Source organism: Triturus cristatus, chromosome 7 (assembly GCF_964204655.1).
Source record: "Triturus cristatus chromosome 7, aTriCri1.1, whole genome shotgun sequence".
NCBI lineage: Eukaryota > Metazoa > Chordata > Amphibia > Caudata > Salamandridae > Triturus > Triturus cristatus.
The window spans coordinates 1,035,369,939-1,035,442,027 of record NC_140590.1 but is presented as its reverse complement, the minus strand read 5'-3'; positions in this window follow the sequence as shown (position 1 = coordinate 1,035,442,027).

Genomic DNA, 72,089 nt, shown 5'->3' with positions numbered 1-72,089 from the left:
GTGATTGCCAGTTCGTACGGCACTTGTACGATTCGTACGGTAGAAAGACCCGATACGAGTCGTACGGGGACATTTTTTACCGGATCGTGATCGGCACCTTAATATACTGCTTGTGACGCTCTGGTATTGATAGAAAGGTAATGCACGCTAAGCTCTAACGTTTGCAAAGCTCTGAACACATCTGGAATGAGATAATCAAGGAAACAATGCATTAAGGAAGCAGTAATACGATTCCACATGGGTCAAAAACACCTTGGGCCTTATTTATGAGAAGTGCTGCATCGCTGCGACATTGCTGCAACAAAGCTGCGGCAAAGGGGGAGCGTTACCCCGCAAAAGCCTTGCAGGAGTGGTGCATTGGAATAAATAACATTTCAGTGCGCCACTTCGAGGACATTACTGCATCAATATCTTACGCCTGCCTCATTTCAGGTGTAAGACTGACGCAGTCCCTTTCACATGGGGCTTGCCCATCATCCTTTTTGGTTTTCCAGGCTAGCCTGGCTGATGAGGGGTGAAGCACTGAAACCATTCCCAGGATGCTTGTTTCCGGTCCAGGGAGGACCTGTCTTGGCAGTTTGGACTAGACTGTTCCAATGAGGCACAGGGTCAAGACTGATTTGCATATGGCCTGGTCTAAAATGTGGTGGCATGGGGAGCAAAAGAACGATAGATTAAACCCAGATCTCTTGACTGGGGGTGAATGTATGATTTGCTCTGCATTCTGACCATCATCTTTGTGTCACAATGGAGAGGTGCACAGAGAGCAACACAAGGGAAAAAAGTAACAAAAGTCAGGGCATTGAGAGGTTTTCTTGCCATGACGCAAACCAAAGGGTTTTAGCCCTCTACGTAGATTTGCATTAGGCTTCGGCCCATGTAGATAGCCTCACAGCCATCAGTGTAGGGAAATCCACTGAGGTCTCCCTGGCCCACTTGTAGACTTTTTCATCGGGTTAGAACAGTAGATACATGTATTTAGCCATACCAGAGACCATAGTAGAACAATTTATTTCGATGGGGCCTCCATGTGCCCCGAAAGAGCCAGAAGTACACTTACGGTGTAGTTTCACATCTCCATCATACACTAATCTATAGTGTATACCAAGTGAAAAGCACATATAGCAATAACAAATAGCTCATTAGCAAATGTGGTATTATACATGTAAAAAGAAAACAAAATGACCTAACCTTTTAAAAGGAACAAAACGTTTTTCACTGTTTTTACTACTGAACATTAGAACTTTACACAAATCCATGCTCACCTGTGTTCTGCTTAGTCTTAATCTATCTCTACTCTTGTGTTATCAGGCACATAAGCGCATTATCATAACATTCATATGTCTTTCAGAGAGCCCCTAAACATAAAATAACCCTCCTTTGCTTGTGGCTAAAACATTGGGTCGTTATACAGTCTTTCCCTCACTACAAAATGCACAATCTTTTCTTGCTTCCAAAGCAGTGAAAGGGAATGTAGTGTGAGCACTGTATACATGCAAGACTGTGAGAATCTCCATCCAGCGGGTAGAGAACCGGTTTTGCAGGAGATTATTAAATGTGCCAATTTTCACATCCAATCTCATCACACATAATGAATTAGATTTAAATTTTATCTCAGATTTTGTTAGTTCACGACCAGTACTATTTTGGCACTCGGTCTGGACAAACAAATCCGCGCTACTCACACAAGAGATAATAACTGATTGTTTAAATTGTGATAGGGGGCTGAAGATCCCGTGGATATCTTACATAAACACAAACCTGCGAGAAATAGGCATGGATAATATTTTTATTAACCCTACACATGCCAGTAAAATTAAAAAATTTGAATTAAAAGAGGCACTAAGCGCACTGTTCTGCCAAAAAAGACTTAGGAGGGAAAAAGAGAAACCAACAGTTATAAGGTATATGGAAATAGCAGCCACCAGAAATCCCTTCCCATTATATCTTACTATACAATTGACAAACTGGGAAAGAAGTCTTCTATGTCGCCTGAGGGCTGGGACTATTAGGTATCTTTTAAATTTCCCTTTGGGGTACCAAGAAACTGCACTTATGACGAGCTGTCCCTGTAATGGGCAAAGTAAACAAAGCGATTTGCACTTCTTTTTTCTCTGTAATTTTTACTTAATGTATACAAAGCGGTTCTTAATCCCTTATTTTAAAAAATTTAGACCAATTAGTTTAACCAAATCTTATGAGGTATTGTTAGCACTTGGAAACGAGGAAATAATCTTCCGTGTTTGTAGTTTTTTAAAAACAGCTGTCTATGCGCGCAGAACTATGGAAATGTAAATAATGATGTATTTTAACTCATATGTATTATTGGGGAATTTGTTTTTTCTTTGATGTGAATATATGATGTGCTTTTATGAATTGTTATAATTCGAATAAAGATTCTTTGAATTGAATTGAATTGACTGTGAGAATGTTAGATGTATCTACTGAGCCACATCTAAAACAAAATGAACTTAAAAAAACGTTAATTTAAGGAAACAATGAAAAGAAACATCTCATGGTACCCTACTTTGAGGCAAGAGTCCAGTAAAGAATCAAATGGAGTCACCAGCCTTCTCACATGGAGCAGACAATCTCTCAGTCAAGCCACCTTCATTGCAGAAGAAGTTGGTGAGGGGCCCACAGCAGGAGTGGCCAGTGCTGGTAAGAGTGGTGGGGCGGTGTGGGAGGATTGGGGGCGGGATTTGACAGAGGACCATGAAGGGAAATTAAATAAATAATTAATTTTCCCTCACCGTCGTCTGTCAAAATCCCTCCGAACGAGCCCCTACGCACCACTGCTCTGACCTGCACGGGCTGTGGCTGGCCCACAGATGTTTGCTAATTATTGTTGGGGCTCAGGCTAATTACTCAGCAGCTTGTCTCCAGCTTTGTGCTAAGGCATTCAGTAGGTTCAAGGCACTGGGTCGGTTCCTTTGTCTTCTTGGGCTGGCTGGAGGGTTCCGCAAACTCAATGTAGCAACAGCAGCAGGGCAGTCCAGCAAGGGGCATTCAGGGTCAGTCCTACACATGAGAAAATGAGCAGCATTAATCTTCCCACCTGGTCAATACAGGCCCAGGTCCAAAGGATGTTAGTCAGATGCAACTTATAGCTCTTAAGACACATAGTTCAGCAGATGCCTCATGCCAGCCAGCATTGAAGAACCCTTACAATTCAAGGGCAGAGCCCACTGGGCTAGCTTATTCTTCCCCACTTAGAGTGAAGCCTAAGTGGATAAGCCTCCCACAGGCCCTGCAGAGGGCTCTACCTATGTACAGGTACCCTCTGCCTAGCTTCAGGGGCCCAGGTACAACCATCAGGGTTTTGCCTGGATCAAAGTAATGTGGATCATGCCCATACATGCCTTCATCAAAGTAAGAGCAGAAGGATGGAATTCCTTTTTTGCACAAAGGTAAATGATCATGATCGACAGGTGAGTTTGGACTGCAGTGAAGCAGTTTACAGTAATTCACCTATTGAAACCTTTCAGGCTGTTGATATCAGAGATGACAGACTGTAATGTTCCCAAACATTATGGGGCCGATTCACAAAGGGATTTTACGCCTTGTTGGACTTGGCCCTTCTGGCAGGTTCACCCCCGAGACTTTTCGCTTTTTATTGGTAACTTGGAGTAATGGATTTTGGTTTCTGCGCACTTTACCGCTGTGTCCCAGGGTAAAGTGCGTGCGTGTGTTGAGGTTGGCCTGCCCTCCCATAGGAATGCATGGGAGAATGTATGTGTCCCTGTAGTTCCTGATGCGTGGGGTGTGCAGGCCCGTGTTTGGTATGTGCGGACTCGTGGGAGTGAATGCTGCGCGTTGATGTGTGCAGCGTGCATGTACCTGGTGTGGAAGTGCCACTTCTAGAAGTGGGCACTTCAGTGTGCAGTCTGAAATGTGTGGCTTGTCTGGCGATTGGCTGGTGAGGTCAGGTGACGGACCAGGGAATTCCCCAGAGTCAGGAGGAGTCACCCAGTGGTGAATGGGGAGTTAGCATGTTGATGGCTGGGGAGGAGTGTACCTGGGTCCTGAATAGGACAGGGATTCCCCCACACAATGCTGGCGCCGGCCCCTGTGGTGCGTCTAATGACCCTAGCCCTGCCAGTGAATAGGGAGAGGGGCTGAGCAAAACAAAGTGCTCAGGAACCTGCTGGAACTGGTTCGCCCCTTCCCTGCACCTTAGACAAAGCCTTGTAATGTATAAAAAGGGGCTGTGTCCCCACAGAAGTTGTTCTCTTCCAGGATCCACTTGAGGGGGGGCCTGCTGCTGCTGGGCGCCAGGAGAGACCGCCACTGGGGACTGCCTCCCTGCTGGAGGGCCCTGTGAGCTGGCTCTGGGCCCAGCCTTTGCCCCCTGCTCTCTGAAGGACCTTTTTGGTGGCTGGACATTGCTTGTAGCGCCTGGGAGCGCTTTCTGGACTTTATAGCGCTGGGCGCGCTGTCTTCCTGAACTTAGCTACCTTTGTAGCGCTGGAAGCGCTGGTTTACTTTATAGCGCTAGGAGCGCTGTGATTCTGGTAGCGGGTGCCCACCCCGCGATTCTGCCGTGTTTGAGTCCGCTTGCGGGTGCCCACCCCGCTTATTTGCGTGTATTGCGAGGGAGCCTACCCCTCTTATCGCCGGGAAAATCACCGCTGCAGCCCGGGCTGAAACCGGAAGTCAGGCGGGTTGAGGGCGGGCCTCCGGGACACCCAGAACAGGAAGCAGGAGGGCGGGAGCCTACCCCGCCTCCTGCCAAGCACCGCGGTCGCAGCCCGGTCGAAGAAGTTAGGATCCAGGCGGGAGCCTACCCCGCGCTGGACTGAGAGGAGAAGTGCGGCCGGAGCTGATGCGGAGGGGGCGCGAGGCACATTGTCGGTGCCTGCCCCTCCGCGTTGCAGAGAAGCCTCGGAGCCTTCCCCGGAGAGCGGAGACGACGCGGGAGTCCCCCGAGCAGCCGGTGAGTGCCTAGAGGGCTGGGGGACTCCGCGCATCTGCTGGGGGGTGCAGGGGGGCTGTGCTCACGAGCCCCGTGAGGCTCCAACGACGGGGGCTGAGAGTAGTAGAGCCTGTGAGGCTCCCAGAAGGCATTGTTCGTGCAGAGCCGGTTGCGGCTCCAACGAGGGGCGCTATATTTCCTCAGAGTCCAGGGTGACTCCAACGAAGGGGGGACACCCGTGGGCATGCTAGGGCGGCCCCGGAAGGCAGTGGGTCGCCCCAACGTGTTCGCGAGCCCAGCGAGGCTCCAACGTCGCAGTACAGTACCAGTGCAGAGCCGGTTGAGGCTCTAGAGGGCAGTTCGTGTTTTAGAGCCCAGGGAGGCTCCACGGGAGCGACAAGAGTTGTTTTCCAGGCACAGGGGTGCCCACGTTTACTTTCTCCAGCTGCCCAGCACTTAGTGGGCAGCTGCATCGTTTAGGTTGGGGCCCTCGGAGTTTTGGACTGTGCCTCCTGCGCAGCCTTGACCCTGACTTGTTGAACGCAGGGCGTCCTAGCCCCTACCAGGCCAGTTGGCCAGGGACTGCCACAGGTGGTGGCTCCTAGGAGTTCTTGCGCAATTGGTACTTTTACACCTCTGAATGTTTCATGCATCATGTGTTTCCTTTGCTCTGCACCTCTGAATGTTTTCCTGCATCATGTGTAACGTTCTCTTACCCCTACAGGTATTGTGATACGTAGGTGGTTGTTGCTTTCTCCTAGTACAGGTGGTGCTAGTGAGGTTCTAGTTCCCTGCGTGACAGTCTCCTAAGATAGTTAGGGTTACGTAGGAGGTACTTCCCCGATACCAGTGAGTACTGGTTGTGTGCTATACAGATTATATTTTTGTGCTACAGTGATTTTATATATTTTGTGTGCTAAATATCTAAAAAGTGCTAATTCCTGACAGTGGTCCAGGTGGCCCTGTCTTGTACATAATCCCTTGTAAATTCTGCCCGTGCCTGTTGGCACATTGTAAAGTGTGTGTTTTTATCTAATGTGTTGTGTATAATACAAAGGTTATTTTTATAGAATACCTTGTGTGGAGTTTCCTTTGTGGTGGGCCTTGGGTGTTGTTGCTGGGTGCGCGCGCAAACGCTTTACACATCGCCTCAGAGGTAAGCCTGACTGCTCGTGCCAAGCTACCAAGGGGGTGAGCAGGGGTTATCTTTGGCGTGTAACTTCCTTGCCCTGACTAGACTGGTGGTTTCTGCCTGACTTTGGCGCAAGCTTTAGCCAACCGGAAATCGCCAGGTCTAACATTGGTGTTCAGCGGTGGGATTTGGACTTGCGTTTGCGCTGTACCGCAGCAGCGGCTGGCTACACCACAAAACTCTGCATTAGATAACCACATTTTAGGGATTATTGTTTTGAAGTTCCTTTATTTCTTCTCCTGAAGGTATCATTGTGTAATTGTGTCCAGTACATTTGTCCCCCGCCCTGCGCCCAGAGTTTGGTACCTGTGTCACGTGGTGGTCAGGTTGAGGGATCAGGGGTGGTAGAAACTGCCTTACCAGTCCGAGGGGAGGGTTGTGTGTGGATGGTGTGTGGGGCATTAGACAGTGAGTGTGAGTTCTCCAGGATAGAGAGCTCACTGAAACCTTTTGTGAATTGTGTACTCCTGTGTAGCTCCGACCCCCAGGTTCCTTGTGTTGAACTCGTCTCAGGAACGTCCGCCAAAATGGAGCCTGCTTTTAACTTCTGTGGTCTGTTTAGGTACAGTAGGTTGGAGCTGGTAAGGTTCTGTGAGGAGAGAGACATAGAGGTGGGTGAGTTAGATACCCAGTCCAAACTGAGGGACAACCTGATCACTTGGCAAAAGGTTGAGTGGGAGCGAGAGCGCAGCGAGGAAGATAGGGCCCGGGCCGCACGCCGAGAGGGTGGTGGGTCTGAGGGGAGCCCTGAGGAATCTGAGGGGGAGGAAGGTTACCTGACAGGGACGTCAGTAGAGAGTGAAGACCCCATAGATAGGGAGTCCCTTGCTGGGTCCAGTGTCAGGAGCAGCACCCCATCCCTTTCCCTGTCCCCAGAGGAGTGGGTGGATAGGAGGGAAGAGAGGGAGCATCAGCTGGCCATGGAGAAGCTCAGGTTAGAGCATGCCTGGGGGATGGCGCAGCTGACGATGGCAGAGAAAAAGCTGGAGACCGAGAGGGTCTTAGCGCAGGAGAGGATGGCGGAGGCTGAGAGGGCCTTCGCCAGGGAGAAATCAGTGCTGGAGAGTAGATTATCGCCTGCGCGCAGTCGTAGTTTTCTGGGCTCCCCAGGGAGGGTTGAGTCCAGTGGTGGCAGCGAAATAGAGTCCCGTGCGACAAGTCCCACTCCCAGTTTCCCCAGTCTGGTACCTGTTTCCCAAGAGGAGGAGTATAGGTTGAAGTTCAGGGGCAGTAGAAAACCGTCTCACCAGCCGTGGGGGTTGTTTGTGGATGACTGTCATGAGGCACTGTGGGACTGGCTGGAGGTCAACACGGAAGAGGATTTGGATATAGTGCTCAAAATGATTGTCAAAGAGCAGATGCTCAGGAGTTGTTCTCCAGGGTTGCGCCAGCACCTGGTGAGGTATGACTACTTTTGTCCTTGGGCGCTGGCCGAGGAAGCGGAGCGCTGGGAAAGCGCTAAAGGTTCTCTGGAGTCATTAGGGAGTGACTCAAGTGGTGGTTCAGGTACCTTCCAGCCCAGCGTGGTGGAAGAGGCTCCGTGTAGCCCAGCTAGGTCCCAGTATAGCGAGGAGGGTGTAGGGGCTTACGGCCTGGCTCAGTGGAGCGGGAGTAAGTGGGTGACTGAGGGTCCCCAGACGTACGAAACCCTGCCTCAGGACTTGGGTGGTTTCAGGAGGGAACACCAAGTTGGGGACCTAGGCTGTCCTGTTAGCCCATTTGAGGAGGATCACCTAGTGAGTAGAGGACCGGGAGCGCCTGTAAACAGGGCTCCTGTGGTTCTAGTGTCTGGCAGTACCGCTCCAGTAGGGAGGGTACAGAAGTCCAGCGGGAGGAGTGGCATGGGGCTGTGTTCCCCGGTGGAGGAGCCAGTGGGTCAGAGACCAGCCGGGAGGGCTGAGTCTCCTAGAAGTGACCATGGCGACTACACGTCTGGCCTGGGGGATCTTTGCGCACTGTCAGGTGGACAGGGGACGGGAGATCTGCGCCAGGCAGACGGTCATGCAACATATGAGGCATATGTTACCCTCGGGGGGATGGTGTGTAAATCCCCAGAAGTCCTGGAGTGCCAGGCAATTATTCCACCGAAGGTTTTAGACCGGAGGTTGGAAGGCCAGGTTCAGGAGCAGCCTGACCTGAAGGGTCTGCCTACTGTAACCAGTGTCCTGACCGGTTCTTCTTCCAGAGGGGCCGCCCCAGTTGGTAGGGAGCAGGACTCTGGAAGGGGGTGCAGAGGGTGGGAGAGCCCACCTCTGACCCCGGTGCAACCTGAGGGGTTAAACCCTAGGTTGGTAGACCAGCTCTCAGGGAGGGGTCCTGAGCTGGTTGGTGAGGTATGTTACGAGGGTGCCTCTCAAAGGAGGAGAGGGCGGAACCCCAGGAGAAGAGGTAGGGGGAGGAGAGCCTCACCCGTGACTTTTGGTCAGCCTGAGGGTACGGACCCTAGGCTGGAGGATCAGTGGCCGTTTGGAACTGCCCTGATGAGGGGTAGAGTGGAAAATGGTCACTATGTGCCAGGGGTTACTACCCCCCACTCTGTAGTTAGGCAAGGACCAGTGGCGCCTAGGTGGTCTAGGGCCTGGTCCTGGCCACGGACAGCTGAGGAGTACCAGGGGGGTAGCCCAGTTGGTCCGCCGAGTTTTTTCAGAGGAAACCCTGCGAGTTCAGAGTGGCGTAAACCCGGAGAGTGTCCCTGCCGTTGCGGGCCTGCGTCCGTGTTGTATCGCCCCAAGCAGGGAAGACCATCACGGTGGTGATTGGTCTACCCTGCGTTTTGGCTGGAAGGGGGTTGTGTTGGACTTGGCCCTTCTGGCAGGTTCACCCCCGAGACTTTTCGCTTTTTATTGGTAACTTGGAGTAATGGATTTTGGTTTCTGCGCACTTTACCGCTGTGTCCCAGGGTAAAGTGCGTGCGTGTGTTGAGGTTGGCCTGCCCTCCCATAGGAATGCATGGGAGAATGTATGTGTCCCTGTAGTTCCTGATGCGTGGGGTGTGCAGGCCCGTGTTTGGTATGTGCGGACTCGTGGGAGTGAATGCTGCGCGTTGATGTGTGCAGCGTGCATGTACCTGGTGTGGAAGTGCCACTTCTAGAAGTGGGCACTTCAGTGTGCAGTCTGAAATGTGTGGCTTGTCTGGCGATTGGCTGGTGAGGTCAGGTGACGGACCAGGGAATTCCCCAGAGTCAGGAGGAGTCACCCAGTGGTGAATGGGGAGTTAGCATGTTGATGGCTGGGGAGGAGTGTACCTGGGTCCTGAATAGGACAGGGATTCCCCCACACAATGCTGGCGCCGGCCCCTGTGGTGCGTCTAATGACCCTAGCCCTGCCAGTGAATAGGGAGAGGGGCTGAGCAAAACAAAGTGCTCAGGAACCTGCTGGAACTGGTTCGCCCCTTCCCTGCACCTTAGACAAAGCCTTGTAATGTATAAAAAGGGGCTGTGTCCCCACAGAAGTTGTTCTCTTCCAGGATCCACTTGAGGGGGGGCCTGCTGCTGCTGGGCGCCAGGAGAGACCGCCACTGGGGACTGCCTCCCTGCTGGAGGGCCCTGTGAGCTGGCTCTGGGCCCAGCCTTTGCCCCCTGCTCTCTGAAGGACCTTTTTGGTGGCTGGACATTGCTTGTAGCGCCTGGGAGCGCTTTCTGGACTTTATAGCGCTGGGCGCGCTGTCTTCCTGAACTTAGCTACCTTTGTAGCGCTGGGAGCGCTGGTTTACTTTATAGCGCTAGGAGCGCTGTGATTCTGGTAGCGGGTGCCCACCCCGCGATTCTGCCGTGTTTGAGTCCGCTTGCGGGTGCCCACCCCGCTTATTTGCGTGTATTGCGAGGGAGCCTACCCCTCTTATCGCCGGGAAAATCACCGCTGCAGCCCGGGCTGAAACCGGAAGTCAGGCGGGTTGAGGGCGGGCCTCCGGGACACCCAGAACAGGAAGCAGGAGGGCGGGAGCCTACCCCGCCTCCTGCCAAGCACCGCGGTCGCAGCCCGGTCGAAGAAGTTAGGATCCAGGCGGGAGCCTACCCCGCGCTGGACTGAGAGGAGAAGTGCGGCCGGAGCTGATGCGGAGGGGGCGCGAGGCACATTGTCGGTGCCTGCCCCTCCGCGTTGCAGAGAAGCCTCGGAGCCTTCCCCGGAGAGCGGAGACGACGCGGGAGTCCCCCGAGCAGCCGGTGAGTGCCTAGAGGGCTGGGGGACTCCGCGCATCTGCTGGGGGGTGCAGGGGGGCTGTGCTCACGAGCCCCGTGAGGCTCCAACGACGGGGGCTGAGAGTAGTAGAGCCTGTGAGGCTCCCAGAAGGCATTGTTCGTGCAGAGCCGGTTGCGGCTCCAACGAGGGGCGCTATATTTCCTCAGAGTCCAGGGTGACTCCAACGAAGGGGGGACACCCGTGGGCATGCTAGGGCGGCCCCGGAAGGCAGTGGGTCGCCCCAACGTGTTCGCGAGCCCAGCGAGGCTCCAACGTCGCAGTACAGTACCAGTGCAGAGCCGGTTGAGGCTCTAGAGGGCAGTTCGTGTTTTAGAGCCCAGGGAGGCTCCACGGGAGCGACAAGAGTTGTTTTCCAGGCACAGGGGTGCCCACGTTTACTTTCTCCAGCTGCCCAGCACTTAGTGGGCAGCTGCATCGTTTAGGTTGGGGCCCTCGGAGTTTTGGACTGTGCCTCCTGCGCAGCCTTGACCCTGACTTGTTGAACGCAGGGCGTCCTAGCCCCTACCAGGCCAGTTGGCCAGGGACTGCCACAGGTGGTGGCTCCTAGGAGTTCTTGCGCAATTGGTACTTTTACACCTCTGAATGTTTCATGCATCATGTGTTTCCTTTGCTCTGCACCTCTGAATGTTTTCCTGCATCATGTGTAACGTTCTCTTACCCCTACAGGTATTGTGATACGTAGGTGGTTGTTGCTTTCTCCTAGTACAGGTGGTGCTAGTGAGGTTCTAGTTCCCTGCGTGACAGTCTCCTAAGATAGTTAGGGTTACGTAGGAGGTACTTCCCCGATACCAGTGAGTACTGGTTGTGTGCTATACAGATTATATTTTTGTGCTACAGTGATTTTATATATTTTGTGTGCTAAATATCTAAAAAGTGCTAATTCCTGACAGTGGTCCAGGTGGCCCTGTCTTGTACATAATCCCTTGTAAATTCTGCCCGTGCCTGTTGGCACATTGTAAAGTGTGTGTTTTTATCTAATGTGTTGTGTATAATACAAAGGTTATTTTTATAGAATACCTTGTGTGGAGTTTCCTTTGTGGTGGGCCTTGGGTGTTGTTGCTGGGTGCGCGCGCAAACGCTTTACACATCGCCTCAGAGGTAAGCCTGACTGCTCGTGCCAAGCTACCAAGGGGGTGAGCAGGGGTTATCTTTGGCGTGTAACTTCCTTGCCCTGACTAGACTGGTGGTTTCTGCCTGACTTTGGCGCAAGCTTTAGCCAACCGGAAATCGCCAGGTCTAACACGCCTCGTAAAGTTTTGAGTGCGGAATCTCCACACTCAGGATGGAGTCTCCAAACTGTAGTGCTCAGTGAAGAGACCCTGCCCCGAGTGCAGAGATTCTGCACTTGTTACTTTATGAGTCGTAAGTCCCTTCATGAATCAGGCCAAATTTCTTTAAAAACAAATCTGTCTCAGGTTTTTGGATTCCTCATAGACCAGGTGGTCAATAAGCAACTCCCCTGGTAGAATTATGCACCCCACAAACTGTAACTAGCTGCCACCAGAACGGGCAGAGGGTTTCAAAGGGCACTACCCTCTGTGCTACAAGGACAGGACAGCAATAGGCATTCTTCTCATTCTGATGGCACTCCAAAGGTGTCCCTGGGAAGCAGCAGGTCTGCTGGCTGAAGGGGGCCCTTTGAGATTAGGGGTCTGATAAACTTTGCCAACTAGAAAATAATCCCAGGTAAAGCCAGGAACAGGTTTAAAATGGCAGGATAGCACAGTCACACTACTGGCCTTTGACTTTCATTCCTACACCTCACATTGGGGTTGCTTTAAGAAGTTGTTAGATAAATAACCTTCTGTTTTGCCATCCACTGGGTAGATCCCCATCATTGCAGCCCCTGAATTTCTGCACCCAGTTTCGAAATGTCACCTGTTCAGCTCACACAGAATTCAATGCATGCTCTAAGGATGCTAACATAGACCCGGGCCAGCTCAACACATGCACAGACTCTACAAAAAAGACACAAATTCATCACCAGCCCAGCCTTTTAATGGACTGAAGTCATGCAGTGATACCTACGTAGAAACTGGGACATTATCTTCATGGATTAAGAGGCCACTGAGGCACCATCATTGTAATGCCAGCGATATTAGAAAAACAAGCATTGGCATAGCCAATAGGTCTCGCCTTTGGGACCTTGTAAGTGTTTAGCCATGCAACAGTTGTTGTTGCACCAAAGAAATTGTGCTGCATAAATAAATACTTATAATGTCCCAAAAGCGAGACCTATTGGCTATGCCAATGCTTGTTTTTTGTAAAAAAATAGATGCTTGTTTCTATTTCTTTACTTTTGCTATAATCGCGGCACCAGCGCTTTATTTTTAACATTAAAAGTAAAGCGCCGGAGCCGCGATTATACCAAAGGTAATTGAAACAAGCATCTATTTCTTTACTTTCGCTATAATCGCGGCACCGGCGCTTTATTTTTAACACTAAAAGTAAAGCGCCGGTGCCCGTTTATAGCAAAAGCGCCTTCATGAAGTACAGTACCCAGGAGACATATGGTGGCTGCGCGCGTTCATGCGCACATGCACGCAGGCTTTAGGCCAGCGGCTGCAGCACTTTGAAAATCCCCTTACAAAAATTCGAGCAACAGCGCAAGCGCTGTTTTAGGCTCGACCTAACCATGGGGAACATTTTTGACTGCTCCATAGGCCCTTCCTGGCAAATGGCATTGTGGTGTCATTTTTAGAGGCCTTGCAGGTCATTTTCAGAGGTGGGGTTGTTCAGCACCTGGACAACTAGCTACGTGACTGAGGGTTTTACGTCTAAGTACGTCAAACAACCGGGCAGCTTCTAGTACACAACGAGGCGGCACGTCAAGCACCTGGGCATTGCCGGCAGGGTCTGCTGTTGAATGGTTGCCGCCGGGAGTATTCCATTCAGGGATTCGGGATGTTAGCCCCTTACTCTTGCACCTGTGAACATCAATAAAAGGGCTGAGAGTCTTCAAACCCGATACTTCATGTACTAGCAGCCCCTTGGAATGAGTGGTGTCTGCTAATGCAGCATGTGTGTTATTTCAGCACTTGGACAGCTCCCTGTGCGCAAAGCTGGAAATGGAAATACCAAGGTGCAGCTGTTCACTGCCCCAGAATGTTTGCTACTGTGGAGTGCTGGCACTCTCTCCTATTTTGCATGCCTGCTGAAATAATGCTATTACTCTATCCTTCACACTGAGGAAGTGCAGTCACTTAGTGCTTGAAACTGTGTGCCCATTTAAAGCACTTTCTCTGCGGACAAAGTCTGTCCGCCCGTTAATTGTGCAGCGGGGCAGCTCCAGGGAAGATCAAGAAAGGGCCCATTTCCATATCGTGAGCATCTGCCCAACTCTTTGCTAGTATGGTCTAGAGAAATGGATTCCATCTGCTGTAATATGCCCACTAGGGTCTGAAAAAACAGACCATGACACAAACCAGCTCCGCACAGGCACCTTGGAGTGTCAACACCACAGGCACTCACTCCGTGGCCTTGCGTTCTGGGTGCCATTCTAGTTTTCTCTATCGTGGAACTCAGACAGGGTTGGATTGGGGCAACAATTAAGCACGGGCAGCCAAAAATAAGTGGGCCACATCTTTGGATCACAAACTTTTGTAATAAAATGCTTTGTTACGATCATGAAGCTAAGTGTTGGCAAATGTGGGGTAATTAAAGTATTCTAAGGCTTACAGACTCAATAATTAAATTTGAAATCACATTCCAATTGAAAAATATATATCTTGGGAACTCAGAATTATGAAAATTACTAGGAACTCATGCTTAATTGCTTTTCTATCTATAAGGTTGCTGTGGATGTTTTGATTAATATCTGCCGGGAAACAGTAAATGGCACAGACCTTTTGCACACACCCTGGGCTTTGAGATATTTATTTTTATACAGTACTTAAGAGACTGGTGAAAGGTGTATCTGTTTTTGTTTGTTTTACTGCTAACATCACGAATAAATTCCAAAAAAGGAATGATGCTAGTGTGTAAATTTAAAAATAAATGAAAAAAATAGTGGCACTTTCCTCAAATACATGCAGTTTTATATAGCATTAAATTGGCCCAGAGGTATTGGAGTGCTTTACAGACATTACAGACAATCAGATTATTTTTTTGGGGCTTGTGTAAATTAGTGATTTTCCCAGGATCACAGGATGTGCTGAGGCTGAAAGCGGGTTTTATGGCAGGCAAAGAAAAACAGCAGAGACTAATTTGTATGGAAATGCCTGTTCCTTGCAGGGAAGTGAAACAAAAATAACTGAAGCAGGCCATCACCAAGCCCCACCATTGGCTCTGGTGCTTTCTCCGGCCCCAGTCCCCTTCAAAGCCACTGCTAATGGCTTCCCATCAGCAGCTCCTTGAGGCCACTGTCACACTTGGAGGAAGCCAGGGGGCAGACACGCCTCATGCAGTGAAAGCCACCAGAGCAGTCCATTGTCATTCTGCCTCTCACAGTGTGGCAGCCTGACCATAATGTGCATCAGGCCAGGCTTATTATATGTATGCAAAGGTCTTTGATGTTGTGGCCTTGCGGAAGAGACTGAGACTGTGATCTCCACCAAAGAACTGGTCTCAACCAAAGGCTAATCAGCCGGTGACCAATTGCCCACGTTGACAATCTGAGGCTGTACTCAGAATGCAGAAATCAACTTTTCAGACGTTTCTTGTATTGGGATTGGGTAATTCTTTGATCATAATTTTAGAAATAAAAAGACTTGCCAATGCTAGAGCGGGTAATGCAAAAATGTTGAATACCCTCCCAATTTTGCATGTTTACTAATTAGATTCATTGATTAATTATAATCAAATTAATGGATTGAAGTGGAAATAATTAATCAACCTTATTAATGACTGAAATACACGTGGGATTGCTTTGCATGACTTTATTAAATTGTAAACTAAAATATGTACGCATACTAATGATAGACAATTTGAATATTGCATGATATATATCGCTTTTGTGATGTATTTGTGATTTGTGCTTTATCTTGTAAGTATAAAATCGCTTGAGTGTTGCTTATTGCTAGATAAATACACACACATATGGGCATTAGTAAGGGAATAACATTTATTTAGTCATTTCTATGTATTAATTACGTTTTGTGTTTCTTTTGCTTAAGTTGACCATTTGGGCCTGCCACAAAATGGCTCTCTCTGGTACATAACCTGACTGTCGACACTGTATGAGGCTTGGGTGAAGTGCGCCTGCGCTGACGCCAGCTACAGTGGCCTCGTCATGACCCTAACCAGACTGTACCCTTCAAGGTTATCCTGGGAAGCAAGCCAGCTTTTCAGAAAAAACAATAATGTGCTTCTAAAAAACAGGAAAAAGCAAGATTGATTACATCAGAGACATTATTTTGGTGGGAATCCTGTCAGACGATTTTGATTGACCAATCAGAAGAACTGAAAACCCGTTTTTGTTACAATTTGTCAATGATTTTTACTATAAATTATGGTAGAATAGAGAGGTTGGTGCGGGTTCGTTTCTGGCCTTTCTCGATTTCCTGACGTTATGCTGACGGAGAGGACGGTGACACTGCAGGACAGCTGTTTCCCTGAATCTTTGACGGACTGAATTAATGCCCAAACTCCTGATGAACTGAATTTACTAAATTTGATGGGCATAGATTTGCGAGACTGCCAGATTTGACATAGAGGACGACAATTAGACAGAATAGGTAAATATGAATGGCGACTTGATTAAATGAATGATTTAATTTGCATTAATTAGATAAAGATTGAATTGAATAACTACAGAAATGAGTTGGGTTGTTTATTCATTGAAAATGTGTTAACGAAAAGGTTAATTAGAGAATTAGAAATCCACCTAAACCTGCAACTAACTGATCCGTCCCGATTTATGAGAGGAATACTAAAGGTGAAGTTCAGGGCCTAATGAGTATTAGAAGGTTGTGTAGATTTGTCACTCATTAGGGTAAAAAGTGGTATTTCCTTTCATGCCAGCGTTTGGAAGATAATCGTCTCCTAAGAAACACAGATTGATGGTGTGTGAATGTTGGTGTTATGGGCCCCACCAGCAAACGTATGGATAGTGTGTGTATGTGAGATCTTTGGTCTGTGACAGAGGGAGGGATTTTGCACTCCACGCTGGAGCACCAACATGCTTGTACTTTGTGCTGCCAATGCTGCAGAACGTTAATAGTTTCAGCTCCTAGATCACAGCATAGAGGTTAGCTTGAACCTGGATTGAAACTGAGGGGCATATTTGCAAGCCCCTATCACCACAGGAATGCTACTTTTAGTGACGTTCCTGCAGAGATATGTGCTTCGCCTTATTAACAAGGCAGCTTTAAGCCACTTAACGTAGCTTAACGCTGCCTTGTAAAGAAGGCCCCCTTTGACGCTATACTTAGGGCCTGATTCTGATCCCGTCCGGAAAGCCCTCCATATGGCTCTGATCCGGAGGACTTTCCAGACGAAACGTGCTCTAGGCGTCCAAGCAAGCGAGTGAGTACGATGCATCCTTAAGCATACGGACTCGATTCGCTCGGACTTCCATTGAAGTATATGGGAGCCTGCGAACAGACGCGTACACAGGCGCCCATTGCAGGAAATAGGTGGTCAGGGAAAAGCATACACCCTATGGCGGGCACCCATGGTGCCCGTCACACTGTGCAAGCTTGATTCCCTGGATCCAAGCATGGGCACCCCCCCGTGACCAATTGGGAGGGTCACGGGAGAAGGGGGGCCTGCTATGGCTCCCCGAAGTACGCTTCCCAGAGCTTTTTCGAGTTGGAGGCTGTGACTTGATCCAGCTGCTCGACGCGTGACACATACTTGAACACCCAGATATTGGACCCATTGCGCTGCACGAGTCGATCATGTTGTAGTCGTTCAGAGGGCTTCGCTGACAGGTACGAGTAACTCGGAGCGCAAGGCGATATTCGCATCATACTTGCTCGCACATACAGCGATACGAGTCATTCGGAAACCAGGGCTTCGATTCAGACTCACTCGCTACAGACCCCGTGCGGAGCCCTTCCGAGCGAGATCGGAATCGGGCCCTTAGCATGAAAGGGGTGGGCAATGGGTGTTACGGTGGGCGTTCCACTGCTACACCCATTGATTTTGACCCTGCCTCATATTTACAAGGGCGGCATAGATATGAGGCAGCACCAAAAATAAGACCAGGGAAAACTTGGTCTTAAACAGGCGCGAGGAGAAAAGTTTAATTTTCCTAGTTTTAGCTGTTTCCATGTGTACTGTGTTGTGCAGCACACATAGAAGCAGCAAAATGCCTTTCATTGTTTATGTGCTGGAAGATGTCCCTTCCTTCACATAAAAAAATCAATAAAAATTGAGTTTTTGCAACTTTTATGTGTGCTGCATTAAGCACCACACATGGAAGTTTCGAAACGCCATTTAAAGATTGTTATTTGTGGGAAGGGACACCTTCTTGCACATAAACAATCTTCCACTCAATGCAGACACCCTTGCACTATGGTGCAAGTGTTTCTGCATTGGCGCTAGGCTGCTAACTTTAGTGCCAGGGCAGTGAGGAGCTAAGGGCTGCACCATATAAATGTAAATATGGTGCAGCCCTTCGTTTCAGAATGTGGCAGAGTGTGGCATTACGCCAAGGAGGCTAACGCTACACTACGCCACTTCTCTAGTAAATATGCCCCTAAGTTTGATATTTTTACTGTGAAACCTAGATTTTGAAGATCCAAATGTGTCTGGATGAAAAGTATAGGTGTGACTCTAGGAAGTGTCTCTATAAAGTGCTGTTGTTTAGGGGAGAGTGAGTAGGTACTGTCCTCTAGGATAGCAGTTCTTAACCTGGAGTCAGCCAACCCCTGGTGGTTCGCAATGCCTACACAGGACCATGACTGTTTAGGTAAATTAAACAATTTTAGCAAATATATAAAATAAACACTCATCATTGTGAGGATTTACATACCTGGGGATCCTCTCCAATTGATCCTCCCCCTGGTTGTCCTCTCTATGGATCTTCCCGATGATGCAGGACCTGGAAAAGTAAAGAAAACAAAGTTAAACAGAGACACAACACAGTAAAAAGAAACTGTCTCTTTAAATAGGCATGCAGAGTTAACCAATGGGAAGACGACTGCTGGACGAAAAAGGAAGCGCAAACCCCGGAAGAGGAAGAAAGGAATGAGGACGCAAGGCCCCAAGAGGACAGTGCAGAAATGAAAGAAGAATGATGGAGTGCCTGGAATTATCCCGCCGTGTGGAAGACATGTCCAGTTAAACAGGAGCCCAGCACGGAAGCCACCTTCTCAAAGACCCTGAAAGGACCATACCGAGAGACGGAGGACGTAAAGTTGGGCCCGGAGGAATGGTGAATTGCCCCCAAGGTTGCTTACTAGCTCCGGCAACTCAGGAGAGTTGCGGCAGAGAGGGTGAGTACCTGGATCAGATTGGGGATTTACCGGGGAGAGGGCAGAGGGAGGAGGGTGCGGGACACAGGCGGTGTTGGTGGAGAGTATCATGGGGGTGGAAAGCCTATACTTTCTTTCATCATAGCCTTAAAGAAACACTAGTATAAAGTGAGCTAGCAAGGACTACAAGTCCGATAATGTTGTGGACATCCGCGATTTTTTTTTAAAATTATTAAATTTATTTTTCATACTTTTTGGTCCTTCGTGAACCCCCTGACGAACGCTAGGGGGTCTGCAACTCTCTTCGTTGCCCCCTTTTCATGTTATCAACCTTTGTTTTTCAGTGCAAGAGACAGAAAATGGCGGCCGATACTTTCTAATTTCGACCGATTCGAATGTTTACAGTCATGTAACCACCAATCAGAATTGAGCTCGCGCACAGCACCGTACGCGTACGGTAAGCTTACCGCAAGCGCACGGAGCGCGCTTACAGATATATATATTGATTTAAATGCTATTTTCTCAGGACCTACTGAACAGATTTACACCAGACCTGCAAAAGGCACATCCCTGACCTGAGGACTACCTCTCTGCCCAATTTCAAGTAATTCTGTTCAGCCGTTCGGGCTGTAGCTCGGACTAAAGGTCATATGGGAAAATGCATGGGGAAAACGCGTTTTGGGACCCCCCTTTTTTCTCAGCCCCCGCTTGATGAAACCCCCCGAGACTTTCAGGGTAGGAGCGGAGCGTAGCGCCCCATTAGTTTTGAAAAATTCGCGAGGATTCGTCAACCGGCGCCAAAGTTATTCCAAATAGAATGTTGCGGATTTCCTATGGAAACACGGTCCTAACTATAACTATCTACTGGCGACCGCCAGTAGATATATATATATATATATATATATATATATATATATATATATATATATATATATATATATATAAATATATTCTTTTTTGTCTTATATCATGTCCTCTGTGTGCTGAAAGGAGAAAATAGCGAAACAGGACATAAAAAAAGGAGAAGGGGCATGTATGATTTCTCAGATTTCAAGTGAATGCCAAACCAGTCACACTGTAACCCTGAAATACTCCTTCTGTGCAACATAACCAGCAGAGGAGTTGGTGCCGGAAACTCCCAGTATTTCCTCTGAAACTCTTACTTACTGCTCGTTTCTTTTCCACCAAGAATCCAGGAATCCAGCCACACCCGAAGACCGAGATGGAGAAGAGGAGACAAAAGAATGGAGAACATAAATTGAAGAGATTCTGTTTTGTGTTGACATCTATACATATAAAAATCACAATTCTATCTGAATAAAAGACATCATTGCAAAACAAGATAAGCCACTTCACCTTTACACACGGCTCATTCTCCTAAAAGTATCACAAGCAAAAACAAAATTGAAAATTGAAAAATTGAAAATGTTCTGTAAATATCAATGAAATTGCCTCACAGCCCCAGCACAATTCGCCCCTTTGCATCCTGGTAAATGCACCACACAGTTCAAACTAACTTCAAAATTTGCTGGAGTTTTTCACCAAAGTTGGTGCAGACATTGCTGTATATCTCTAGATACGTGTTTCTGGGTTGAGCCCTTCATCAGTAGAGACAGCAGTATTAGAGAGCAAAGAAAAATCATCTGGGGTTGCTGCCAAGTTCCTCTCAGGTCAGGTACCATGAACTGCATTTACCATAATGCTAAGGGGCGAACTGTGCTGGGAGGTGAAGCAGTGTTCTCCCACCCCTTTCTGTTTGAAATAAGAGGCTTTTAAAAAAATGCATTGCTTATTTTTTTCTTTGTGTTTTGCTTTTATGGCCTTCTGGCCAAATAAACTTTATTTGACTTGACTTGAAATAAGAGGCTACAAATTAATTTGGCATCCTTAACTTGCTTTGTGGGAGCAGTGCAGGTACATCAAACAGAATCTAGTATAAACAATTGGTGATCACAAGTAAAGTACTGCTGTGCTCCAACAACAAAAAAGCAGGACAGAAGATATAAACAATCAATGGCAAAGCCACAAGGTTTGGAATTGGCTGACAGCCTTTTGGCAATTCTTGCTTTTTCCTGTCATAGTTTTTGCAAAACTTTATTGTTTGGGAAGCTGCCAGGTCCTCGTCAATTAAGAAAGAAATTTGCTGATGGCAAAATATTTTCTTGGTTTAAAAACTCCCCTCGTTATCATAGTAGTTCCTAGCACTGAAGGGAAGTACTTTGTGTGTGGATGTGATGCTTATGAAAGGGATACATGCTGTAACTTACAGTGAAGTCTGCCAATGGCTAACGTGGGCTGACCCATAGCTCATGATGCAAGCTGAAGTGGGTGGAAGAAAAATGTGAATGATACAAATTAGACTAATGGATGACATCTGGCCAAAACCTCCTATAAGTAACTAATCTATACACTTAACTTTACTAAAATCAAATGGTTTGGGGTAAAATAAGACCAAAAAAAGCCAAGTGGTCATACATTGGGTGCCAGACTCTTGCCTTTGCAAATGCCATCTCTTTTAATCTCTATTGCAAATAGAGTGGATTGAAAAGGTAGATAAATCAAGAGGATTGCAAGGATAGATAGACAGACAGAATGGCATGCAGGCAGGCAGGCAGTCAGGCAGGCAGGCAGGCAGGCAGGCAGGCAGGCAGGCAGGCAGGCAGGCAGACAGACAGACAGACAGACAGACAGACAGACAGACAGACAGACAGACAGATAGATAGATAGATAGATAGATAGATAGATAGATAGATAGATAGATAGATCCGTAAGCAAACTAGAAATCCTAACAAGCAGGGCATACAAACTAAATTTGTTTACAAGTATAACTGAAGTCCTCAATTAAAATACACACCAGCATGACATTCATGAGTGCAGTCATAAACGCACTTTATTGTCTGCATACGAAAAAGAGGCTAATTTTACAAAGAATATTTTGAAATGGATACAATCTGGTATGCTATTAAAAACAAAAGTCACCCCAAATGGAATTTACAACAGCATTAACAGGAGACAGGATCTGATGAAGCTGGAAAATGCTCTGTGATCAGATAACACAACAGACCAAAAGATGAAGAGAGCTGTACGAAAGACCCTTTAAGTAAGCGCATTATACATATATTTTTTTGGTAAATTTTAAAGGTCTTGGCTAATACCAGACCTAAAAAGATAAAGTGATATGCTACATATTGCTCTGTCTTTTGAAAATCAATCCAAATATTGGAAAGCACCAACCTTCCCATTAAAATTGAAGTTCCAATTTAAAAAAAAAACTAATTTGGTTGTGATTGTAATAAAACGGTGTTATTTCTGTATTCGTTTGATGTATACTGTTCTCTGTAATTGTGTGCCTTGTTTTGGGGTTCAATCAATTGAGATTGCCTAGGAAGGGGGGCCCTAGCTGCCAATACTGATTCATTAGGGGTCCACAGAATTCAATTAATTCAGATCAGTTGCTCTAGAAGGAGGAGGTCATTTAGCCCTGTGGCTTTTAATTCTATTTTAAGAACAGTTTATTGCACAATTTATACAGCACCCTACCGAGCTTTTTTTTACTGTTGTTATGTCCTTCGTTATTTTGAGCATCGTATCAATATGTGAAGCATAATGCACTTTACTTAGTCGACCCAATTGTTTCTGAATGATGGGCAGGTTTTCAGTAATCAATGCACCTTATGTATATGTATATATTTGTGAACAGTGGCTGTGACACTAAGAATAGCAGTTCTACTTAAAGCACAATCTGGCACATGCATCATGCTAGGATTTTGCGAGTCCTTAATTGCGAATATTAAGGATTCGCAATTATGGACTGGCAAAATCCTGTGCATGTAGGAATCGCTATAATAATAGCGATTCCTACACATTCCTTATTTGCGACTCGCAAATAGCGAGTCGCAAATAAGGAATAGCTTCCCATTCATTCCTATGGGCCTGTAGGGCCATAGGAATGAATGGGAAATCGCAAGAGCAATTTGCGAGTACCAATTGGTACTCGCAAATTGCTCATGCAATTTCAAGGGTGCAAGGGTGTCAAAAGGACACCCTGTTGCATCCCTGAAATTGATCTGTGCACAAATGTTGCGCACACACATGTCCCAAGGACATGTGTGTGTGTAACCAACAACTTTGAAAAATGCACTTTAGTGCATTTTTCAAAGTTTTTGCAAATTACCATGAAGTTCAACTTCATGGTAATTTGCGCCCCCTCGTAGCGAAATCGCTACTTCAAAGTGCTTCTTGCATTGCATTTAAGGAATCGCAAAACGCGATTCCTTAAATGCAATCGCAATTTGAGAACTCGCAATTTATTGCGAATTCTCAAATTGCGAGGTCCTTGACCCTTGATGCATCGCAAAAGCTAATTTTGCGATCGCAAACAGCCGATTTTTGCGAATCGCACAATTTGCGATCGCAAAAAGCTTTGATGCATGTGCCAGAATGCTCTTTCTCCAGCTGGCTTCAATTGATGTTAAAGATAAAATACCGACATTGAGCTTACATTTTTTTTATATTGTTGCAAATTGTCATGATTTTAAACAAGTGGACACAATTAGACTTACTTACTTACTAATTTTTTGTGCAAATGTAGAGGAATCCTTCTCCCATATCCTCTGTATATGAGAAAAGCTGCTCGCGCTAAGATTGTTCTGGTTAGGCCCACTATAGTGTACCCTAAACATCAGCACTTGTCAAGGTGCCGTGCAAGCATGTTTGAGAGGTGAACCATCTCAGTCAGCTGCTCAATTTCTGAAATTAACAAATCTGCTTTAGCATCTTAGTAAAAGTGGTGGACATTGATGAAAGTAGGTTACTAATATCACCTCTGTATGCCCACACATAAATATGTTGCCTATAATCTTGCCCTCTTGGCATGGGACACCTCTAGAACATTAACTGGACTCCAAGTAGAGTTGGCACTGGGAAAACGATCTTGCAGTGTGAGGTGAACTGAGCACTCTACGGTCTTCACCAGGTCATGTAATAATATCAGCAGCGCAGGCGTTTTAATTACACACTCTGCTAAAAGCTTTGCACTTTGACTTTTCACTAGAGGTGAATAGAGTACTTTATAATCTTCTGGTGGTCAGGCATCAATATGACCTTTTGATTTATTAATATACTGCTAAAAATCTTGCACTTTGTTTAGGTATTAGAATCGAACTTTGCATCAGAGGCCAAGCTAGCACTTCAGGTATCCCGCGCTGAGTATTTTATTTTCTTCTAAAGTGCTACTTTTAGTCATTTTAATTGAAAAGTATTGACTTTTTGACTGTTTGACAATTGCACTTTTGGTTTTCTCCTTTTAGTGCTTAAGCTTTTATAGTGTGTGTTTAAGAATCCAGAGCTCTATTGTAATGATTGTAATTAATTATTCAATAGTCATCTATTTATTTTACTTACTTGAGCACCGTGGGCTACTGGTGGACAGTGATCCTACATTTAGGGAATTGCAGATGAGAAAAACTCCCAAAATTGATCAACAGTAATACTTTTCATCTTTTTGATTTACTTTTTTATGGAATAGGCACGGAAGTCTACTGCATCAGTGTGGGTGACACAGGAAGAGCACAGTCTTTCTAGGTACCGGGACATTGGCCACTTCAGGAGGAATGTTTTTTGTCTAATGCAGAGTGCTGTGTCCATCCAAACACCCACCGTATTTCTTGATCCAAAGTGCATCAGCAGTCTGAGAGATATAGACCTGCAATGACTGTCCAGTCATAGGATATGCTCTAACCGCATGTCACTCTCCATCAAAGACTTTTGAACATACCGCGCCAGATATGATGTGTGTGTTTACACAATTTTCCTGGAAGTAGAAAAAGATAAAAGGCAATCATGCCTCCATATCACCCTGGTGTAAACAATGATCTGGCTCTGAGGTTGTGGCAGGAACTACAGAGTAATTCACTGCCAGCAGTAATGGTGTTGTACAGACTTTAAGGCATAGATATCCACCTGCTGTTGACAGTCTTAAGGTCCTCGTTTTCCACACAGGTAGGTGTTTCCTTTTGCTCTCCATGCTGGATGCTGTGGCCTTCTGCAAGGTGTCCATCATCAGAACCTACTGGTGAATCTGCCACTGGGTTAGAACTGAGTCTGAGAGAAGCTCAAGCTGAAAGCAGAGTGTCATGTGGTTGTGGTAGTGGTCACCACAATCAGGGGTGCATGGGTTTAGATTGTCTTTCTACACATCCTGATCAATTCTTTTCTGGTCGTCCTATGCCACCTGCTTCCCTATAGGATTAAAATGTGGAAAACACAAAGCAGAATATTATATTCCAGTACAAATTAAAGTAGCGAAAGCCAGAACAGGAAGCATGGGTCGAAGTTGGAATTAGGGAGAAAGGGGGACTTCAAAAAAGATGAAGTGCGTAAAGGAGAGCGGAAAAGAGGTAGGCGGGTGGGCAACAATGGGTGGAATAGAGTGAAAGAAATGAAACTGAAGAAAGCAGAAAAAGTAAGTTAAAAAATAAATGCAGTACAATATTTAATAAATCACAAAGAGGTGTGATAGGGATAAGATGAGAAACCGCGAAGAGGAAGGCAGAAAAAAGACATAAAAAGAGGAGAGGGGAGCAGAGATGATCGAGGGATTGCAAAGCATAGAAACAGCGTGTAAGTACAATAGTGGAAAGTGACGAGAGTAGAACAAAGCAGACAACAATAAAAACAACAACTTGCTTAATTTAGTAACCTAAGGAGTGTATATGAGATACATTAAAGAAAGTGTGGCACACAAAATTAATAAGAGGGGCACTACAGAATGGACAGAGAGGGATAAGAAGGAAGAAGCAAGGACAAGATCGGAGAAGAGAAAGAAGTAAAATAATAAATTCGAATGGAAGTTTAAGAAAAACGAAATAAAGATTAAAAAATAGGCGACGCTTGGAATTTCAGGAAAGGAAGAGCATTGCTTTTACTTTTAAATTGTGTTGCTAGCGTGACCCCCAAACTCCTCTCTTCCAGGAACTTGTAATGAAAAGTCAAAGCCAAATGTACTCTTTTATGGATACATTTCACAGGTCTAATTGGACAGATATTTTGCGCTGCACAAGAAAGCCCACACAAGAGCCTGCAAGGGTTCCGTCAAAGGGTGTTCACCTCCCGTCACATCCCCACTTGAGTCCCATCATGGGCTGCACAGTTGGAGCTCTGATCCACTTTACGGGTTCTGTGCATTCCACACAGGATATCACTGGATCAACACAGGAAGCTGAAGTGGCAGTGAATGCAGGACTCAATGATTCTACCGTTCCGCGTCGAGGGACAGAGGGTCTCATTCGTTCTATTTGTTATGTAAGCACTTGAACACCTCCTTGCTTTCACTAATGGTATTCGTTGCTAGTAATTTAGTGCCTGGGAATCTCGTTCCCTCATCCTAGGACTGAGGATCAACATTTCAGTCCTGTACAACTCTTTGTAATGTACACAGCGTAATTTGTTGGGAAAAAAAGAAAAGGTGCAGGGGTCAACGACTCTGCTGAATGGCAGGGTTGTAAATGCCAAAGCTGTTTGTTCTTGACTGCAACTCATGCCTTCCTACCCCCCATACTACACTACCTCTATCTTTAAATCACTCTTACAACTTCTTTTTCCTCCAGCCTTCACCCCTTTGGCTTTGTTTTTCTGTCTTTCTTTTACTACTTTTTTCTTGCCCTTTCTTCCTTTCTCTTGCTGTGGGTCAAAGTCCTGGAACCCAATAATGAGTGCTGGTGTCCACTGCAACCAAACGCCAACCAAGTTTAGTCAATGATATTGAATAAAGTAGTACCATTTTAGGTCTCAGCTAGACAGCGCATGCACTGTCTCGAAGAGACATGTTGGGTTCTCTCTGTGGGCTTACAGGACGCCCATCTCCTACCATTGGTAAACTTCAGCAAGGCTCTCATTTTCCTTGATGCCATTCATCATGGCATGTGGACATCATGCCCTCTTCTTGTGTTTGGCCCTCCCATAGAAAATTGCCCAAGTACATGTCTTTACACTGCTCCAGGTTTGTGGAGCTATTTTTTTCTTTGTTTTCAAGTACTCCGTAGGAGTACTTGTGTTTCCAGGCCGTCTCCCTTGTACACATACACACATGCCACTAAAATGCATGCAAGTGTACATAAAGGAATGCATTTCTTAAAAAGTTGTTCAAAGACGAACAGCACTTGTTTATTTTATTTTTTTTGCACGATCTGATGGTATTGGAGTGCTCACTTTGTCGTCCGTCGTGCCATATCGCGAACACAAGCTGATGGTAGTGGAGCACTTTAAGTGCTCACCAGTTGCATTACACAAAGACACATTCATGTTTGTCACTGATCCTGCTTCAATTAAGGTTTTTTGTTCCGTCTTGGTTTGCACATCTTCCCATGCCCTCCTGCATCCCTGCTAGACCCGTCCCCCCACTAACTCCCTCGTCGCTGCTGCTTTTTATTTTATTTTGGCACGATCCAATGGTATTGGAGCACTTGTCCATCCTCCATCTAGCCAATGGTATTAGAGCACTTTAAGTGCTCACCAGTTGCATTACATAATGACACATTAATAGTGATAGGCAGGGGGAACAGTAAGTGATTTGCCCAGAATCACATATTGTTCAGCTGACCCCGAGATTCAAACCTGGTTCTCCAGTTCCCCTGTTGACAGCTCTGGCCATTACACCACATCCTCACTTCACTTCCGAGCTCATTATCTGTTTCTCACTATCACTTCCACAGTTGTTCATCAAGACCCCATCAACACAGAACAAGCATTGGTAAAGTCAAAAGATCGTGGCAAAGCCCCAGCTATTGGCCTTGTCAATGTGAATGTCTTTTAGCCATATTGTCTAGCAGCACGTGTGCTGTTCAGCATGGCTGAAAGTCACTGAAAAAAGCGCTATGATGGTGCCAGCACAGGGCACATCATAGCGCCTTTTTGTTTTAGGAGAGGCAGGACAATAAACACAACATGGGGGGCAAAGTGAGTCCGCGTCAGCTCTGCATCTTGTAATTCTGGCCTTTCAGTAAATTTCAGCCATGCTGAACAGCAGATGTGCTGCTAGACAACATGGCTAAACAACATTCCCATAGACAATGCCAATAGCTCGGGCATTGCTGAGACCTATTGGCGTTGCCAGTCAGTGGCGTAGCTAGAGGGGGGCGGTGGGGGCGGCCCGCCCCAGGCGGCACTATTTCGGGGGCGGTAGCGGCCGGCGCTTGCGAGACACTAGTGGTTCTTTTCTATTTTATCATTTCGATTTAGTCGGTAGACTTTATTTTATTTGCTGTCCCCAGCTTAATTCAGCTGTCCTGGAATAACCATTAATTGGACAGACGGGTCCGAGTCTGTTCTCACTTTGGAGCATTTTTTGACCTGATAGATATATTTCCCGTAATCTGTTGTTTATGGCCATCACGTAGGTTACTCTTCATGCAGCACGTTTATTTCCACGTTACGCAGTGTTGGCGTCAGTCGAGGATGTCGAGGTTATGCAGTCATGGAATTAATCTCCCGGTAAACCGCCGTTTATATCATTTTGTGTGTTTTGACGGATAGAAGTTGGGCAGTTTTAACTCTGACCCCCCGGCTTATTCAGTTTCCCTTTTCAGATACTCCCGTTCGGAATAATTAATACGGGGAGCAAGTACACCTTCCATGCTTGTGATTAGTGGAGCAATTAAAACGGGCCAGCCAGTGAATGTTTTCACTCGGGACAAGTGATTGAGTTTTTCCCTTGTTGTAAAATAAGTAGGTATATACAGAGGTTATGAAAGACCCTTTTTGCTTTAAATTAAAAAAAATTTAAATTACTTATGCCCATGCCTTCATGAGTTGCCTTTATTGCTTTTCAGAAGAGCACCTCTCTAGTTGTGTCGTGCCCCTGGAACCTTCCCGTATTTGCATTCTCTAACAGTACCATCTGCGATTTTTAGAGGTACCTACATACAGAAGTACTCTGTATTTCAACTTGCTCTTTTCTTTCACCCTAATGATTTTAGAAGCACTTTATTTCGGCAAGAGTTGTGGTACTTAGGAATTTCAAGGTCTTAATCTCTTTCTTTGAATCTTTTTTATTCTTTGGGCTTTTCTTGATGGGTTAGTCGCTTTACACAGTGAATTCCGACATGGCGATATATGAGTTATTAGAATATCAGCCTGTCTTTATACACGCTCTGCACTTTTTCATGCTCTGTGTTGCCTACAGGAGTATTTTCAGTGGTATGAATTTTCTGCTGGTCAGTTTTTATGATTAGCTATATCTCCCACGAGAATCAATTTGTATAGATTTGTATATAAGTGTATTTATGTAAATATGAAGATCTGTACCTTATTGTGTTTTAGGTTTCCTTTGCGCCCCAAGTCCTGATGAGGCCTGGATGAAAAGGGCTGAAACGTGCCGACATTATCATAAAAGAGAAGCCCACTGAGATTAAATTGTTCAGTAAAAGTAAAATACAGTACCCGGTGATAGTGTATAGGGCGCCAGATTAATTATGCACTCCATTGGTGCTGTATTAAGGGCCATCTGTTTAAAATGGATTGCGAACCATAGTTTATGAAAAGAAAGTGTTCCCTCGCATTCCTTAAGAAGTTAGGGCTATAAGGATCCTTTATGTTTGTTTATGTTCATGTGATATTGTGTCTACGTATGTTAAATGTATGTATCGATGTAGAACAAAAAACTATTTGTTTGCATTATGTTACGGTTTGTACATTCAGATAATTGGTTTTCTGTTGACAAATATACTTGAGATGATTTATAACTAGTTCCTTGACTGGTGTGTGTTCGTCCATACTAAGAATACCTGTTTTTTTTGGGAGAAATGTTCTCTTTTGAGGGATTAATTAAGGTTTCCTTTATTGTTAAAACGATTGTCCCTGATCGATTCCGCAGCATCCAAATTGTTTCTTTGCCCTAGTGGCACGTGGCGGCAGTGTTTATTATTTGGGGACACAGACACACACGTCACCGACCCACCCCCACACGTGCGGCTGACAGTCTGTCGCAGAGGAGCCCTGTCTGCACATGTGACGTGCAGTTATGTAACTGCAAGCGCACCAGCTGCAGGGCACCCAGGCACCACCTAGCATAGTGGTGGTGGTGCAATGCGTGGCGTAACCTTGCATGTGGTTCCCAGGGCCGTCAATCATGTAGCACACCAGCGCTACCAATGACGGCCCTGGACATAATTTTGGCCAGCCTTCACGCAGAGAACGTAGCAGTGACGCATCACGCGCTCCACCACTACGCGCTCTCATGAGGAGTTGAGTCTGTGCCAATGGCAGTGCTGGGGGATTTGCTGCTGCAGCAGAAGAGAACCAACCCCTACATAGAGACCCTGGCTGCCACCACTGTGGAGTACTGGAGGCTGAGTGAGGTAAGGGGGAGCTTAAACGGGTTTCAGAGGGGAGAAAAGGATCTTTGGTGAGTGGCAGTTCACAAGCCCTATAAAAAGAAAGGGGGGGGTGTCAGAACTTATTTTCAAGGGCAAGATTTAGGCAGTTAAGTGAAAGATGTTCTTTCTTCCCTGTGTTGTGCAGAGGCGCCCAGCATACCTGCTTCACTTGCATGAATAGTATTACAAACCTTTCAACTCCAAAGTGTTCTGTGGCTAGAGCTAGAACAGTACTCTGCCTAGAATCAAAGTATTTGGTGGAAACTATTTACTAAATATCCTCGGTTTCATGCTTGAGTGTCACTTTCAAGCCATTCTGTCTATTTCAGAGGGGATGAACTCACAGATGATGAAGAAAAGTATTGAGGTGCGGTGCAGATTTCAGTAGCCAACACAGTCCCTCATTAGGTTCTTTTGAACACCTCATCCATCTTTGTCCCATGCTATGTCCAGTTTTGCTTCCACATCCCAAGTGTCTCTCGGGCACAGTTGGGGAACATCAGATCTTGTTATCCTCTCAAACTCTTTTTCAAATAATTATTCTCTATTGCAGATGAGGGAGTGTCGGCAAAACAGAACTCCCCCATGAGGAGCTTGACACCCTCCCTGCTCTTCCTCTTACCTACTACCACAGGCCTCACTGCCCCAGAGCAGAAGCCTCCACTGTTCCTCTTTGGGGATGGCTGCCTATTGGGGTGGTGAGCAGAGACTAAACAGACAGAACAACAGACAGGGACATAAACAGTGCCCCAACAGGCAGAATGCTTCCAAAGATCTCAGTGCTCTCTCAGTGGAATTTACCTCTTCGGTAAAGATTGCATAAAGAGTGAGGCAATAATATTATTCACTGGCACTGACTGAATGGTGCCAGAGGCAGGGCCATCCTTCGATAGAATCTCAAAGATTCTTCAGATTAAGTTCTTTTTTTGTAAGAAAATGTTATTGGCATTTCTCTTGACAAGTCCATACAATAAAAGGGACTACAGCTACTCCACAAACAGCAGAATAAAACCATGTCCAGTTTATAAGGCACCTCCCACTCCTCCCCACTTCTGACAGACTAACAAAGCAGCTGAGCTGCTATTTAATGGATAGTGAAGACTAAAGTAGACCTGAGTGTACCCACTCTGCTTAGCTCTTGTGTTTTAGGAAGGCATCAGTGCTTTAAATGGGCAGGTACTGAGTACCGGAACTTTTTTATTTTGAGATGGAGAGTACATGCACTTCTCAAGAGTGACGTAATACGTTTAATTGGAGAGTACTGGCACTTCTCAAGAGTGACGTAATACGTTTAATTGGAGAGTACCGGCACTTCTCAAGAGTGACGTAGTACGTTTGATTACAGATTACCAGCACTTCTCAGAAACAAGCAGGTACTCTGGTACAGTGTGCCTGCTCTTCAATTTTTCCATTTCTAGCTTTGGAAGGCATAGGTAGGTAACATGCCTCAAGCTACTGTACATTTTTCAAGGATGAGCACAGGAAGTGATTTGTTTTTGCTTGTTTCTTCCTAAGTAAGTTCTTTCACACCCAATTCCAGAGCTCATCTTAGCAGCGGGCTGCCTGTGGAGGAGAAGTTGTGAGCTTCACCTGACTATTAGCGGCGATACTACGTGTCTCTTGGACCTCTTTCAGGTGCTCGCCGTCCTTTTTCCCCAGCACCCACCCAGGGGGCGGCAATCTGAAGGATAGCCCAGGGCGCCACAAGCTCTAGCTATGCCTCTGTTGCCAGTGCTTGTTTAATTTAGAAGATTGTGCCTAATTACAGTGGAGATCGCTCCCCTGTCATTTCAGCACCTGTAGAGGTCCTCTGCTCCTACAAGAATTCACGGCATTTCTGTCAGCCGCTGGGCAGCCATTTGCATGTGCTAAAATAATATATTTTTCTCTAATCGGCACCCAGACAGCTCTCTGCATAATCTAATCTCTAAACACTTCTCGATTCAGAATCCACCAACCGTTTGCAAGGCTGTCCATCACTGTCATTTCAGCATGCGACTGGCTCCCTGCATGAATGAGAATGTCATTCACTATCAATAGAGAGCCTGCAGGGTTCCTACCATGGCGATGCAGTAAATCGCCATCATAAATCACCCAGCTGGCCTACAGCATGCACTTATGGTGAAGAACCCTGATAAATCAGTAGAAATTCAGACAGGCACAGAAGTACAGAATGGTTAACACTGGTATGAATGGAAATTCGATATTTCCTACATCCATGCGGCATCTTATGGCCCTTTACATAGTGTCTAAAGTACATGCTCCCCATGTCCTACCAGATTGTCTAATTTTCGAATGTCTTGGAAATAAGAAGCAGCGGCTATTTTGTTTTAATGATAACAGAATGTTTTAATTATGCAGTTTTTGCAGCCCTATGCCTCACTGTGCTTTAAATGACAACTGAAGTAAGGTAAGGTCCAACTAAATACAATGATTGTATGCGGCCCACCAGGATTTCAGCAGAAGTATTTAATTTCCTTCACAAACAAACATGCACATGCTAACACATGCACGGTGCCTGCTAAGGTAACGTCTTACTAGTACAGAAAGAGGACATTTTCAAAATGTTGCTTTATTAGACTGGAGCAACCTTGTGATGTACATGATGACGAGTATGGTAAAGATGGTGGTATCATTTATATAGTGCTCTTTCAGTGATTAGGGTTTATACAGGTTCCAACAAATTGCCAGCAAATTCATCTATTACTGTGTAACTTAATAGTAAGCTTTGTTTCATTCAGTGAATTTCTAGGTTATCTTTAAAATGTAAGCTCTTATTTCCATACTATAATATCCCTCTATCATTTATGTTTTTTACTGTGTTTCAGTTTAAAAAAAATCATATTGAACAACTCCCCTGTTGTGCACTGCCAATGGAGGTGTGCAGCAGGGTGTTGGCCACAGGGCAGGCACTGTGCCCAAACCCATGGATGCCTACCCCTTGACCCAACTGATGGCCAATCCACATTTCGCTTTTTAGTTTTATTTAAATTATTTTGTGGGAGATATGGTACTCCTGCCATTTCCTGTGCACAAGTTTTTCCCCATGGTACCTTGGTACTGGGCAAGCTTCCTTGGGGACCTATGAACTTTATGGGAGGGATGCACTTGGTCCCGTGGGGGTACAGTTTGAACTTTCTACTACGTTTGGTGAAATTCAGTTCAGCCATTCTTTCAGTATTGGAAAGCAACCTTCCTATGGGAATTAGCAATGGAAGTCAATGTTTTGGGAACCCCACTTTTTCTTAGCCACTGCTTGATGGATTGACACAAAACTTTACATGAAGGAGCTGAGATGTAATGTTTTGTGCAGATTAATCAATGAGCACCAAGGTTATAAGCAAAACCAGAACTGTGCATCCTATGGAAAATCTGACCTAACTACAACTACACTGTGCTGACTGGCACTCTATTTTATATAGAATGACACATAAATTATGCAAAAAAGAGCAAAACCTTGGGTAGTTGCCAAATTTTTGGTGAAAAGTAGCCCCTTCATATGTAGCCCTCTACAACACCACTAGCACTCCAAATCAACATACCTCAAATGTCAGTTTTTCTAGCAGAGGTTTCAAAGATAGGATTAACACAGTGACATCCATGCCAAGCTAGAAAGTGACAAAGCCTTTTGTCATTTTTACAGCAAAGTCTTTAAGCATAGGATTAGCACGATGCCATCCACGCCATGCTGAAAAATGACAAAAGCCTTTTGCCATTCTAGGCTCAGTATTACAGCTTTGGATTGGTAAAGTGCCATCCATATCATCATGGACTGAATAAAAGCAACCTCAGACATGTGTTTCGCTCTAGTTTGAGCTCATCAGAGAGGTATGGCAAGGGAGCAGTCAGTATAAGTCAAATCAAGACATATTCAAGTGCCACTTAAAATATGCAAAAAAGGGCATGGAACCCTTGGTAGCTTCAAGGTGTTAGGTGGAGAGCAGCTCTTTATTGAGCACTCAAAAAACACCACTGACACTCCAAACCTCATCAACTCAACTGTCTGTTTTTCTTGCAGAGGTATTAAGCATATGATTAGCACAGTGCCATCTACACCAATCCAGAAAGTGACAAAGCATTTTATAATTTTACAACTCAGGTGCCAATTCCGATCCGGTAAAAACCGGGTACGAACCGTCGGACGGAGCCTTTTCTCCGTCCGACTCGTACCCGGTGCGAAATCCATCCGAAAATGCAAGTACGATTCATACGGAAACACCATTTCCGTACGAATCGAACAAAACACCGACCGAACAGAAACAAAACACAATTCCAATCCTGAAAGGCGCCGACGTGACGTCGGTACGCATCCAGCCTACGTTTCACGAACCAGGAAGTACGATTCGAACCGACGTCATCCCGCACGGTAAATATTTACCGGCTGCCAAAAACTGCCGGGAAATCAGGACGACACACGCAAGGAGCAGCTGGACGCGACGAACAGACATGGACCCGAACCTACGTGCCATCCCTGCCCTCCTAGCAGTCCACCTGGCGTACAGGAACCGACGCAGACGCCGCAGAAGGTCAGCACAACAACCAGGGGCAAAGGGGGGGGCAGGGGCAGGACACACAACACCAACACATGGTACCAAATCAGACATGGCCTGGACATACCTGACCATCAGGGCCTGGACACTGCCAGGGTGTGGGGGCGAGGCCAGCAACGCAAGCGTCCGCCACAACGGAAGTGGATGGTCACGCGAACCGGTACGTACCCTACCCAGGCCGCAAGAGCGTGGGTACGGAACGTACCACGCGTCCCCCTACGTCACTCCAACAATGGCGGTACGGCCCGTACCCACGTCAGAAAGGCCTTGGTACAGCTCGTACCAGCATTGCTGGGGTCATGTAGGGGTACGCGTGGTACGACCCGTAGCCACGCCCCCAAGGCCTGTGTACGGTGCGGACCCCACGGCACCGCAACAATGGGGGGACGCACCGTACCCACCCACCAAAGGCATGGGTACGGCCCGTACCCAGGCACGCAGAGCGTGGGCAGGGGTATGTACGGACCGTACCCCCACCCGTGGAAGTACGGCCCGTACCCCCACCCACCCGTGTATGTACGCACCCAAGCACCACCCGTGTATATACGCCCTGAACCCCCACCCGTGTATGTACGCCCCGAACCCCCACCCGTGTATATACGCCCTGAACCCCCACCCGTGTATGTACGCCCCGAACCCCCACCCGTGTATGTACGCCCCGAACCCCCACCCGTGTATGTATGCACCGAACCCCCACCCGTGTATGTACGCACCGAACCCCCACCCGTGTATGTACGCCCCGAACCCCCACCCGTGTATGTACGCACCCAAGCGCCACCCGTGTATGTACGCACCGAAACCTCAACCGTGTATGTACGCACCGAACCCCCACCCCACCCTGGTATGTACGCCCCGAACCCCCACCCGTGTATGTACGCCCCGAACCCCCACCCGTGTATGTACGCACCCAAGCGCCACCCGGCCACCCGTGTATGTACGCACCGAAACCTCACCCGTGTATGTACGCACCGAACCCCCACCCGTGTATATACGCCCTGAACCCCCACCCGTGTATGTACGCCCCGAACCCCCACCCGTGTATGTACGCCCCGAACCCCCACCCGTGTATGTACGCACCGAACCCCCACCCGTGTATGTACGCACCGAACCCCCACCCGTGTATGTACGCCCCGAACCCCCACCCGTGTATGTACGCACCGAACCCCCACCCGTGTATGTACGCCCCGAACCCCCACCCGTGTATGTACGCCCCGAACCCCCACCCGTGTATGTACGCACCCAAGCGCCACCCGTGTATGTACGCACCGAAACCTCAACCGTGTATGTACGCACCGAACCCCCACCCCACCCTGGTATGTACGCCCCGAACCCCCACCCGTGTATGTACGCCCCGAACCCCCACCCGTGTATGTACGCACCCAAGCGCCACCCGGCCACCCGTGTATGTACGCACCGAAACCTCACCCGTGTATGTACGCACCGAACCCCCACCCGTGTATGTACGCCCCGAACCCCCACCCGTGTATGTACGCCCCGAACCCCCACCCGTGTATGTACGCACCGAACCCCCACACCTGTATGTACGCACCGAACCTGCTATAAGAATGGGGTGTGCCAAACACCCCCAGCAGTGCCCAGACACAGGAGGGGTGGGTGCAGGGTCCTCCCAGCAGTGCCCAGACACAGGAGGGGTGGGTGCAGAGTCCTCCCAGCAGTGCCCTGAGACCGGAGGGGTGTGTGCCTATCACTCCCAGCAGTGCCCAGACACAGGAGGGGTGGGTGCAGAGTCCTCCCAGCAGTGCCCAGACACAGGAGGGGTGGGTGCCTATCACTCCCAGCAGTGCCCTGAGACAGGAGGGGTGTGTGCCTATCACTCCCAGCAGTGCCCAGACACAGGAGGGGTGTGTACCTATCACTCCCAGCAGTGCCCAGACATAGGACAATATACCCCATCAACAAGTTCAGTGACCTACAAGGGTGATACCCCAGATGCAGGCGGAGCCATCGCTGAGCCAGCATGGCTATATTGAACGGCAACCCTCACACATCCAGGAAATGTAGACACAGCACAGCACAGCATTTGGGAGACACCCTGCAGGGAAAATGGCCTGCTCCACAGAGGATGGAACACACCTTGGGACAATGTCACCATACAGTGAGAGCAAACATGACCAAATACCATTGGCAGAGACCTTTGTGATGGCACGCAGATGGCAGGGTACACCCCATAAGCAGCACACTCCAACATTTCACAGACCCCTAACACATCATCACCACCCCAACGCAGGGAGCACCAGCACCAACAGCAAATCCAGGAAAGCATCAGTGTGCAAAACCAAAAGAAAAGGCTTTATTCAGCAGGAAAATATATCTGAGAAAATGTCCACTATGTACAAGGGCCATGGGCCAGCCCAGCAGCAATGTCCGGGGGGGGGGGTACACATCGGGACGTGTGTCCCCTAGCTTGCCTGCACAGTTCACAAGTCCATTTCATCCACAGAAGAGGGGGCATCAGGGGGGAGGGTGGAAACAGGCACCGCAGGGACAGGAGGGGAAAGGGTAGGTGTTGTGGGTGCAGGGAGGGATGATTCTGCCACAGGGGGGGTGCCAGCGCCAAAGGTGGAGGACAGAATGGCGCTGCACACGTCGGCAAGTTCCCCCAGCGACTCCCCCGCACCCAATCCAACCACAGGCCCCAAGGAGGGGGGGGGGCAAAGGGATGGGTCGCAGCGCCACTGGGGGAGGGTGTGGACAGGGTGGGGGACTCAACTCCCCTGGCCGGGTCCCGCCTCCACCGCTTGCGGGGTGGTGTCATCCTGGGGCTGGGGGGCACACTCGCAGTGGATGATGCTGTCACTGACTGTTGGCCAGGAGAGCTAAGGGGAGTGGATTTGGAGGGAGTGGGTTGTGTGGAATGCGGACTCCCACTGTGGCTGCGTGTTCTACGTTTCCCCCCCGACCCAGTGGGTGTGCCTTCCTCACCCTGTGTGTGCGTGACAGGAGGTGTGCGCTTCGACTTCCCTGGTGGTGTGGTGCCTGTGTCTGTTGGGGTGCGTGCACGCTGACGTCTGGATGTGCGTGGGACAGGCACGGGAGTGGGAATTGTGGATGGGGCAGGGGTAGGGGGTGTTACGCAGCGCTGCAGGAGATCCAGTGCTGCAGTCAGTGTGGAGTCTATGGACCTCAGCAACTGCCGTTGGTCAGACTGCGCAGCCGACATGCCCTCCATGTATGCCTCCATCTGGGTCAGCACCTGGGTGTGGGCATGGAGGACATTTAGCATCGCAGTCTGACCAACCTGCAACTGCCTCAGGATGTCCACAGACTCCGCACTCACCGCAGCAGTGGTGACAGGGGCAGGGGGTGCGGTGCCTGGCAGGAAGGAGACATGTGGGGACCGAGCACGGAGGGAAGGGCCACGAGCATGTGGGAGGCCGGTGATGGAACCTGAGGTGGCGGGGGGATGTGGAGGGCTGCCATCAGCTGGGGGGGCAGACTCCGCCACCTCTGGGAGCTCAGCCTCGGACCCGTCTGCGTCATAGTCTGTGTTGGCAGTCAACAGGTCCTCTGCCTCACTCCCTTCGGCCTCCGTGCCACTCCATGTGCCAGACAGGACAGCACTGCTGGCACTGGTGCTCAATCCCTCCTCCCGGTCCGTGCTAGTGTCTCCTTCCGTGTCCCCCGGCGATGCTGTGGGCAAGGTGAAGAGACAGGAGAAAATCAGACACCTGTACACTTATGTCACATGAGTCAAATATACATAGGTCACATTGCATAGCCTGAAAAGCAACAGGAGTAACACCTAAAAAACAATGTACACATGTAGGCCATGGAACACACAGTTATTCGACCCACCATGCCACTGAGACACAATGGAGATCATGACACAACAGCAAATCACTGCACCTGAAATTTTAGAGAGGAGTCAGCCTCTGGGGACAAATGTGCACAGCACCTGCACCACACTGCGTCGTCAAAAAGGGATGAGCATGAATCATATCCATTTACTCTTGCCGCATGCTGCAAAGGCAATACATGAAACCAGGCCACACATGACAGGGTCACTGCACCTTGAGCGTATGTCCAGTCAAACATCACACACAGGCTAAACCCAGCAAGGAGGATGAAGCTTCTGACATGTAGGCCTTGTACGCACAAACCACCCACACCTGAGACAATCTCATTGAGACGGAGAAAGTATGTACACCTCTTACTCTGGGATGGAAACACATGGCCTCCACTAATTCATGACTGTACACACACAGCCCCTGGTGGCCATGTCCACACATCATTGACAGGCAAACATCATCAGATTGTCTCAACAACACACACAGGTAATGCCCACTGTGAGTATGCACAAGCAAAATGGGTCCCCCTGTACAGTGGACACATGTGCAACCTGTAGGTCCTAACAGTTGAGCCCAGGGTACAATGCCACCCTACCCAACCCATGGTGAAGACACAGTGAATGGCCATATTGTTGGATGACGCACATGATACCTAGGAAGAGGTGCCCCAGGGCACAGTAGTGCCCACACTCCTCCATGGTCCAGGATGGACATGACTGCAAATTAAGCAACCGTCCCTGCACTTAGCAGGCCTCCCACTCAGGCACATCATGTCAGAGGGCACACAATTGGACATGCATGCTGGAAGGCTGTACATTTTGGAGACACACCCCTATGTCGTGATTCACAATCAGTGCCAAGTGACATGGACACCACAATGACTGAAATTGGCCATGGCACACGCAAGGTCCCCATACCTGTGGCACATCACCCCCACACATGATGCTGATAGCATAGGGCACCTGCATGAACTGCCTGCCTAAATAACCTTGTGCAAGAGTGGCTACAGACAGACCAGGGAACACATTGCAAGGAGGGGAAGGGAGGGAGTGAGAACAGCACTGTGCTACTTTGTGGAGAAGTTGACGCACTGCACAATCAAACCCTGGCAGTGTATCCATGCAACTGCACACTTACATTGGCTGGGGACACACAACTGACACACATGTACCTACCCCCTTCCTGCTGCTGCCTCTCCTGTAGGCGCCTGTCCATATCGGGGAAGACCACCGCCAGCACACGCTTCTGGATGTGGGTCAGACGACGGCGCCCACGGTTCTTACGGCTCTCAGGTGAGTCCCCCAGCAGGAGCCGTGCAATCCTCCTCGTCCAGCACCGGATGTCCTGCCAGCGTTTCCTCACCTGAGACAGGCTCCGCCTCCGACCCTCTGTACCCCTCACGGCACTGACGGCTTCCCTCCAGATCTCCCCCTTGGCAATGGCGCCTACCTGTGAGGATGCAAAAGAGAGAATACATTAATCCACATGAGCAAAAACACAGAGACACACATATAGAACAATCCTCATTATGAACAGGCCATGGTATGCATGCAACTAATTGCACCTTTGTCATAGGGACATTATCCACTGTGGAAGGCCAAATGCACTACGTGCCAGTATAATCACACGGGTGGCATGAGGGGTACCACACACTCACTGACCAGGGATCACACTGTGCCTCACAGGCTACACCAGGATTATGTACAGCACCTCACAGCAGTCACCTGCCCCAGCACACTGATGCTACCTCAGCAGAGTACACAGACACACACAGGTACAGGACAATCACTTGGAATTGCCAACTGCGGGTACACACCTCACTCTGCCCATGTGCCAGTAGACGGGGGTGTCACAGGTGTGGGGCTGGCTCAGCACGGCATGCACACAGCACTGCTCCCTGCTCACATCGGATGGCCAGGCCACATCCATCCCTCATGCTGCTTGTGTGCAACACTCCCCATATGCACTCACCCACATGACAGGGGACTAACACACACACCAATGTGCAGGGGACGAACACGGCCTTTGGACACTCACAGCACAGGTACACTGAACAAACACACATCCATGGGTACTGACACCTGTCACACTGGGGGGAACACAGGATCACATCAGGACTGTGGAAACAACATCCCCAGGAGGAGTATGCAGGCAGAATGTGGCATGCACCTTGCATTCATTGTCACAGTAGGCACTATGCAAGTGAGGAGTGCACACAGGAAACACAGCATGCTCTGCATGGGTGACATGAGGCCTTCCACACCCTGGGACCCACTCCAAACAACAGTGCATGTCTGTCACACATGGACACAATGCCAGAAGTCACTGTCACACAAAAGGGGCACAGTCTAAGCTAGTGGAGTCTGCACTCACCTGAACCCCTGGTCGACCATACAGGCTCTGGAACTGTGGGAGGATCACATCTATCAGGGCAAGGTTCTCCTCCTGGGTGAATGGCTGTGACCTCTCCACAGTCCTGGACATGGTGCCAGAGGAATCACTATCAGCAGCAGTGGTCATGGATGAATGGATGTGCAGGCAAGTGCTCTCTCATGGGACCTGGCTGCCTTATATATGCCTGGCTGGCCTGTTCATGTATAGGAGTACAGATTGATTGGTCAGTCACATTAGCATCCTACGTTTCATCCAATCCCTTCAAACCTACCCCAGTGTGTGGCTTTGCATGGTTTCATTTTTGATAATGATGTCAAGTCAACATCCACATTGCAACAATGTAGATTCTTTCAAACTGACTTCTGCTGTGCACCTGGTGCTCAAATTCAAAAATTTAACTCAGTCTCCATGGCAACCATCAGGCATTTAGGCCCTTATACTTGTCCCTCATGTGTCCCCTATGTGTTTTCATACATTTACACACAGGTACGGTGCGTTCCACGCCCTAGGGCACCCCACAAGCAGTGATACCGACCGTACAAGCGCTTGTACGGTCCGGATCACAATATGGGCGCTGGCGTATGCGTACGCCACAGTAGTACGGACCGTACAAGCGCTTGTACGGTCCGGATCACAATATGGGCGCTGGCGTATGCGTACGCCACAGTAGTACGGACCGTACAAGCGCTTGTACGGTCCGGATCACAATATGGGCGCTGGCGTATGCGTACGCCACAGTAGTACGGACCGTACAAGCGCTTGTACGGTCCGGATCACAATATGGGCGCTGGCGTATGCGTACGCCACAGTAGTACGGACCGTACAAGCGCTTGTACGGTCCGGATCACAATATGGGCGCTGGCGTATGCGTACGCCACAGTAGTACGGACCGTACAAGCGCTTGTACAGTCCGTACTACTGTGGCGTACGCATACGCCAGCGCCCATATTGTGATCCGGACCGTACAAGCGCTTGTACGGTCCGTACTACTGTGGCGTACGCATACGCCAGCGCCCATATTGTGATCCGGACCGTACAAGCGCTTGTACGGTCCGTACTACTGTGGCGTACGCATACGCCAGCGCCCATATTGTGATCCGGACCGCACAAGCGCTTGTACGGTCCGTACTACTGTGGCGTACGCATACGCCTGCGGCAATATTGGCCCAGGGACCCTATACACGCACTCCGAGCGTATGTACGGTGCGTTTCACAACTGTCAGTGGTGACAGGCGGCACACAAACAGGAATGGAGCGGACAGGTATTGCCAAGGGTGGACACCAATGCATTGTCTGTGCAATACCACATGTGTGTGACACAGGTGTGTCAGGATGTGATGTGGCACTTTACCCCTGAGGTGTGGGCAAAGCACATGTACGATGAGCTGTGTACACATGTCGTGTGTGATGGTGCGCATTGTACCACACATCCCCTGCACTCCTTTGACATGTGTGCATGTCGTACACACTAGTGGAGCCATGAGTCACTTGCATGTCCCAGTCACGGAGACCCGCACCTGTCCCCTGATGCCAGGTACACGGAATATTACACATGACACGTGTATGGCTGCGTTGCACGCTGCAACCATGTCATGTGTGTGGCATGTCTTTCCATGATTTTGCTGTAGGTGTGTGGTTCAATGCATCAGCAGTTGCTGCTGCCAACATGTGTCTGTGTGTCGATGGGCATGGCACACTGTTCCGCACACCAGCCCACATATGTGATTTGCCATGAGGTGTGTATGTATCCAACTACACGGAGTATCAACACAAGTACATATCCACATGCTCCCTATGTATGTTCTGTCTCGACATGTACTCCTCAAAGGCAATGTGTGTGGCCTGTCCTATTCCTATGACATGTGACCAGTGCATATCGCATCCAACTACCTGTCTGTACCATACGCATACTACTTCTGCACATGTGTGGATGTCTGTGAATCCTGTGATGCGTGTGCATGTTCACTTACACTGGCCCACAGCTAGTCTCATGCCATGTCATCGTGATCTTGCCCCCCTCCGTTAGTGGCTGTCCCTTGGTAGGAGTGTCACCTGACTGGCGTACGTGTCCAGGAAATGTGGCACAGACCTGACTCACAACGTGGCATATGTATATTGGCTGTGTAACATGTGCTCAGTGCATTGACGATGTTGTTGTACAGTGCTCACTCTTAGGTGTTCCTTCCATTTCACTGCAGGGCTCCGCCTCTCCCTCGACGTATGCCAGACATTGCTGCCCTGCATGAACGGGACTGTATACGCCGCTACAGATTCAGCCAACGGTTGATTGATGAGTTGACTGGCCGGCTGGAAGCACAACTCCTCCCGCGCCACAGGTATCCCAGTGCACTGACACCCAAGTTGAAGGTGATGGCATCCCTACATTTCCTTGCCACGGGTACGTTCCAACATACCATTGCTGATGTCGGGGGCATGTCCCAGACGATGTTCAGCCGTGTTCTGCATGATTTCTTAGAGGCCATGTTGGTTCACCTGGATGAGTACATTAAATTCCCTATTCGTGAGCAGTTGACAGATGTCAAGCGTGAGTTCTATGCCCTGGGAGGGATGCCCCATGTCATTGGGTCCATAGATGGGACACATGTTGCGTTGGTACCACCACAGGCACAGGAGGTGGTGTATAGGAATCGCAAACATTATCACTCCATTAATGCCCTTGTGGTGTGTCTGTCCAACATGGTGATTTCACATGTCTGTGTTCGCTTTCCAGGATCAGCACACGATGCCTTCATCATGAGGCGTAGCAGGCTGCCTGAAATGATGCTGCATCTGCGGAACGAGCGAGCATGTATTGTTGGTGGGTAGACTCTGGCAGTTCAGTGTTTGGCGTCATCTTCCAATCTCACTGCCTGTGCTGACACACTTCTGTCCATGATGTTTCCTTGTAGGGGACGCTGGCTATCCCAACATGCCATGGCTGATGACGCCTGTCCGCAACCCCAGCACGGCTGCCGAGCACCGCTACAACAACGCACATGGGCGGACCAGGAGAGTCATTGAGAGGACGTTTGGACTTCTGAAGAGCCGATTCCGGTGCCTCCACAAGACCGGCGGAGCACTCCCATATGCCCCGGTGAAGGTGTGCAAGATCATCATCGTCTGCTGCATGCTGCACAACATGGCAGTGGAGGAAGCTGTTCCACTCATACTGGATCAAGATGACCAGGACCATCCACCCGTGGAGGATGAAGGCCTTGGTGACGGGGCAAGTGATGTGGAGGAGGAGGAGGCTGTGGAGGACATGCGGAGTCGGCTCATACGCAACTTCTTTGCTTAGTGGTGAGTTCCAGTGTCTGAGTGTGCACGCATTGGGCCGTGTGTGGCATGTGTTGCAATGTGTGTGTCCATCTGCATGTCTGCCAAGTGAGTCAGTGGTGTGTATTGAAGTGTCACTCAAGTGATGGCGCAATGGAAGGATGTTGTCTGAGGGTCATCATTGTCACCTGTCATGTTAACAACATGATACGTGTTGAGTACATGCTTGCGGATGTGCTCCTTTGTGCTGAATCCTTGTGTGTCTCTGTTCCACAGGTCCATGTGCATGCTGTCTGCTGGTGGCATTGTTGTGCTCCTGCTACTCCTCATGAACACAGCAACATGTGCTGATTCAGCGTCACATGCACGGGCAAGTGTTTAAATCTCCTTAGGGTAAGGGATGCCTCACGTCGTTTTGGGTGTGTGAATTGTTTGTAGTCTGTGTGCACTTCTCCGGTTCATGTGTGTTCCATTTGCATACATGGTGATCCTACATGGGGAACATGACATGGGGCAGGCTTCACCTGGAGCCATGGTCAGACTTGGTGACTGTCATGTGGCAGGGGATTGGGGATTGTGATGAGGCCATCATTGTGTGTAACACTGACCTCGGAAACATACAGGTTGCACCGGGTTGACATGGTGTGTGATTGCCCCATCAGGGCCTCAATGGTGTATAGCGGCCTCTCCGTGGCAGCAGGGGGTGTTTAGCTGTTATCCGTCACTTGTGTGCCAGGTCAATGGGATACCAGCATCTGTGTTGCAATGGGGGGTGCCAGTGTTGCTCCCACATGTTCATCCACATGACCTGTGTATGTGTTGACAGAGTATCATTGTCATTCCAACACACATGACTAATAAATTTGTCCCTCTGTCTCCAAGGTGCCTCTTCCCTGTCAATGGTGGCCTGTTGCCACTGTGCGTGCGGCATGTCTGGCATATTTTTCATAGGTGGTGCATATGTGTCTATGTGTAGAGTGACAAGATGCTAGGGGTTTGTCAGGGAGTGGGAACTGTATTATGCACAAGATGCACAGTTCCATCCACCTCAAGGCAAGAGAGACCATCCCCCAGGGCAACTACAACATCCGTGTCGAATCCTACCCTGCAGTCTACGGACATGTGCCTTACGACTCCCATGGTACTTGTCCATATCCGGAGTGCATCTGCACAGCTCTGCTACTGCGTCGGGCAACCAGGCCACATCAACGTCCAAACGGGATGGGGGGAATGTTTCACAGCCAGCTGCAGGATGACCTTCTCGATCCACGCCCACACTCATGATGCAGCCCACAACCCCAACACAACCATGTGGCACTGTGATCCTAAACTGCATTCTGGCATCTCCATGCATCCAACCTTGGCCTAGCCACCATTCTCAACATCCGCCTGACGCAAGCATGCTGCACATTGTAGGGACACATGTCTAGACATACCTGGGAGCGGCAAGCCAGGTCACTCCACATGATCCCTGACCTCTGCGCATGACTGTTGCTCCCCTGAATGTGTCTGTAGCCACAGTTGTGCGGGAACCACTCAGCTGGTTGTGCCCAGCACAGGTGAGTATGGTACTCCATGTCTGTATCAGATGAGACATTGGGACCCATGTGTGTCCTGGGCAAGACTGCGACCCCACGGTTTGGATGGTTGGAGTTAATTCTGAGATCAGGCATGCTTTGACTGTACGACACACACATGTATTGTAATAATGTAGAATCACGGCATCATCTTGTAAGTGTGATTAATTTATTTGTGGTGGGGTACGGGTTTGTGGGGATGACAAGAGGTGCACAGCGGGAGTGTAGAATCCAAAGTTCACTGGGGGAGTTGGTATCCTTGCCGTAGCAAAATGTCAGAGTCCATGCCACAGTCTTTGTCAACATAGGTCAGACAGTGACCAGCAAGTCCATGTGGCAGAGAATGTCATGTGCTGCTATTGGGCCAGAGGGCCAGGTGCCAGGCCAGGTGACCTGGGAGATGGTGATGTTCTGCTGACTCTCACAGTCTTTTTCGTGGACGGCCCACCTTCCTGCGGGGACCCTCGGAAGCAGTCCGTGACGATGTCTGTGATGCTCCGTCGGATGAATCCTCCTCCTCCTGATCCCTCCCTGTGTCTGGTAATGGCCTTCGCCTGGTGCCACAGGGAGGGTTGCCCATGTTGTCGGCAATCCGACGGAGTACACCGGTCATTTGGGTTTGCACCGCCACGAGCTCAGCCTGTCTATCCTCCATCCTTCCTTGGTGTTGCAGTTGACAGGCATGTTGCTGGGACTGCAGGGTCTTCATCTCCTGGAGGGTCCCCTTGATGTCATTGAGGGTGGACGCAATCTGGTCCATGTCCCTGGTGTCACGCCGGTATGTATCCAGGATGTTGCTGACCTGGGACACTACCGGGTCCTGAGCTGCCTGGTCAGGTTCGCGCCTCCGCCGTCCTCCACTCCCGCCACCCCTGCCCACGTGCACCTGGCCTGCCGTTGTGGGTGCATCGGGTCTCCGGGACCCCTGAGGGATGGCATCTGCGTTGCCGCCTGCCTCCTCCTGGGTGCCCGGAGGACCGTGTCCCTCCTGGGCAGACTGGCTGGGTGGTCGTGTGCGGGCAGGGCTCCTGGACGTCTCCTGGGATGTGGCAGGAATGGGGGTGGTGGTTGGCACAGTTGTACCTGACGCAGGTGCTGCAGGTGGTTGGACACCAGAGGGGCCAGGTTGGTCTGGGTCATCCACGGAGTGGTGAGAGTCATCGCTGGCGGTGGGGTCCTCATCCCGCGGAGCCTGGTCCTGTGAGACTTCCCCCCCAGTGTTGGGGGGTGTTCGTCGACGTTGACCTGTGTGTGAGAGAGACAATGTTAACAGTGTCACATGTGGCATCCATGTTGCATGCATTTCTGATTTGGCACTCTTCCTCTGGGTAGTTGGATCTGTCCTGCATTCCTCTCACAGTGCACTTGTGCATGGCTATGTCCCTTGGCCACAGCTGTCAGGGCTTTACGCATGTGTGAGACACAATCTTAGTTGATGCATCTATTTGGGTACACAGTCAGCAGTGTGGTGTGCGGGCGTAGCGAGCCATGCAGAGGCGCCTTACGTGTTGCACTGTACGTGGCCAAATGGTGTTTTGCCAAGGCAATTTGATGTTGCAGGTAGGGGACTGAAGCATTTGTGACAGGGTTCTTACCGACACTGTGGCTGGGTATACTGGGTGTGTGGTTAGGTCTGTGCCTGCAGCACGGATGGACTCGTGCACAGATTGACACATGGACCGGTCTTCATCTACGGAAGGGGGGGTTGAGGCACTGCCAGACCTGGTCTGCATGCACACAGTCCACCGGCTGACGAGTGGACATGGCCACACCACCCAAGGGTGATTTAGTCTCACTGTGTCTCCCTTCCTCCCTCCCTCTGTCACCCTCCTCCCTCCCTCTGTCGGTCTCCCTCTGTCACCCTACTCCCTCCCTCTGTCTGTCTCCCTGTGTCCCCCTCTGTCTCCTTCCCTCTCATTCCCCCTCTCCCTCCCTCTCTTTGTCACTCTCTGTCACCTCAGGCCAGCTTCCTGGGCACACACAGTTAGCCGGTCTTTGAATGGCCATTGGCTTGTTCATGTGAGTTAGTCCCTGTTCTCCGGGCACCCATTGGGCAGTGTGTCTGAGTGTAGGCTGCTGCTGTGGCGGTGTGTGCTGAGACTCTATCAGAGCGATGCATCTTCATTGTCTGCTGTTATGTGCAAATTGTGCCTTCGGACCCATGTCATCCTGCATGGCAGCCACCATTTGCAGGCAAGACAGTACTGTGTGGGTACACACAGTTTGTATGGCTGTGCCCTGGGCCATATGGGCTGAGGGCATTGTTGTGTGCTTGTGAGTTGCTCAATGTTAGTTTTGATGCCCCCACTCCCAGCATCGACCACATCCTGTGTTGTGTTGGTGTTTTGTGTGGCCTGTGACTTGGCATGGCCCTGATTGATGCATGGGGCATGGTGGCGCTAGTGGCATGTGTGTGTTTGTGGAGTGTTGTTGTGTCCGGTGGTGGCTTGGGGGGGGTGGCATGCATGATTGATTGTGTATGGCATCCCCCCCATGTGAGGTGAGTTGTTTGTGTACTCACCAGGGTCTGGGAGTCCTGGCAGTCCGTGTAGTCCCTCCACCGCCAGCGTGGACATCACCTTCTCCTCCCAGGGATGGTATTGTACCGGTCTGGGGGGCGGCCCTCCTCCAGTGATGTTCCCCTGGTTGTGATTGTCAGTCATCTTCCTCTTGACCGTCCTCCGCAGATCGTACCACCTGGATTGGCACTCGTGCCTGGTCCTTCTGGTGGTCCCAACAGCATTCACAGAATCGACGATCCTCTGCCACATGGCCGTTTTTTCGGATATGCTGGTCTGTCTGACCAATGTCCCAAAGAGCTGTGGCTCGACTCTGAGGATTTCGTCGACAAGGATCTCCAGCTCCTCCTTTGTGAACTTTGGATTCTTGGTGGTGGACATGGCGTGGGGTGTGGGTGTGGATGGTTGTGGGGGTGTGGGTGTGGATGGTTGTGGGGGTGTGGGTGTGGATGGTTGTGGGTGTGTGGGTGTGGTAGTGGAGGTGTGTGTGTGAATGTGATGAGGGGGTGTTTGTGTAGGTGGTTGTGTGACGGTATGCAAGTGTGAGGTTCAAGTATGGTGGTGTGGGTCGTCTGTGGGCTCTGGCAGCAGTGGGTCTGTTGCAAAGGCTCATGGTTTGTGTGTGTGGTCCATTTTTATTGGTCCATTTGTGGGTGTGGCTGTGTTTGAAATTTGTGTGGGTGTGTTATGAGGAGTGATTGAGTTTTGGGCCTCTGTTTGGCAGTTTGGCAGTTGCAGGTGGGTGTATGTGATGTTTGTGGGGTTGTTGGGCATGTTTGGTGGTGTGGGGAAACTCTACTTGACTCTCCTTGTGTAAATATGGTTTGTCCTGGTTCAGTATGTGTTTTTTTGGCGTCAGTACGGTCCGTACATGCACTGGTGGGGGTGCGGTCCGTACATTCCCTGGTGGGGTGGTGGTTCGGTGCGTACATACTCGGGTGGGGGGGGTTTGGTGCGTACATACACGGGTGGTGGTTCGGTGCGTACATACTCGGGTGGGGGTTCGGTGCGTACATACACAGCTGGGGGGGGGTTTGGTGCGTACATACACGGCTGGGGGGGTTTGGTGCGTACATACACGGGTGGGGGTTCGGGGGCGTACATACACGGGTGGTGGTTGGGTGCGTACATACACGGCTGGGGTGGGTGTTTGGTGCGTACATACACGGCTGGGGGGGGGTTTGGTGCGTACATACACGGCTGGGGGGGGTTTGGTGCGTACATACACGGGTGGGGGTTCGGGGGCGTACATACACGGGTGGTGGTTCGGTGCGTACATACACGGCTGGGGGGGGGTTCGGGGGCGTACATACACGGGTGGGGGTTTGGTGCGTACATACACGGCTGGGGGGGGTTTGGTGCGTACATACACGGGTGGGGGTTCGGGGGCGTACATACACGGGTGGTGGTTGGGTGCGTACATACACGGCTGGGGGGGGTGTTAGGTGCGTACATACACGGGTGGTGGTTCGGTGCGTACATACACGGGTGGGGGTTTGGTGCGTACATACACGGCTGGGGGGGGTTTGGTGCGTACATACACGGGTGGGGGTTCGGGGGCGTACATACACGGGTGGTGGTTCGGTGCGTACATACACGGGTGGGGGTTTGGTGCGTACATACACGGCTGGGGGGGGTGTTAGGTGCGTACATACACGGGTGGTGGTTCGGTGCGTACATACACGGGTGGGGGTTTGGTGCGTACATACACGGCTGGGGGGGGTTTGGTGCGTACATACACGGGTGGGGGTTCGGGGGCGTACATACACGGGTGGTGGTTCGGTGCGTACATACACGGCTGGGGGGGGTTCGGGGGCGTACATACACGGGTGGGGGTTTGGTGCGTACATACACGGCTGGGGGGGTTTGGTGCGTACATACACGGGTGGGGGTTCAGGGGCGTACATACACGGGTGGTGGTTGGGTGCGTACATACACGGCTGGGGGGGGTGTTAGGTGCGTACATACACGGGTGGTGGTTCGGTGCGTACATACACGGGTGGTGGTTCGGTGCGTACATACACGGCTGGGGGGGGGTTTGGTGCGTACATACACGGCTGGGGGGGGTTTGGTGCGTACATACACGGGTGGGGGTTCGGGGGCGTACATACACGGGTGGTGGTTCGGTGCGTACATACACGGCTGGGGTGGGTGTTTGGTGCGTACATACACGGCTGGGGGGGGGTTTGGTGCGTACATACACGGCTGGGGGGGGTTTGGTGCGTACATACACAGGTGGGGGTTCGGGGGCGTACATACACGGGTGGTGGTTCGGTGCGTACATACACGGCTGGGGGGGGTGTTAGGTGCGTACATACACGGGTGGTGGTTCGGTGCGTACATACACGGGTGGTGGTTCGGTGCGTACATACACGGCTGGGGTGGGTGTTTGGTGCGTACATACACGGGTGGTGGTTTGGTGCGTACATACACGGCTGGGGGGTGGTTCGGGGGCGTACATACACGGGTGGGGGTTCGGTGCGTACATACACGGGTGGGGGTTTGGTGCGTACATACACGGCTGGGGGGGGTGTTAGGTGCGTACATACACGGGTGGTGGTTCGGTGCGTACATACACGGGTGGTGGTTCGGTGCGTACATACACGGCTGGGGGGGGGGTTTGGTGCGTACATACACGGCTGGGGGGGGTTTGGTGCGTACATACACGGGTGGGGGTTCGGGGGCGTACATACACGGGTGGTGGTTCGGTGCGTACATACACGGCTGGGGTGGGTGTTTGGTGAGTACATACACGGGTGGTGGTTTGGTGCGTACATACACGGCTGGGGGGGGTTTGGTGCGTACATACACGGGTGGGGGTTCGGGGCGTACATGCACTGCTGGGGTGGGGGTTCGGTGCGTACATACGCGGGCGGGGGGGGTGGTGGGGTGTTAGGCGCGTATGCGGGCACATGTCTCCATGGTTGCTATGGGAGTTCGGTTCGGACGGTGTTTTTTGCGTACGGTTGTGAAATGGGGAGGACGGGAGGGATCGTACTTGCGCAGTCGGACTTTATTTTTCCGCACGGTGGGTTTTTCGCCCGGGGACGTGTCGGTGACTTTTCCCGACCCGAGGACGTGTGGGGAAATCTTCCCAATGCGATTCGTATGGACTTTTTTCCGTTCGAATCGTACTTGGCAGTTTGTACGCTACTTTGACGATTCGGACGGAAAAAAATCCGGATACGAGTCGGACGGGGAATTTTTTTACCGGATCGGAATTGACACCTAAGTCTTTAAGCACAGGATTAGCAATTGACATTCGACACAGAGCTAAAATATGGCAAAAGCCTTTTACCATTCCAGGAACCATTGTACAGCTTTGGATTGCTATAATACCATCCAAGCCAACCTCAAATGAATAAAAGCAAACCTGATATGTGCTTCACTGTTTTTAGAGCTCGTTAGAGAGAAATAGCTTTGTTGAGACACAAGAGAGCAATCAGTATACATCAAAACAATGCCCTTTCAGGTTTCAAGTGCTGCATAAATTATGCAAAAAAAAGCAGTCCAGTTCCCAAGTTTTAGATGGAGAGCAACTCTTTTATAATGAGTACTCTACAATAGCATTCAAAACCTGCTCAGTCCAAAAGTCTGTTTTTCTAGCAGAGTTTTTAAGCATAAGATTAGCACATTGTCATTCACAGTGAACGAGAAAGTGACAAAGCGTTTTTATATACATCCACAAGGCGCCTTTTCTAAGATATAGTAACATGTTTCGGTGCGCTTCAGCAAGATCACCATTGTGTGTGTGTGTGTGTGTGTATATATATATAATATATGTATATTTATGTATATGTGACTTATATATATCTAAATATATATATATATTTCAACTCTCCCAGCTCTTTTTTGCCAGAATCCTGGCGCTTCCGATCTGGTGCACGTTTCAAGGCAGAGCCATGCCATAAATCAATGTCACAACAATTCCTTACGAGTAAGCGATTAAGGGAACAGCACTCGCAGAATTACCTTCTTCAGTTCGCTTTTATTTTCACAGAGTATCCAGTTAAGGAAAAACCAATGCGTTTCGTAAACACCGTTTACTAGATCATGGTTACAAATGGCAAGTGTATGACTCATTGTTTTCGACCTGAATTTTTCGTGATGTATTCTGGGATTTGTGGTTTTTAATCAAAACCTACTAATCAGTTTCTTTTTTTGGGGGTCATCTATGTGAACCAACTGTGTCTATAGTGTATGTGCTTGTGTATGTGATTAGCTCTAATTTCTATATGTGTAAATTATTATTTAATCAATTCCTGCCCTAATCCCTTATTAGAATAATTATTCCTTTGTTTATTATTCTGTTATTCATTTATCTGAGGGAGTGTGTCACTATATGCCAGGTATTCTCTTTTCACTGCTGGTTTCCTTACCACCAAGCATTATTCCTGACCCGAGGTTTAGAGTTTTAGTGAATAAAATAGAGCCCTCCAGTGGGCCTACTTGTTTTATCGTCATATCATTATCAGATGTTATTTTAATTAATTAATCCTAAATTTCTCCTCTTTAAGTTCTCAATTCTCAATTCTCTTTTGAGATTTCCTGCTTTGACTTTCTGGTCTTTTAGAGTTTAGGAATTCTAGTTTGAATAGAGTGCACTCATGTGTCAATGTGATTGAGTGAAACTTAAAAGGTTTTTTTACTATTAAAAAACAGTTATTACATTATCATTCATCTAGTCCAGGTTTCATAGATGGACATATAACTCCTTACTTCGGTTGAGTCCATACAGCATGAAAGTTCTGAAATTTAAAATCTGCCTTGATTTCCTCTGTCGCAGTTTCTTTTCCCGATCCCCATCTCTTATATTCAATGGGATCACCTCAAGTGCATAGAAAGTTAATAACTTCCAATCTCCTTTGTGTTCCGCTTCCATGTGTGTTGCAATGGCATTACTTCGATCAGCATTTAATGTTGCACGGACGTGCTCAAGTATCCTCTTTTTTAATTTGCATTTGGTACTTCCTATGTACATCAAAGGACACGGACATTCAATAACGTACACAACATATTGACACTTGCAGGTTATTAAGTCTCTTATTTGCCACATGGTGTTATTTGGCAATTTCACTTCTGTCCTGTTCTTCGCTAACTCGCAGACTCTGCAGTTGTAACATTTTGTAAAGCCCTTTGTCTTTAACCATTGTGTACCCTTTGATTTTATAGTTCCTTGATGGTGGCTATGGATTAGCTTGTCCTTTAAGTTCCGTGCCCGACAAAATGTTATGCTCAGATGGGTGCCCATTATTTTTCCAACCATTGTGTCCAGCTGAAGTAATTTCCAATTTTATTTCAACATTTTTGTGATTTTCTTAGCTTCATTAGAAAAGTCTAAAGTAGTCGTGTCAGAATCTGTTGTGCCTACTTTGTGAAGCAGTAGTGGAGGGGTCAATGGCCACTCTGCACTCTAAGACCCATTCAAGGGTTTTGCATTACACCCATCAAGGGAAGAGACACGTACTACCAGTCCCACGAGACACAGTGTTCCCTCCATATGACTGGCCCATCTGTGGGCGGTTAAATATAAATAGTGGGAGTGTCTACATGCTTTCACTCACAACTAGCCTCTGATGACGAGCACAGGCTCAGAAACGCATCAGGTTGAAGATGCATGTGAGCTGTAATCATCGACATACAGAGATGTCCTTTACCCGCTATAAAGCAACCACGCTGCTGCTTGAGTGCTCCCTCGCCTGTGGTCACCTTGGAGCTTTGATATATATATATATATATATATATATATATATATATATATATATATATATATATATAGATTCACTGAAAAAACCATAGGTTTCACACACGTTATAGTTAGGAATTAGCATTTAAAAAACCTTGCAAATTCACTGAAAAAACCATAGGTTTCACACATGTTATAGTTAGCGGAAATTTTACTGATAAAAAACCAGTGAAATTCCCCCGTTATAGTTAGTGCAGGCAACTATAACTCACGCGACCGCAATCCTCTGCTGATGCTAATACTGTATTTAGACACTTATTTGCCCATGTCTTCTTCCATACATTTTTAGCTATACATATATTTCAAATATTTTTTTTTCATAAAGACACATATGTCATCAGCAGAAGATTGCGGTCGCGTGAGTTATAGTTGCCTGCACTAACTATAACGGGGGAATTTCACTGGTTTTTTATCAGTAAAATTTCCGCTAACTATAACATGTGTGAAACCTATGGTTTTTTCAGTGAATTTGCAAGGTTTTTTAAATGCTAATTCCTAACTATAACGTGTGTGAAACCTATGGTTTTTTCAGTGAATTTGTACGTTTTTTTAAATGCTAAGTTACTTTACGCCATTCGTGGCGTGCGCGCCCACTTAACGCAGTTCGTTCCGTGCGCGCACGGTGCGCTTCACGCACCGTGCGCGCACAGTAAGCACGCGGTGCGCTTCGCGCACCGCGCGCCCACTTTACACAGGATGGGCCATGTACGCACGATGCGCTTCGCGCACCGTGCGCACATGGAGGACATATGATGCACTTCGTTTTGAAAGGTAATATTTTAATTTTTCGTAATTTTTATAAGCCATGCACAAATGGTGCCCTTCGGGCACCATTTGCACACGGGGTGGAGAGAGTGTTGTTAATTTTTTCTTTTATTATTTTTGTTTAAAATATTGTGGTTTTTCACAATTGCAATGAGCCATGCACATTTGGTGGCCTTCGGCCACCAAAAGCACAGGGGGTGGGGAGAGTGTGGATAGTGTTTTTTTTTTACATTTTTTACCGTACGCGTACGGTAAGCGTAATCGGCGAAATTAGCGAAAAAATAAAAATTGCATTTTTGGCCTTGGGGGGTCTTTGGGGACTCCCTCAACATGGCTATGTGTGTGGGAGCTGTCTAAACAGCCCCTTTACATGTTTATTGGTTTTATTTAACAACCTAGCTCTCAGTGCGAGAGAGAAAATGGCGGCCGCCGCTTCCTGGTTTCGGCTGTTTCGAATGTTTACTAAGATCTAAGAGCCAATCAGAATCACGCTCGCGCACGCCACCGTACGCGTACGGTAAGCTTACGGTAAGCGTACCGTAAGCTGGCTCAGATATATATATTGATTTAAAGGCTATTTTCTCAGAATCTACTGAACAGATTTACACCAAACCTACAAAAGGCACTTCCTTGACCTGAGGACTACCTCTCTGCCAAATTTCTAGTAATTCTGTTCAGCCGTTCGGGCTGTAGCCCTGTCTAAAGGTCCTATGGAAAAATGCATGGGAAAAACGCGTTTTGGGACCCCCCTTTTATCTCAGCCCCCGCTTGACGAATCCCCCCGAGCCTTTCAGGGTAGGAGCGGAGCATAGCGCCCCACCTATTTTGAGAAATTCGCAAGGATTCGTCGACCGGCGCCAAAGTTATTCAAAATAGAATGTTGCGGATTTCCTATGGAAAAGGGGTCCTAACTATAACTACCTACTGGCGACCGCCAGTAGGTAATATATATGTATATATATATATATATATATATATATATATATATATATTCAGTGAAAAAACCATAGGTTTCACACATGTTATAGTTAGCTGGACATTTTACTCGTAAAAAACCAATGAAATTGCCCCGTTATAGTTAGTTCAGCTAACTATAACTCGCGCGCCCGCAATGCACTGCTGATGACGTCACATATTACATCACTCATGACATGGTCAGTGACATCACTGATGACATCACTGATGACATCTCAAATGACATCACTGATGACATCACTGATGACATCATCCAGTGAATGTGTGTTTTTCTGATAATTAAATATGTTTTATATATGTATATCTCAAGGTTGATAGAAGAATAAATGGGTATATTACTGTCTAAATGGATGATTTCTTTTTGAAAAATTGATTGTGTAACTGACTGATTAAGTGTATCATAGTGAATACATGGCTTAGTGAGTAATATTTAAATATGTAAATATCTGTATCATTTTTTCACTTTGTGTATAAGTGGCTGCATGGGTTGGTGAGTAGCTACATGGGTGTCTATATAGGTTATTAGTTGGTTTTTTTGAGTATTAGTCTGAGTGTCTGCATGGTTCGGTGGGGGGTATGACGTAGTGCATAGGTGCATGAATGAGTGACTCACTGTTTGTATGTGTTGAACAGAGCATGTGTGCAGGACTGCATGGGTGGATGCGTGTGTGTATTGGTGTGTTAGTGAGTGAATGACTGTCTCAATAGTGTCTTTATGAGTAACTACATATGTTTTAAACTAGTATATGTGACTATTGGTGTATATATGTGAGTATATGTGAGAGGGAGAGATTGAAAGAGTTCCTGTATGAATAAGTATGTGTTTCTATAAGTGATTGTTTAAAAGACTAAGTATGTGTAAGTTTCCGTAGAAGTAAGTGTGGTGGTGTGTGTATAACTGTATATGCAGGTGAATGTATGTTTGATTCTTTACTAGCATGAGTGACTATGTGTGTGAGTAACTCTATGGATGAGTGGCATTATGTAACAGGATGTATAGGTGTATGAGTACATATGATGAGTGAGTACATGTATGAGTGACTGTATAGGACTGTTGGTGAATGAGTGGATGTGTATGTTGATCTTAGAATTACTGAAGAGGTTGTTGTAACTGGTATTGGTATGTCCATTGTTTTGAAAATTTTAGTCTCTATTTTTGAATGTGTGTATCAAAGCTTATATTAAGGTGAGAGGAGGTCTGCCACTCTATCACAAGGATGATGTCATCAGTGATGTCATCAGTGATGTCATTTGAGATGTCATCAGTGATGTCATGAGTGATGTCACTGACCATGTCATGAGTGATGTAATATGTGACGTCATCAGCAGTGCATTGCGGGCGCGCGAGTTATAGTTAGCTGAACTAACTATAACGGGGCAATTTCATTGGTTTTTTACGAGTAAAATGTCCAGCTAACTATAACATGTGTGAAACCTATGGTTTTTTCACTGAATTTCTAAGGTTTTTTAAATGCTAATTCCTAACTATAACGTGTGTGAAACCTATGGTTTTTTCAGTGAATTTCTAAGGTTTTTTAAATGCTAATTCCTAACTATAACGTGTGTGAAACCCATGGTTTTTTCAGTGAATTTGCAAGGTTTTTTAAATGCTATTTTTTTTTTTATTCTTCATTTTTTTCAAACATATTTTTAATTTAATTTTCTTACCTTTTATAAAGACTATGCTTACATTTTTAAAATCATTAAATATTTATTTTATATAAATTTTTTAAAATAAACATGTAAAATTTATTTCCAGTTTTTTTTTTTTTTTTTTTTTTTATAGTACGCGTACCGTAAGCTCACGGTAAGCGTACGGTTTACGCAACGCCCGTAATCTATCTACGCTGCTTGCGTATAGTTACGTACTTTGCGTAGCCGCGCGTACTGCGCGTGGGTCGCGTGCGCGCTTACGCCACACGCGCACGTTACGCGGAAGTGCCGGGGAGTGACTGTTATGCGCATGCGCGCAAGCGCGTGTCTTTTTTACGCGCATGCGTACTTTTTGCCGTAAGCGCACCGTAAGCGCACCGTAAGCGTACCGTAAGCGTACGGTAGGTCATGTGATCATGAAACACAACTTTTGATTGGTTGAAAGTACTTTCAGTTCTAGAACTCTCCTACACCACACCCATTCCCCTCATTTCTGCTTGTGATCCCTTGGGAGAAGGAGCTGGTTTGTCTTTGGGATACGATGGCAGAACAGCAGAGCTCTTCTGAGAGTGAGGCTAGCACCAGCAGCACTGTCTTGAGGCAGAGAGCGAGGAAAGTAAAGCCTTCTTATGTTTGGGATTATTTTACTTTTCCAGAAGGCCAGCAAAAGGTGAATGCACCCTTAGTTACTTGCAAGCTGTGTAAGCGTGTACTTTCTAGAGGTAATCCTAACAGGAAGTATTCCTTTGGGAATCACACCATGAAGAGACACCTCCAGGATGTACACAGAAGGACACATGGTCATCTTTTTGGAGGTAACTCTTCAGAAAGACGAGCCAGTACATCCACAGCAGCTCAGCCTGGACCATCACCTGCAGGGCTTACTCCTTCTTCTGCAGGTCAGGTGAGCCCTTCATCTGTGGGGGGAGAATCTCCTTTTGCTGGCCCTCTGGAAATGAACCTTCGATTTCGGAAGGTTGATATTCATTGCACATTTTGTAAAGGTCTAATTTGTCATAGGGAGACCAGTGTTTCCCTAGTAAACAACAAAATAGATCAGCACATTTGTAGCTTTGAATGATTTTCCCATGCTTCCTTTCCTCTGTCCCTGCATGAACACAACGGTTCTTTTAAGAGCCAACCTTATCTTCCATCTTTTTTTTACTTGTTTTTAAAAACTTTTTTTTTTTTTTTTTTACCGTACGCGTACGGTAAGCGTACCTTTTTTTTATTTTTTTAAAAAAAACACTAAAAATCATTTATCACATTATAAAGTCCTTGAGAGACTACAATTTTTATTATTGACTTACCATACTCACTCAAAAAAATATTTATTCATTTGTTTTTTTAAAAAATAGTTTTTAAAATGGTTGTAGTTTCCGAAAATTTTCTATATCGATCTGAAAATAAAGAAAAAAGTATTAATATTTTTAAACCATTTAATAATACAGTACACATATTTACATTTTTTACCAAAAAATATTTTTGCCTTATTTTTGCTGTTTTCAGAATAAATTGCATTTCACTATTAATTGTGAAAGCAATTGCATTCATCATTTTACAGCGGGCAAAAAAAATTAACAATCACAAAGATTGTATTAAAAAAGCCCAGAATCTCTTCTCACTTAAACTTATCATTACAGAAATGCATATTATTCTAAAAAAATATCATCTAAAAACAATACTTTTTTCTTTAAAATACCGTCTGATATGTTTGTTTGAGAAGTATAATCACAATATTATATCTCAAATAACTCCAAAATACATCTGATTTTATTTCCTTTAGGCCAAATAGTATTTTTTTTTTTTTCCTGGAATAAATTTCCAAGGGAAATCCATTAAAATTCTAAAGTTTAATCTGTCCAGATCTCACCGATTCTCTGTAACATTTTGGTTCACGAAAATTTTGTGAATAATTTATTTAGTCCACAATAGAATTGCTTACTTTTCCACATGGCCAAATAGTAATTTTTTAAATCATTTTTGAAAAAAATTTCCAATGGCAGTTCAATAGCATTCCAAAATTTAAAATGTGCAGAAGTTACCGATTATCTCTAAATTATTGGTTTTTCAAAATTGCATTAAAAATTAAAAAAGTCCACATTACAATTGGTTATCTTTCCTTTAGGCCAAATGATAATTTTAAAAATATTTTTTCTACAAAATTGCAATGGTAATCCAGTAAAATGGTAAAATTATTTTGTCCAGATCTTGCCAAGTCTCTCTAAAATTTAGGTTTCAGGAAGATTAGATAGGAATTTGCTAAATCAAAAGGCAAACGTTGTTTGAAAATCAATTGGGAATCATTACACAGTGTCCAGCCTTTTTCACATTTTAGATAAACTGTGTAATGTCCAGAAGTAACAGTAGGTCCATCATGGAAAATTATTGCAACAGTTACAAAAGTTTTTCCTGAAATTGATAATTGCTGTCCTGTAAACTTCTTTATTAAAGTATCCAATTTTGATCCATCAGCTCTACATCGTTGCATCATTAAAATTACATACTGTCCGTATTCCCTTAAAATTAATGTTGATAACATGTCAGAATTACACTCACCACATTTCATGCTATGATTAGCATCTTTAACTAATTTTGCAAAAGTGACTGTTTTACTCTCTGGCAATGTCAAATAAATAAACCTTTCATTATCAACAATAGAGCCACATATATTATAACAATTATCACAACTATGTTCCCATTTATAAGAGAGACCAAAAAAAATGTCAATGGGAACTCCTTCTTCTTCCACTACCTGAAGAAAATACATCAAAAATTCGTGTGCATCTTGCTGTTCATTTTGAGAAAACTGTGTTCGTCCTGAACATACATCTAAAAGTTTTCTAATGTCAGTAGCACTTTCTATTTGAGTTTTATCTTTACTCAGCTTTTGAAAAAGGAGACTCAGCTCTGAACAGAATCTTTTTCCCTGATTTACTATTATCTGCTCTTGCAAACTTTCCAGATAAAATGCAACATTCAGCACTACATTTGCATAGCAGTTGACACCAGAGCTATTTTCAAAATGACATCCTACAACCTGTTCTTCATTTTCCTTTTTCTTTTTGCTTGCAATTACATCACTCCTCTTTTTTTTCCTCTTCTCTATATCTTCATTACAGATATTCTCATTTCTCCTTTTACGAGAAACTACACGTTTCTCCAACACAGGATACTGACCTAAATGAGGAGCATAGCTTCTTCTTAATCTATTATACTCCTTTACACAGTTTGTATCAGCACTAACTTTTGAGTCATCAAAGTCTATCATGAATAAACCTGATAATGTTTTGACTCGTGACAAAGCTACATATGCCATACCTTCTTTGAACACAGTTGAACCAATGTTCACAAATGCACAATCTACAGTCAATCCTTGAGACTTGTGAATAGTTACAGCATATGCTAGAGAAAACGGAAACTGCTTCCTACGTACATATAAGTCTTTCACAAGCATAAAACGAACTGTACAACGACAAATATCTTTAACTTCTTCTATCTGATCAAATTTTATTTTTAAACATTCAATTCCTTCTTTTTTCTGATAATTAATAAAACCCACAACTCTTCCCATTGCTCCATTCACTAAGCCTTTCTCAACATCCAAATTTCTCCTTAAAAACACTCTACAGTTCATGCAAACATATAGATTTTTTTCTAATCCTGCTGTTTTGGAGATGTTCTTCTCTAGTGAGTCCAATTTATTTTTCAGTTTGCCTGTTACTGTGACAGTAATTCTTCCATCCTCAATTTTGTCCACTGCTTCCAATTTCCTGATGTCTTCCTTTTCCAATTTCAAAAGCTCCTCATTAAATATTGAGCATTCACGTAGAGTTGGCATTAAGCAGATGACACTTTTGTTTTCTGCAATATTCTTGTATATTTTCTCTGCAACTATTTCTTCCTTTGGAAATAAATTATGTAGCAGCCGACTCTGTAATGCTTTTTTCCCAACTTCTGTGAGTATTCCAATCCTGATATCTTTCAGAATACTTCCATATTCTTCATCGTTTGCTTGCCTCATATTAGTTGTAAGTTCCTTGTACTCAAAGAAGGACCAAATATTTGTATTTCCAATGCTTCCCAATGACTTCTTCGTGTCTTCATGTGTCACAGTATTAAACACTGGTTGTCCTTTAACTGGAGTAAGTTGCAAAAGATCCCCAAAAACTATGACGTGTTTTCCACCAAATAACACGTCATAGTCTGTGTTCAAAATTTGCTGCATTCTTAAATGCACAAAGGCAAGCATTAAGTTCGATACCAGGCTCACCTCATCAATAATGAGAACTTGCATCTTCTTCAATACTCTTGAAACTTCCAAGGATGCTTCTCCAGTTAGCTTGTTGAATTGTATTTTGTTCTCATGCTCCACTGGTAACATTAGCAAACGATGTAAGGTGATTCCTTTTATGTTATATGCTGCTAACCCAGTTGGAGCAGTAACCACACAAGACAAAGTAGAATCCGTTTTTTGCTTTAGGTAGCTTCTGATGACTTTAATTAGGAAACTTTTTCCAGTGCCAGCTTGTCCGCTTACATACATCCTGATTGGATGAAATGATGTGCATGAGCACTCTTTTTTGATATGTAGAAATCCGTGATCAATTTTGTTTTTGATCTCTTCATAAATTTGTTGCTGCTCTTGATTCAGTTGTCTTTCCAAATTTTCTAAGTCTATAAATTCTTCTTGACCTTGATTCATAGCCGTTTCCACTTCATTCATGGCTATTGATGCTTCATTTTCAACGATTGGTTGTCCTAGGGGATCTTGACTGTATGTTCCTGAACTTTGGCTGTCCTGAGAACTGTCTCTAGCTATTTCTGCTGCAATTGTAGTTTCCTGTTCAATTTCTTCATTTAACATTTGCAGATAAGTTGAGAATGTACTGCATTGTATGCTGTCTTTACAAGCATTAAAAGAATCTTCATAGCTCTGGAATTCTCCCAGTAGTTCATCCTCTGTACGCCATGGTTTAAACAACTGTAAAAGAGCCAAGTAGTAAAATTCTTTCTTGTCGGTAGTGTCGCAACTCAGCTTCCGGTGATTTATCAAACTTCCTTTGGTTTGCTTCACCAAACATCCTTCTTCACCAACAACTTTATATTTTCCACTGTTGATGTCTTCTGCAGCTTTCCGTGAATAAATGTAGTTCTGTAACACTTCATAGAGACACATGTTCTCCAGATGATGACTTCTCTTGGGATAATATGTGTCCAACATGTTTGTTTTCAATATATCTGTACTTTCTGGGTCATTCTCAGCCAAATATTCAATTTCTCCAACAGATTTCAGTACCCGATTTCTCATTGCTGCAAGGCCTAAACTTGCCCAAATTATTCTTCTTGACTTCGAGTAGAGACTTGCAGAAGATAACCTATCTGAACATTCGTAGGATCCAATTTCTCGATGCGATAACATCTTCAAACTGAAACTGTACAGCTTCTTACTGACAGTCTTCTCGTGAGAAATCTCTTCCCACATTTCCTTCAATTCTGTTTTTTCTGATTTCGTAATGTAAGACGTTACATATCGAGCAACAGCAATGGAATTGTCAGCAACATACTGTATATCCATGTTAGCGTTCCACATGGATAAAATGACTGGGTTGTAGTCATTTATATTTTTAGATTCTTCTTTTCTTTTAAGGTTGTAGGTATTCTTAGGTGATTTTCTTGTGATAGTATGTCTCACAGCTGACATAAAACTGTTGACTCTTCCATTTGAAAGAACAGGTCTAGGAAATCCAAATCGACATTTAGTGTAGTATTTTTCTTTGCTCTTGTATTTCCGTCGACAGTATTTTCCACACCGATGACTTTGGAAACGTAGAACTTGCTCCTTTAACTTGTTCTCTTCTGTGCTTTTTGGTATAGCACATGTTGCATATTCTTCAATGTAAGATAACACTGCTTCATCAGTATCTGTTCCAAACTTTGGGGCATCCTTGATCCACAGCAGCATATGAATATGAGGAGCACCTCTTGCCTGGTACTCTTTTCTCCAAAAGAAATCCACTACTTCTCCAAGGGGTGGATTTTTTTTATTGCAGATGAAGGACATCATAGCCTCAAATCTATGATTGAAATATCTGCAAACATTAACCGGATCCAATGAGCACAGTTCTCCTGCTGTCTTGTATTCGATGTTTTTAATGTTTGAATTGGCCTCTCGTAGAAAATCCAGTAAATCATCCCAAGCGTACTCGGCACAGCTTAGGGTAAGGAACCATGTTGGTGTTCCTAAATTGCGTAACATGCATTTTAGTTCACCATGGCGTCGGTACCAATATTCATTTGTCCCACGCTGACAAGCCATCAGATTGATCAGTTGTGTTTCCAAATGATCATCTCGGTGCTGCACTTTCTCCATAAAATCCTTAGCAGACACATTTTGTAAATGTACTCCACTTTTTAAAATGTGATTTACTGCATAAGACAGTGCAGACAAGTCGCTTTCAAATAAAAGATGGAACAAATAAGGAATACTTTGTCGAAATCTGGGATCTTCAGCATATAGTCTTGTAGTTCGATACTCTGAAGCTGGAATCTGTTCTGGACGTTCATCGTATCGTCCTCCTTTTCCTTTAGGAAACAGCTGGGGAAAACATCGAGCTTCCAAGCTCTCCTCCCATACACTCACGGGATTTCCTTTTGCTTTCCTCATCTGAAAGAGATCAATATTGTCTCCCATAACTTCTTTCGAATGGAGAGGATGTATGCTAAAATGTTCATAAATTTCTTCTTCCTTTGACTTGTCCACTTTTTCAATTTGTCCAGTTGGTGTTTCTGTGTCTCCTTGTAAATCTTCTTCTTCTTCTTCTTCTTCTATATAAATTGATTCATACCATTTGTTATTTTTTTTCAAATACAAATTTGCTCTTTGTACTTTCCGCACATCTACCAGCTCCTGCCAAATCTTCTTATTCTTTGTAGGTACACCATTAACCAGAATAATTAATGGTTCAGTTTCCAAAGTATCCGCATCAATAGTTTCCATATTTTTTTTCAAATCCAAGGGCAAATACACCACTCTACCTTTTAAACCTCTCAGTAAATCTGAAGGAGGTAATTTACCAGTTTTGGGCTCCATACGTACTATGGTCTGGAACGGATGAACACATTGAATGAGTATAGACTCATATGTATTTAATTCAGAAAGTTCAGCAGGAAAAGCATCCAATTCTAAATTATTATGTACAGCTCTGGTCGGCATTCTATTTTCCTCTAACTTGTTATAACAGTATTTACAAATACGCTGATCTTCACCCAATTCAAAACAATTTTCTAGAAATATATATGTGGCAAAATCCTTCCACTTATAATTATCTTCATTTTCACTCTTTCTGTAGAGATCAACATTCCTAGTTTGTTTTCTATAATGAGTTCTGCGGCAACAAATACAAGTAAAATTTGGTCTTTCATTAGAGACTATTGCAAATTTTGTTATGTGATCATTAAATGTGTTACTTACAGAGGGTTCTACATTCTCTTCCACTTCTTCCTCATTTACTGTGTCCTTCTCTGCACTGTTTTGTTCAGGACCAAAGTAACAAAACTGAATTTCATCAACAACCTTCTCTACATCTGATACCGTTCCTCGGAACAGAGCCCTATTCAATTCATTTAACTTTATTGCTGGACTTTTGGCAAAATACAACCGTCTCACAAACTTTCTCATTTCAGTATGATGAACAGCCAGCATCCTAAAATGATGGAAAACACTATTGCACACTTTTCTAGATAGACAAGCAAGAGAATGACCCTGCAAACCAGTATTCTCTCTCACTCTGCATGGATCCAGACTTTGAAGCACCTTAATCTTTTGTTTTACACTTTTTTTACTATATTCTCTTAGAAACTCTCGAAATCTGTCAATAGATTCCTGACGCACAGTGCAAATACTACTACAATTCCAAGTGTACACTGGGGCTTTAGGACGTCTCCCCATTGCCTCATCTGCCATCACTTGTACCTCATCTCTTGGAACCATTATCTCCTTCTCCATTATGCAACCATTTTTTACTTCGTATGAACGACCTCTGGTGTCAACTGCATGCAGCAAACTATTACTTTGAAAATAGCTTTCTTCATTAAAAAAAGGTTCACTACTTGAACTATGCATCCACTTGCCTAAAAACACTTTACAAAAGTTTGTTCTGTTCACTACTCTTTTCCTTTTGCTATGTGATTTCAGTACATTAACCATTTTGTCTAATGTACGCATCCTATTCAAAATTAATATGAATAGTTTCCTTTTTAATTCTAATGCTTTTGCTGCAATGGCTTCAATTTCTTTTTTTCTCTTGTAATATTTAGCCTTTTGCTTATATTTCTTTATATCCTTTATCAAATTGGACATAACTCTTCTCTGAAACATTTTTCTACGTATCTCTTTAAATGCTGTTTTTCTGTTTATGTTAAACTTTTCAATTGCAGAAGGTATATTTGCATTAACTAAATTCTCAATTTTTTGCTGTTCTCTATGTTTTGTTACATTTTTCCGAGAACAGACATTTTGTACATTTTTCTTTGTTTTAAATATTTTGTTTAGGAATTGTTTTTTTTGCTTACCAGAAGATTTTTTCTTTTTCCCAACATCAGCATCTTCTACTAACTTTGGTCCTCCAGTTGTCTTCAAATATAGTTTTTTTTTTAGCGTTTTTTGAACTCGAGATTTTGTAGGCATCTTAAATTTTGTTCACTGTTCTTCAGCAATACCTGAAAAAAACTAAAAAAAAAATCTGTTATTGTATTTAAATATATTACTACATTTCTTTTCACAATAGTCACAAAACGAAATTTCTTTGCCAATTTGAATGCACACAAACTGCTCTTTTTTTTGGGCAAGTGAAAATCTCTTTTACAAACTGTCACATTATGAAACCACTTTTCAGATTTTTTAAAAAGCCCATGTCCACAGTGCTACACTCCACCAAGGGCAACCAGCCTTCGTGATGCTGAATGTATTTGCATTACAGACTTAAACCTGAAAACCCCACTGGCTTGTAAATACTGTGCATGACTATACACGGCAAGGACATGGGTGTGTGCTAAGCCTCTGCTTCTTCCCCCAAAAATTCGCTCCCCCTTTCCATCTAATGCAACTGTGAAATCACCAGAGCAAGACGCAATAAATCTCTGCCTATAATTCTTCTATGCACACAGAGTCATGTTTTCACATTAGTGCCAAAACGAAATTTCTTTGCCAATTTCAAAGCACACTTACTGCTCTTTTTTTTTCGGGCCAAGTGAAAATCTCTTTTTACAATTTGAAATCACTTTTACAGACTGACACATTATGAAACCACTATTTTTGATTTATTTAATTGGACGTGTCCAAGCTGTTTTTTTTTCAGACCAACACCATGTGCATTCTCTGTGACTGCCTACACTCCACCAAGGGCAACCAGCCTTAGTGATGCTGAATGTATTTGCATTACAGACTTAAACCTGAAAACCCCACTGGCTTGTAAATACTGTGCATGACTATACACGGCAAGGACATGGGTGTGTGCTAAGCCTCTGCTTCTTCCCCCAAAAATTCGCTCCCCCTTTCCATCTAATGCAACTGTGAAATCACCAGAGCAAGACGCAATAAATCTCTGCCTATAATTCTTCTATGCACACAGAGTCATGTTTTCACATTAGTGCCAAAACGAAATTTCTTTGCCAATTTGAAAGCACACTTACTTCTCTTTTTTTTTCGGGCCAAGTGAAAATCTCTTTTTACAATTTGAAATCACTTTTACAGACTGACACATTATGAAACCACTATTTTTGATTTATTTAATTGCACGTGTCCAAGCTGTTTTTTTTTCAGACCACCACCATGTGCATTCTCTGTGACTGCCTACACTCCACCAAGGGCAACCAGCCTTAGTGATGCTGAATGTATTTGCATTACAGACTTAAACCTGAAAACCCCACTGGCTTGTAAATACTGTGCATGACTATACACGGCAAGGACATGGGTGTGTGCTAAGCCTCTGCTTCTTCCCCCAAAAATTCGCTCCCCCTTTCCATCTAATGCAACTGTGAAATCACCAGAGCAAGACGCAATAAATCTCTGCCTATAATTCTTCTATGCACACAGAGTCATGTTTTCACATTAGTGCCAAAACGAAATTTCTTTGCCAATTTGAAAGCACACTTACTGCTCTTTTTTTTTCGGGCCAAGTGAAAATATCTTTTTACAATTTGAAATCACTTTTACAGACTGACACATTATGAAACCACTATTTTTGATTTATTTAATTGCACGTGTCCAAGCTGTTTTTTTTTCAGACCACCACCATGTGCATTCTCTGTGACTGCCTACACTCCACCAAGGGCAACCAGCCTTAGTGATGCTGAATGTATTTGCATTACAGACTTAAACCTGAAAACCCCACTGGCTTGTAAATACTGTGCATGACTACACACGGCAAGGACATGGGTGTGTGCTAAGCCTCTGCTTCTTCCCCCAATAATTCGCTCCCCCTTTCCATCTAATGCAACTGTGAAATCACCAGAGCAAGACGCAATAAATCTCTGCCTATAATTCTTCTATGCACACAGAGTCATGTTTTCACATTAGTGCCAAAACGAAATTTCTTTGCCAATTTCAAAGCACACTTACTGCTCTTTTTTTTTCGGGCCAAGTGAAAATCTCTTTTTACAATTTGAAATCACTTTTACAGACTGACACATTATGAAACCACTATTTTTGATTTATTTAATTGCACGTGTCCAAGCTGTTTTTTTTTCAGACCACCACCATGTGCATTCTCTGTGACTGCCTACACTCCACCAAGGGCAACCAGCCTTAGTGATGCTGAATGTATTTGCATTACAGACTTAAACCTGAAAACCCCACTGGCTTGTAAATACTGTGCATGACTACACACGGCAAGGACATGGGTGTGTGCTAAGCCTCTGCTTCTTCCCCCAATAATTCGCTCCCCCTTTCCATCTAATGCAACTGTGAAATCACCAGAGCAAGACGCAATAAATCTCTGCCTATAATTCTTCTATGCACACAGAGTCATGTTTTCACATTAGTGCCAAAACGAAATTTCTTTGCCAATTTCAAAGCACACTTACTGCTCTTTTTTTTTCGGGCCAAGTGAAAATCTCTTTTTACAATTTGAAATCACTTTTACAGACTGACACATTATGAAACCACTATTTTTGATTTATTTAATTGCACGTGTCCAAGCTGTTTTTTTTTCAGACCACCACCATGTGCATTCTCTGTGACTGCCTACACTCCAGCAAGGGCAACCAGCCTTAGTGATGCTGAATGTATTTGCATTACAGACTTAAACCTGAAAACCCCACTGGCTTCTAAATACTGTGCATGACTATACACGGCAAGCACATGGGTGTGTGCTAAGACTCTGCTTCTTCCCCCAAAAATTCGCTCCCCCTTTCCATCTAATGCAACTGTGAAATCACCAGAGCAAGACGCAATAAATCTCTGCCTATAATTCTTCTATGCACACAGAGTCATGTTTTCACATTAGTGCCAAAACGAAATTTCTTTGCCAATTTGAAAGCACACTTACTGCTCTTTTTTTTTCGGGCCAAGTGAAAATCTCTTTTTACAATTTGAAATCACTTTTACAGACTGACACATTATGAAACCACTATTTTTGATTTATTTAATTGCACGTGTCCAAGCTGTTTTTTTTTCAGACCACCACCATGTGCATTCTCTGTGACTGCCTACACTCCACCAAGGGCAACCAGCCTTAGTGATGCTGAATGTATTTGCATTACAGACTTAAACCTGAAAACCCCACTGGCTTGTAAATACTGTGCATGACTATACACGGCAAGGACATGGGTGTGTGCTAAGCCTCTGCTTCTTCCCCCAAAAATTCGCTCCCCCTTTCCATCTAATGCAACTGTGAAATCACCAGAGCAAGACGCAATAAATCTCTGCCTATAATTCTTCTATGCACACAGAGTCATGTTTTCACATTAGTGCCAAAACGAAATTTCTTTGCCAATTTGAAAGCACACTTACTGCTCTTTTTTTTTCGGGCCAAGTGAAAATCTCTTTTTACAATTTGAAATCACTTTTACAGACTGACACATTATGAAACCACTATTTTTGATTTATTTAATTGCACGTGTCCAAGCTGTTTGTTTTTCAGACCACCACCATGTGCATTCTCTGTGACTGCCTACACTCCACCAAGGGCAACCAGCCTTAGTGATGCTGAATGTATTTGCATTACAGACTTAAACCTGAAAACCCCACTGGCTTGTAAATACTGTGCATGACTATACACGGCAAGGACATGGGTGTGTGCTAAGCCTCTGCTTCTTCCCCCAAAAATTCGCTCCCCCTTTCCATCTAATGCAACTGTGAAATCACCAGAGCAAGACGCAATAAATCTCTGCCTATAATTCTTCTATGCACACAGAGTCATGTTTTCACATTAGTGCCAAAACGAAATTTCTTTGCCAATTTGAAAGCACACTTACTGCTCTTTTTTTTTCGGGCCAAGTGAAAATATCTTTTTACAATTTGAAATCACTTTTACAGACTGACACATTATGAAACCACTATTTTTGATTTATTTAATTGCACGTGTCCAAGCTGTTTTTTTTTCAGACCACCACCATGTGCATTCTCTGTGACTGCCTACACTCCACCAAGGGCAACCAGCCTTAGTGATGCTGAATGTATTTGCATTACAGACTTAAACCTCAAAACCCCACTGGCTTGTAAATACTGTGCATGACTACACACGGCAAGGACATGGGTGTGTGCTAAGCCTCTGCTTCTTCCCCCAATAATTCGCTCCCCCTTTCCATCTAATGCAACTGTGAAATCACCAGAGCAAGACGCAATAAATCTCTGCCTATAATTCTTCTATGCACACAGAGTCATGTTTTCACATTAGTGCCAAAACGAAATTTCTTTGCCAATTTCAAAGCACACTTACTGCTCTTTTTTTTTCGGGCCAAGTGAAAATCTCTTTTTACAATTTGAAATCACTTTTACAGACTGACACATTATGAAACCACTATTTTTGATTTATTTAATTGCACGTGTCCAAGCTGTTTTTTTTTCAGACCACCACCATGTGCATTCTCTGTGACTGCCTACACTCCAGCAAGGGCAACCAGCCTTAGTGATGCTGAATGTATTTGCATTACAGAATTAAACCTGAAAACCCCACTGGCTTCTAAATACTGTGCATGACTATACACGGCAAGCACATGGGTGTGTGCTAAGACTCTGCTTCTTCCCCCAAAAATTCGCTCCCCCTTTCCATCTAATGCAACTGTGAAATCACCAGAGCAAGACGCAATAAATCTCTGCCTATAATTCTTCTATGCACACAGAGTCATGTTTTCACATTAGTGCCAAAACGAAATTTCTTTGCCAATTTGAAAGCACACTTACTGCTCTTTTTTTTTCGGGCCAAGTGAAAATCTCTTTTTACAATTTGAAATCACTTTTACAGACTGACACATTATGAAACCACTATTTTTGATTTATTTAATTGCACGTGTCCAAGCTGTTTTTTTTTCAGACCACCACCATGTGCATTCTCTGTGACTGCCTACACTCCACCAAGGGCAACCAGCCTTAGTGATGCTGAATGTATTTGCATTACAGACTTAAACCTGAAAACCCCACTGGCTTGTAAATACTGTGCATGACTATACACGGCAAGGACATGGGTGTGTGCTAAGCCTCTGCTTCTTCCCCCAAAAATTCGCTCCCCCTTTCCATCTAATGCAACTGTGAAATCACCAGAGCAAGACGCAATAAATCTCTGCCTATAATTCTTCTATGCACACAGAGTCATGTTTTCACATTAGTGCCAAAACGAAATTTCTTTGCCAATTTGAAAGCACACTTACTGCTCTTTTTTTTTCGGGCCAAGTGAAAATCTCTTTTTACAATTTGAAATCACTTTTACAGACTGACACATTATGAAACCACTATTTTTGATTTATTTAATTGCACGTGTCCAAGCTGCTTTTTTTTCAGACCACCACCATGTGCATTCTCTGTGACTGCCTACACTCCAGCAAGGGCAACCAGCCTTAGTGATGCTGAATGTATTTGCATTACAGACTTAAACCTGAAAACCCCACTGCCTTGTAAATACTGTGCATGACTATACACGGCAAGGACATGGGTGTGTGCTAAGCCTCTGCTTCTTCCCCCAATAATTCGCTCCCCCTTTCCATCTAATGCAACTGTGAAATCACCAGAGCAAGACGCAATAAATCTCTGCCTATAATTCTTCTATGCACACAGAGTCATGTTTTCACATTAGTGCCAAAACGAAATTTCTTTGCCAATTTCAAAGCACACTTACTGCTCTTTTTTTTTCGGGCCAAGTGAAAATCTCTTTTTACAATTTGAAATCACTTTTACAGACTGACACATTATGAAACCACTATTTTTGATTTATTTAATTGCACGTGTCCAAGCTGTTTTTTTTTCAGACCACCACCATGTGCATTCTCTGTGACTGCCTACACTCCAGCAAGGGCAACCAGCCTTAGTGATGCAGAATGTATTTGCATTACAGACTTAAACCTGAAAACCCCACTGGCTTGTAAATACTGTGCATGACTATACACGGCAAGGACATGGGTGTGTGCTAAGCCTCTGCTTCTTCCCCCAATAATTCGCTCCCCCTTTCCATCTAATGCAACTGTGAAATCACCAGAGCAAGACGCAATAAATCTCTGCCTATAATTCTTCTATGCACACAGAGTCATGTTTTCACATTAGTCCCACAACGAAATTTCTTTGCCAATTTGAA